General features: G+C 49.9%; 1 protein-coding gene across 1 annotated transcript; it reads left to right on the forward strand.

Annotated features, from left to right (window-relative positions):
- The first annotated feature begins 36,047 nt into the window (after positions 1-36,047).
- LOC120400136 lies at positions 36,048-43,896 on the forward strand. The gene is made up of 5 exons (XM_039528534.1): positions 36,048-36,236; positions 39,692-39,740; positions 39,985-40,036; positions 40,866-40,967; positions 41,907-43,896. The coding sequence occupies exons 1-5, from the start codon at positions 36,069-36,071 to the stop codon at positions 43,849-43,851; spliced, it is 2,316 nt and encodes a 771-aa protein (XP_039384468.1). The 5' UTR covers positions 36,048-36,068; the 3' UTR covers positions 43,852-43,896.
- The last annotated feature ends 18,971 nt before the right edge of the window (positions 43,897-62,867 follow it).

A 62,867-nucleotide genomic window follows, 5' to 3' on the forward strand; every position in this document is an offset into this window, starting at 1 on the left:
TGCAAAGCGGTACTGTGAAATGTGTGCCAATGGCAATGTCCAAAAGCTGTTACTGGTGTCTAATACAGTAAACCATACAGCCTCTGGATCAAAGGATTTGATTAGATCTGGCATTTTGGCCACTGTGGGGGCACAAGTTGGTGTGACCTGGTTTAGGCGTCTGTAATCTATTGTGAGACGCCACGAACCATCAGGTTTCTTGACAGGCCAAAGAGGTGAATTTGCAGTGGAAGTACATTTACGCAGTACTCCCTGAGTCAGCAAAGCCTTGATAGTCTTTTCTATGTACGGATTTGCTTGTTCTGGGTAAGGCTACTGTTTTGGGGCTGAAATTTCTCCTCCTTCGACAACAATAGTGACGGCCATGCATCCACAATCATGTTTGTGTTTAGCAAAAGCATCTGCATGCTTGTAAAGTAATGCCGGTAACTCAGGTTGGTCTGCATGTTTAGCCACTATTTTGTTTAAATCATACTCCTCAGGTTCAGAGTCCTCCACGGGAGAGACCATGCCACACGCAGGTATGACTACTGGAGAGTCATCCTTTGCCTGTTCTACTGAAAGACACAATAATTGGTTATACAAATCAAGAACACATCCCTGTTTGTATAAGAACTCAGTTCCCAATAGACAATTCTTTGGGTCTGCTAATTTCATCAATGCAAAGGTATGATTCTTTCTTAGGTGACCTATTTGTACTTCAAGGGGTGTAGAAAGTGTGGTAACAACCTGATTACTTGCAAAAGTTGCAAGTGTCTTGGTACATCCTGATGATAGAGGAGAGGATCTAGGATCCTCAGCATGGAGAATACTAATTGCTGCTCCAGTATCTATAAAAGATTCCTGTTTTGTCAATATTCCAAAAGCTACGGGAGGTTAACCCGGCTTCGTATAGGCCAGTTAGCCTGAAATAATGGACAAACTGCTATGGGATTCAATCAATACAGAATTTTGGTTTTTGTAAAACAGCTGCGGTTTCAGGATGATATAGGGGTTATATCAGCACTTGTTTGGGAGGATTTGCATAACCCATTCCTGGCTTCACCACTCAGGAGGAGCATGGCCATCCCAAATGCATGCAGATAAAACCCCAATATCATGCATTCCCGAAATATGTATCTAGGAAACGCTGTTGTCCAGAGGTCGGATTTCTCCCCCAGGCTCTGAATTCCGTGCACGGTGTCTGGGGTTAGTTGCAGATCCTGCAATCCTAAAACTGCGGAGTTTTATAAGCTCTGCAGGAGAGAGAACTTTGCAGGCTCTCTCCTTCAATGCTTATAAACTCTGCAGGCTCCGGGTACCAGCAATCGCTGTTTCTCCAAGCCCTGGATTATTCCAGTGAGCCCTGTTATGGGTTGTGCTGTGTGCCCTATATTGGCTGCATCACAGGAAAGCACAATGCCGACCCATGAGGCCTCATAGTGCAATACTCTCCCACAAGGAAACACTCCCTGGCCCCACATGGCAATCCTCTGGCTCAGTGTCCTCCCAGGTTTATTGAGGAGTTCTCTTCTAACCCTGCTGCTTTCTCTGTGTGTGGCAGGCTTCTCCGAGGAAGAGGAGGCACAGAGCCAAAAAGCAGAAACCGAAAGGTAAGCAGCCCCTGACCCCACAGCTGCGGTGGCAGACTCAGGCCCCACGCAAAGCAGAGAAATAGGGTCTGTTCCCCCACCTGCCTCCCCTCTTCCTGCGAAGGCTCAGTCGTGCCCAGAGCCGTGCAGAGGCAGTGGCTGGGGCTCCGTTCACAGGCTGCCCCTGAACTCTGGGCAATAGGCTGCTAGGAAGCAGAGGGGGCCCAAGCAGCTCAATGTCTCCTTTATGTCTCACTTCTGGCAGCTTTTGGGTGCTGTGAGGAAGAGCTGGAGGCTGGTGCATCCCCAGAGACATGGTAAGCAGTGCCCCCCTCCATGAACCTGCAGTGGGTCAGTCCCCACCTCTCGCGTCATGCAATTCAGCCCCACCCAGGGGCAGCAGCCCGAGTAATCCCTCCCCTGCCCCGACCTAGGTACCAGGCAAGCAACTCTTCTCCTGAGACTCCTGCTATTCATTCCCACCCCGCAGAAGTTGCCATCTCTAATCCACCCCCACGCATCGTACAGGGGTCATTCCCTTCCTCGAGCATCATGCGGCTCATTTAACCTGGGGGGGGAAGGGTGGTAGATTGTGTCGACCGGACCGGACCATCCTCCCCTCCCAAGAGGGGGAGAAAATGTTTTCTGGGAGCAGCCCCGTGCACCCCAGGGAGGTGAGGTGAAGAAGTCAGGAGGAAGGCTGGCCTTTCTGGTACGGTGAGTAGGGTGAAAGGGATCCAGCAGCACTTGTGTAATGGCCCCTCCTCCATCACGGGTTCCCAGCAGGATTTGAACCCTGGACCTTCAGCTCTGCAGCATAAAGCACCCTTAGAGCTGAAGAAGCAGCTGCATTAGTTGGCAGCCATAGTAGGCTGTTATCCTATATGTGGATTGGCTTCTGTGGCAGGCACATGACACACGCTGCCAGCAGGCTTCTCGCTCACCTCCTCAGCACTAGACAGGACTCACCTCACAATCAAGCTAACCCCAAACCAGACCATCCAAGGCCCGGGTATTGCAGGGGAGGAGGCTGCCTCAGTGGAGAAGGGGACAGGGAGCCTTTCGGTGCCGCAACTCTGGGTAAAAGAGGGCCTGAGGGCAGGGCCTGCACTCAGCTATCTGCTCTCTCTGTTCCACAGCTGCCCTGTGCCCCCGGAGAAGCTCCGCTTGGCTCAGCGCCTCAGGCTGGTTGAGAGGAGGGTACAGTGCATGGCCAGACACCTGGAGGAAGTTCTGATACCGTAAGGGAACTGAGCGGGGGGCACCAGACTGGGGGCTGGGGGGGAGGGGAGAGGGAATGTAGAGAGGAGGGAGCAGGGACAACCAGACACTCCAGGATCCTAAAGTAACAGGGAAAAAGCCACTACGAGGCTTTAGCTTCCAAGGTGAGAGACCAGTGAAAGTGAGGTGGGGGATGATCAGAAATGAAATGCAGAGACTGCACGGTGGGGATGTGAGTAGGATCAAATCCTTCTGTACGGCAATAGCTGCCAGCAGGCGACTGTCTAGACCCTGCCCCTGCCCCTGCCCCGTTTGAAAGAAACAGCAATCCAATGACACCCTGGGGGGGTGTCCACCCCACACAGCACTGGAAGGGGCTCAGGTGGCCAGGCAGGCCCATGAACTCCCCAGGGTGCAGCTGCAGGAAGAGCCGGGGAGCAGGGAACTGATTCCAAGCAGGCTCAGCTGGGCAGGACTAGGCAGGGCCTATAAGCCAGGAAGCTGGCACCAGACAGGGGCTGCGGCAGGGGAAAGGCAGCCCCTCCTAGGTAACAGCCATTGATGAATTTATCTAGTTCCTTTTAGAGTTTATAGGCTTGGCCTTCACAACACCCTCTGGCGAGGGTTACACCCACATGCTCCCATCTTCCTCCCCCAAACCAGTTGTTGGTAGCTAATCTTTCTATTAAAATAGCAGTAGGTCCCCGATCATGCTCAAGGCCCCGTTGTGCTAGGTGCTGCACATGTGCGTGTGACGAAGGGGTTAGCGTTCTAGATAGAATGAATGCCGGCTCCCCCTCTCGGTCCTTCGTTACCCAGCTGATGTCCTTGTGTCGGGGTGTGGTGTGCAAGGCCTGCCTAGGCACTGCCCCACTGCTGGAAGGCTGTGCCCGAGCCCTGCCTTTGCTCAGCAGAGCCATGTCCCATCTGTCCCTGTCTGCTCTCTCCCACAGGCCGAGTGTGTCGACATCTGCCACGAGCCAGTTCTCCTACTCCTCTAGGGAATCCACCACCTCTGCCCTCCGGAGTCCCAGCTCCTTTTCCCTGAGAGAAGCCGCCATGATTCACTCAGAGCCCTCCGCCACACGGGGAGATCATGCCTGTCGGGGTCTGGGAAGGATCCGCTCATCCCATCCAAGCCCAGCCTCTCCCAGGCCTCCTGTCCACAGCAGACGAGTCCGCGAGAGCAGACCATGGGTCTGGACCAGACGTCAGTCCGTGGCTTAGTCTTCAACATCCGCCAGAAACATCTGCAGAGTCAACTGGGGGCTCCTACCCCATACACAGAGTCGCTGGCCAAGATGATCCCTAACATCCCTGCTCTGTGCCCACCGGACAGAGACCCCAGGGTGAAGTTCAACATGAGCAGGGTCCTTTCCTAAGCCGTGAAGTCCTGGAGGAACTGGACTGTCACGTGCAGACAAAGAGACTCCAGCATGAGCAGGGCTTACCCACCCCCAGAAACCCCACACAGCTCTTCTGCCTCCAGCTCCACAAACCCCATCCCGGGGAGCCATTGCTGGGTGAGCGGGACACCAAGCAGCAATTGATATTAGACACAGATCGGCCCAAATGTGGATTTCCAGCAAAGGTCCCGGAGCCCTCAGATCCAACACCAGCCCTCAGCGCACAGGCGATCCAGGAGTCATGTGTCTGCCCCTCTGGACCCCTGCCTCAAAAGGCCCACAGGATCATGGCATCCCCTGATGCCATCCTGGCCAGGCCTGTGCCCACGGTGGTGGTCAAGCTGCAGGATCACATTGCTCAGAAATGCTCAGAGATCCAAATGGAGGCGTTCCCAAAGATGGTGAGAGAGTCGCACAGAGATGCTCCCCTCGTGAGAGAGACGGCAATAGCAGAGAAGACGCTCACAGCCACACTCCACCTCTATAGGAGCGAGATGACAAAGCCCCTTACCAGTGTGAGCGGCACCAAAGGGACTGAAGAGAAGCTGGAGCTGCACATGGAGAGGAAGGTTCTCTTGGGAGAAGGCTCCTGCCTGGGGCCAGGGGCACAGGCAGGTGAGGGCAGGGCAGATCATCCCAGGACCCAAAGCCACCAGGTTGCCCCAGAGGCCCCAGGCTCTGAGCAGCTAACAAGATCCACCCTTGACTCTCTCATTGCTGGGCAGGCTGCACACGACCTGCAGCTGAAACACCTGATGGAAATGTTGAGCAGCTCCCGCCCCTTGGCGGTCCAGGTCTCAGTCTGCCAGCAGTGCCGCAAGGCATATCCAGGAAAGATGAATGGTAAGAAAACTCAGGAGGAGACATCTGCTGAGCTGCATGGTCTTCGAGCCACCATGGATCCACATGGGCTCGATGGAACTATGAATTCAAAGCTCTTCAGGGATCAGCTGCCAATTAGAGTCTGCAAGAAGTGCAGTGAGCTTCGACGGAAGAGACCAGCTGGCTCTGCAGGTGCTGACTTGCCCGGAAGATCCCATGGAATCCCACAGCGATGGACTCCAGGAGACTCTTCAGCATCATCCAACCACAAAAAGATGCCAGTGGTGTGGCTCCTTCCAGCAGACAGGAGAAAGACGCAGGATGGAATGGGGAAAAGGGCTCCCAGTAAGCAACCAAAGATGGTGTCCATTGCTACAAGTACAACAGGGCTTTCGCAAGCTGGGGAGAAAACAATTGGGAGTCCTGACGGTTCTCCCCCAAAGTCACCAAAGGCCTCTAGAGCTAGGACACCATCCCCTTCAAGGAGCAAAGTTCCAATTCTCAAACGGATGCTAATGTGCCTCAAGAAAACGTGCACTAAGCTTCAAAACCAAGTCAAGTCCCAAATGTCCAAGGACTCTCATTCAAGAACACCTGATGCTAAATTTACAAAGCCACCCCTTGGGAAGGCAAGGGCCTCCAAGGGTGTCTGGTAGTAGTATAAGGGCCCTACCGTCAATAAAACACTAACCCCTCCCCTTAACCCCTCAAACCCTGCTCCTTGACCCCTTAAGCCCCAACCACCTGTCACTGGAAGTCCCACCCATGGCGGACACATGACCGGAAGCAAAGTGTGTCATATGACCCCTCTAAGAACTCCTCCCACTGCCCTCTACCAATCAGGATGGGTTTCGCCCCCGTAGGCCCGCCCCGAGAGGAGATTTGACCAATCAGGGGGTGTTCCGGGTCGGGGTGACCCATCCAGAAGTGGTTCGTGTGACCCCTCTAAGAACTCCTCCCACTGCCCTCTACCAATCGCGATGGGTTTTGGCTGCACAGGACAGCCCTGAGAGCAGGTTTGACCAATCGGGGTGTTCCAGGGTGGGGTGACCCTCCAGGAGCGGGGTCCTGTGACCCTCAAAGAACTCCTCCCAGTGCCCTCTGCAATCAGAGTGCAGCACCATCACCCCATAAGTCCCAGCGCCGGGCAGAAGAGGCCCTCTTACCCAGAACGCGTGCTCTGGAGATCACGGAGACATGGACTCCTTCACCACCCCGTGAGAACTCCAGACTTTGTTTTAGCCCGAGAGCCTTTGGACTTGTGTGGGGAAAGCGCCACATCAGCGACAGTTGCGACGAGGGCCCTTTGACTCAGCCGTTGATGGATACGCTGGAACCCGAAACCCAAACCCTCGTGAGGCCCCAATGAGCGTGACCGCCTCTCATTGTCCGCTCCCTAGAGGAGGAAGGCGAACGCAGCTCGGGGGAGTCACCGGAGGACAAGGTGAATGGAAAAGACATCACTCAGGTAAATGAATGATTAAGAAGTGACGGTTGATGATGGGGTGTAATGGGTTAGGAACCGGGGTTGTGTAAATCTAAATACAAGCAGTGGGGCTTACACTGCTTCTTTTCTGAAAATCTCTCAACAGCTCGACGATGCCTTTATCAAGGCCTTGAGAACCAACCACACAAACACAACTCCAGTTCCTCAGCGGCAACCACCACACCAAGCCCTGAGAAAACTGTGTGCTGAATGCCCATATTCACAAACCCGAGCACGCGCCTAGGGGTTGTGAATAAAAACCAAGGACTGACAAACCATTCTCCCAACACCATAAGCTCGTCACAGCTTCCCATAGTCTAGTGTTTGGGAAAAGTATGATGCTTCATTCAGAAAACTGATGAAGATTTGGGGAAAATATGATGCTTTGTTCAGAATACTGGTGGCTGCTATATCCTCAGGGGGTCCAAAAGAAAGGAGGGCTGGAAAGACCCTACTTATAAAGGCCAAAATGCCGTTAGCCTTCTTGGCAACAAGGGCACACTGCTGACTCCTATCCAGCTTCTCGTCCACCGTAACCCTAGGTCCTTTTCTGCAGAACTGCTGCCTAGCCACTCAGTCCCTAGTCTGTAGCAGTGCATGGGATTCTTCCGTCCTAAGTACAGGACTCTGCACTTGTCCTTGTTGAACCTCGTCAGGTTTCTTTTGACCCAGTCCTCTAAGATCCTCCAGTGTATCTACCACTCCTAGTTTAGTGTCCTCTGCAAACTTGCTGAGGGTGCAGCCCACGCCGTCCTCCAGATAATTAATGAAGGTATTGCACAAAACCGGCCCCAGGACCGACCCTTGGGGCACTCCGCTTGAAACCGGCTGCCAACTAGACATGGAGCACAGGGAGGATGGACGAGAACACCACTTGCGCCTCAAACTCCTTTATCCTTCTTCCCAGAGCCACGTAGTCTGCAGTGATCTGCTCAAGGTCATTCTTGGCAGTATCATTGGTGCCCACGTGGAGAAGCAGGAAGGGGTAGCGTCTGAGGGCTTGATGAGTCTCGGCAGTCTCTCCGTCACATCGTGAATCCTAGCCCCTGGCAAGCAGCAGACCTCTCGGTTTTCTCGGTCGGGGCGGCAGATAGATGACTCAGTCCCCCTGAGAAGGGAGTCCCCAACCACCACCACCCTCCTCCTTCTCTTGGGAGCGGTGGTTGTGGAACCCCCATCCCTAGGACTGTGCATCTCGTGCCTTCCAATTGGTGGAGTCTCCTTCTGCTCCCTTCTCTCAGATGTATCATTGTGACGGTGCTGCCCGTGGGAGCCAGCTGAGGTCACTCAATCAGGGTGAACTGGAAGCCAAACTGGGCAGACAAACCCCAAATGCTGGTGGCTATTCCAATACTTAGATTTACCAACCAGCACAAAACAGCTTCTGTAGCACCTCACTGGTTACTCAGAAGTCCAAACCACGCAGTTCCCTTAAAGTGCCCAGCCTTAGGCCTCCATCCAGACACACCTGTCAGATATGCTGATGATTCCTGAAAAACTTATCTCATCATATAAAAGAAAAGGTTCTTCCAATCCCAAAGGATCAGCCACACACCCAGGTCCAATTATAACTTAGATCTTACCCAAAATACACGCTACAGGCAATTCTTATTAACTAAGCTAAAATTTATTTAAAAAGAAAAAAGAGAAAGAGTGTTGGTTAAAAGATCATAGAATCATAGAATCATAGAATTCAAGATCAGAAGGGACCATTATGATCATCTAGTCTGACCTCCTGCAAGATGCAGGCCACATAAGCCGATCCACCCACTCCTTAGCAAGCAACCCTGCCCCATGCTTCGAGGAAGGCGAAACCTCCAGGGCCATTGCCAATCTTCCCTGGAGGAAAATTCCTTCCCGACCCCAAATATGGCGGTCAGCTGAACCCCGAGCATGCGGGCAAGACTCTCCAGCCAAACCCTCTGGAAAAGGTTATATCATACCATTGACCCATTGTACTATTTACCAGTGTGGCAATTTAATTGACCTATTGACTAAGCCCGTTATCCTATCATACCATCCTCCATAAACTTATCTAGCTTAATCTTAAAGTCATTGAGGTCCTTCGCCCCACTGTTTCCTCGGTAGGCTGTTCCAGTATTGCACTCCCTGATGGTTAGAAACCTTCGCCTAATTTCAAGCCTGAATTTCCTGACTGACAATTTATATCCGCTTGTCCTCGTGTCCACATTAGCACTGAGCTGAAATAATTACTCTCCTTCCCTGGTATTTATCCTCTGATATATTTAAAGAGTGTAATCATATCTCCTCTTATCCTTCTTTGGTTAAGGAAAACAAACCGAGCTCCTCAAGTCTCCTTTCATACGAAAGGCCTTCCATTCCTCGGATCATTCTAGTGGCCCTTCTTTGTACCTGCTCCAGTTTGAATTCATCCTTCTTAAACATGGGAGACCAAAACTGCACACAATACTCCAAATGAGGTCTCACCAACGCCTTATATAACGGGACTAGATCAAGACACATACAGACTTGAATTCAACTCTTGAGGTTCAGACACAGCAGAGATGAGCTTGTAGTTGCCAAAAGTCCTTTTAGAAATAGTCCATAGGTTATAGTCCAATTTCCATATTCAGGGTGACTCCAGTCAGTGACTGGGGATCTCAATCCTTGTGCCTTAAGGTTTCCTCTGAAACCCAAAGCAGATCTGAGATGAAGCAGGATTGTGTCCCAGGGTTTTATTCATTTCCAGCAGCCTTTCAGCCTGAGAAAACAATAGGCTTAACTCTCCTTCTCCCAAACAGCCTGGCAATTAGCACAGAGTAATTTATCCATTAAACAGTTCAGATACAGGTGACCACAACCTTCAAAGAGACACATAGCCTGCCTTTTATAGCAGTCGGGCCCACTCAAGTCCCACCTGGAACAAAGCCCTCTCAATTCACACTGTTCAAACAAACAATCAAGCACACGGTCCAACTGACAAACCCTAAACGCCAAATGGCTAAACTGGTTTTAAATTCTCTGTGGGGTAAATTTGGCCAAAGAACAAACCTACCCAACAGCTGCATGGTGAGAGACCCTGAGGAACGCTTTCAGTACCTGAAAATGGATAATGGGCGGGTATTCACCCACGAAAGCTCATGCTCCAATACGCCTGTTAGTCTATCAGGTGCCACAGGACTCTCTGCTGCTTTTACAGATCCAGACTAACACGGCTGCCCCTCTGATACTCTTTCAGTACCTGTTTTCCCCAGTTACGAGGTTTCATCCTGCGAGTTTATCGACGATGAAACCGCTGCGGTGTGTCTTGGAAGCTCGCAAAGACCAGTACTCTGTCTCTGGCAATACCAACGCCTTCATAGCCTGTTTCACCACCGCTTATAACTATACAACCTCCTAGACAGGTTAATAATTGGAGATATACCAATTTCCTAGAACTGGAAGGGATCTTGAAAGGTCATCGAGTCCAGCCCCCTGCCTTCACTAGCAGGACCAATTTTTGCCCCAGATCCCTAAGTGGCCCTCAAGGATTGAACTCACAATCCTGGGTTTAGCAGGCCAATGCTCAAACCACTGAGCTATTCCTCCACCTAGCTTGCAAGAGCGGTGCCTGTACCACGACACTGACTCGTGATATTTGTGAAAAGGAGGGTGACTGGAATCCCCTCTGGGGGATTATTTAGGGACCTCACAAGCGATTATTTTTATTAAAAATAATAATCTGTGTCCTTTTTCTGAATTGGTCATTTTATTTTTAAAACCAACCCCAAACATCAATTGTCTTTAATCCCCTCACCTGGGGCTTTATTGGGTAATAGGGCTATGAAAATCATTTCAAAATACACGTCTGGGCTTGTTGAAGCACGTATTGAGCAAGGCTAGGCATGCCCAAGGAATATCTCATCGGTAAACGTCTGTTCATAACCTTTGAAAAGCTCCTTTGGTTTTAAATAGTCTCACATGGTCGCTTTTCTAAAAGAGGCAACAACCGGTTTTATTTTAAAACCATCTCTGTAAACTGCTTTTCCATACCTTCAGAGAATTTGAAGGGCTAACATCAGCGGTCTGGTACGTAGAGTTCTGTGAAAACTCTGGTAGTAACTCTTTAGAAACTCAGGTAACACGTCAATGTAGCAAAAGGTGATATGGGCTGTAAAATATCTCCACATCCTCCTACAACCCCTGCTTTGACTTCCTTATTAGTAACACACTGGTGAACTCCATGCCGCTTTAACAATCTGCTTAAAGGTTTGTTTAAAAATTCTTTCCCCCGATCGGTTTGTAATTTTTGAGGCATGCGACCTTTGCTGAAAATACCTTTAAAGGCCTTGGATACCTCACCACGTGTCTGGTCTTTTAGGCCTGAGGCCCAGGCAGATTTGGATAGAATGTCTATCACCGTTAAGATGGACTTAAAACCGATGTTGCATTTGGAGATCCGATGCATCTTCACCGAATCTGCCTGCCATTGCGCATCCACATCTGACCCAATGGTCTTGTTTCTTATAAAATGTATTCGAGCCGGTTTGTGTAAAGTGTAAGCGTTTTACGAGGCTTTTTGGCCACTTGAAAAAGAAGGGTCACCCGCCGAAGCTCCCAACTTCCCCGGGGGTGTAATATATTTTCTTTAACAGAGCTGCTGATGTAGACATGACTGTTACTGGGACCGTCTTTTACTAACACAAATCTGTAAGTTCTCAAAGGCCTCTAGAGAGACATCGAGCTGTTGAGAGATTTTCAGAAAAAGAAACAGTGTAAGCCCCCCACTGCTTGTTTTTAGATTTACACAACCCCACGGTTCCTAACCCATTACACCCCATCATCAACCATCACTTCTTATTCATTCATTTACCTGAGCGACATCTTTTCCGTTCACCATGTCCTCCAGTGACTCCCCCGAGCTGCGTTCGCCTTCCTCCTCTAGGGGAGCGGACAATGAGAGGTGGTCACACTCATTGGGGTGCCTCACGAGGGTCTGGGTTTTGGGTACCGGCGTATCCATCAATGGCTGAGTCAAAGGGCCCTCGTCACAACTCTCGCTGATGTAGCGCTTTCCCCACACAAGTCCAAAGGCCTTGGGGCTAAAACAAAGTCTGGAGTTCTCACGGGGGTGGTGAAGGAGTCCATGTCTCCATGATCTCCAGAGCACACGGTCTGGGTAAAAGAGGGCCTCTTCTGCCCCGGCGCTGGGACTTATGGGGTGATGGTGCTGCACTCTGACTGGCAGAGGGCGCTGGGAGGAGTTCTTAGAGGTGTCACACGACCCTCTTCTGGGCGGGTCACCCCAACCCAGAACACCCCCGATTGGTCAAACCTGCTCTCGGGGTGTTCCTATGTCGCTGAAACCCATTGCGATTGGTAGAGGGCAGTGGGAGGAGTTCTTAGAGAGGTCACACGAACCACTTCCGGACAGGTCACCCCGCCCCAGAACACCCCTGATTGGTCAAATCTCCTCTCAGGGCGAGCCTACAGGGGCGAAACCCATCCTGATTGGTAGAGGGCAGTGGGAGGAGTTCTTAGAGGGGTCACATGACACACTTGCTTCCAGTCATGTGTCCGCCGACCCGAAGTAATATCCTCATGGGTGGACTTCCAGTGACAGATGGTCAGGGCTTAAGGGGTCAAGGGGCAGGGTTTAGGGGCCAAGGGGCAGGGGTAGGGTTTGATTGATGGAAGGGCCCTTATACTCCCGCCGGTTCCCATGCTGCTGAATCCCACCCTGCCAGCAGGCCCACTAACAAAAGGGCCCACAAATTCCACCATCTCCCTACCATCCAGCGGGCCTGTAAGCATGGGCCAAAGTGGCTGAGAACAATGGCGTGTTGTCCTGGGACACAGCGACTGACGTATAAGAGACTCTCCTTGGGGTGTGACGTTTAACCCCGGATTCCAAGATGAAAGCGGGGCCTGGGGCTTGGACGAGACTGAGGGTGTGAACAGCTCACTGGATTTGTTACTTGACCTCCTCTGGTTCAAGAATCAATCCTTCCTAGGCAGATGCATGGCCAAAGTCTCTTCCTTACAGATGTTTTGGCCACATGTGTGAATAAAAGCCAACAATCCATGGAGGAGGAGAACAGCAAAACCTCTACGTTTTCAGAAGCTGACCTGGTGCTAGACATCGAAGGGAGGCAGCAGTGGGGTGAAATGCCCCAGAGATGTTTATACTAGCGGGTGGAAAGCAGGGGACTCCATGGGGCACTTGGTTTGCACAGGGCTCAGAAGAGAAACTTCCTAGGAGATAAGGGGCCGGGCTTTCCTGGGGTGATGGAAAGATGGAGTTTGGCATTTCCAAGTTGGCAGACACAAGACCCGAGGAAGGGGCTGGGGCAGGAAGGAAGTGAGGCCCTTGACCCAAAGAGCGAAAGAAGGCGAGATCTGCCACAGACCCGAGGGGAGTGCCATCCACATGGAGTATGTGTGTTGCCGGCCCAGAGGGCCCGAGGGGCAACAGCGGGTTCGTTGCCCGCGTGCCGCACTAATTAACACACCAGGGTGGAGAAGGAAAGAAAGTTTATTGAAGATCTTGAAAAGGCGCTAGGAGAAGCAATATCTCAAATCAAGCGCATTGATAAAAGCAAGTTCCCCTTTTTATATTCCAAGTTGTCTGTACTGGCCTTTGTTTCTCCCTGTCTCCCCCTTCCTCCCTCCCCTTGCAGCAGATACATTAAGCAATAAATTGTAGCTTGTTAGAAACCTTCCCATTCGCATGTTTCTCTCTGGCCTTTACGACACAGATGCATGCAGACTTTCCCCCCCATTTTCCCCCGTATCACTACCGCTTTTTGCTGTTTCGAGCTGCACTGCAGCTGCGAGCTAAGAAAGCTGACAGTTACACATTTTTGCTTTTTGGCTGTTAGCAGTTTCGGCTGGTTAAAGTTCACAACATGGAAGAACTTTGGTTCACTCAGGCCTAGAGCAAGAAGACTTCATCGACACTCGTGGTCGTTCATCCTCCCGAGTTACCTAGATTTATGCCTAGTGACACCAACAACTGTGACTCCCATTTCCTCTCTCCAGCACGCCATCCAAGAGCTGAGATGTCATGGGGCTGGGGTGTCGGAGCAGGGGAGGAAGTTGCTAATAATTAAAGGAGGCTTTAGTATAATGAATGGCCACAGCCAAGCTGTGGAAAACAGATCGCAAGGCCTGAGGCTTGGACAGCTGAGGTGCCCTGCAACTTAAACCCCAGTCCACTGCGCCTGCATTCCACATATTAGCTGAGCTCCCTGGGCTCGAGTACCTGCAGCCCAGGAACGGAGCACGGCCGAGGTCTGGAGAGCAGAACGTGGGCCATCTACCGAGTGGCTGGAGAGAAGGTTCTGCTAACCCCCTTCGAGAGGCAGGTACTGTTACAGCAGGACTCTCCGGCCTTAAAGGGACAGCAGCCTCAAGCACAAGCCATCGATTGGCGAGCCATCCCCAGCACCACTGGGCGGGGGGAGAGGCTGGATGGGGTGGCACTAGGGCCCAGGGAAGGTGGTGTAGCTGATACCTCTACAAGGAGCTTCTCAAGCCCGGGAATTATTGAGGTATCTAGCCCAAGGGACCTGATGAGATCAACTTATAACTACACCAAGTACTGCTTGGTTTGCCCCAAGCCAGAAAGGCCCGGGAAGGTGATGGGTCTATTACAGGAGGATGGGTGAGGTTCTTTGGCCTGCAAGGTGAAGGAGCTCAGACTAGATGATCCCAAGGGTCCCACCTGGCCTTAAAGTCTATGAGGAACTGTAACGATGCTGGTTCTGGCGGGACCCAACTGAGAGCGCCAATTCAGGACAAATTGCTTAACACAGGGCAGTCACAGCCCTAGGCTGGGGTTTTTCCACCTCTAAGGCAAACCAAACCAGCCAGACAAAGAGGACTTTGGTCTCACCCCACTGGCTAACCACAAGTCACACAAGCAATTCCCTTAGACACTCCAGTCTCCCAGTATCACCAACAGTGCCACTCGTCCTGGGGATGAATGGTTATGAAAACCAACACCCCAGTAAAAGAAAAAAGGTTCCCTCGATCCCAAAGGACCAAGCCCCAGCCCGAGGTCAATATACACATCAGATCTTACCCACAAATCACGCTGTTGCCAATCCTTTAGAATCGAAAATCTAAAGGTTTATTCATAAAAGGAAAAAGATCTAGATGAGAGCTAGAATCGGTTAAATGGAATCAATTACATGCAGTAATGAGCAAGTTCTTGGTTCAAGCTTGTAGCAGCGATGAAATAAACTGCAGGTTCAAATCAAGTCTCTGGAACATCCACAGCTGGGATGGGTCATTCAATCCTTTGTTCAGAGCTTCAGTTTGTAGCAAAGTCCTCCAGAGGTAAGAAGCAGGATTGAAGACCAGATGGAGATGAGGCATTAGTCTTATATAGACTTTTCCAGGTGTAAGAACCTCTTTGTTCTTACTGTGGAAAATTACAGCAAAATGGAGTCTTCAGTCACATGGGCACGTCCCTGCACTTTGCTGAGTTACAAGGCGGATCTGCCTGCTCTCCATGGGTCAGTTGTAGCTGATGGTCCTTAATGGGCCACCAAGCAGGCTAGGCAGAGCTAACACCAACTTGATTTGCAATAAATACTTGCTATAAATTTGTTATTACTAATGAAAATGTTTGTAACTAATGTGTTGCTATTACCAAGAACTGAAAGAATGTGCAATGTGCCTAATGTTTTGGAAAATCCCTTGAACACGTTAAGAGGAATACACGAGAACACACTTTATGTTAGAAGGCCTTGTAATGCTAATGTTGCACTGTTAATGCCTGTAAACAGTCTTGGAACTTTTCACAGGGAAAAGACGTTCCAGACCTGATGTGCTGTATGAAAGGGAAAACTGAGGCACGCGACCATATTGCTTTCACGGCCAAATGCCAAGATTCCTGTACTATGAACAACAGGTGAACAGGGGCTGCTAGCAGAGAGTTTCGCAAGGAGTTTGGAAGGGCAGTGGGAAGGGAGCGGAGTCCTCATCGGTCCTAACCCTTCCCTGTAGTCCCCTTAAAACCTATAAACCAAACCCCATTTCAAAGCTCCATTCTGTAAACCACCCTTCCATTAACTAGAGACAATGCAGGCAGAAGCCCAACAGCAGAGTGGGGACTATCCAGTTTATTGCGCTGAGTGTTGCATGTATGATTACCTGCCCTGTGGGCGGGTGGCGTATGTGTGCAGTCGGTGCAAGGAGCTCCTGGCCCTCAGAGACCATGTACGGACTTCGGAGGCCAGGGTAGCAGAACTGGAGGAGCTAAGAGAGGCAGAGAGGTATGTGGATGAGGCTTTCCGGGACACTGTAGAATTGTCCCACCTCCGCTCAGACAGCCCCTGTGCTGTTGAGGAGGAAGAACGGCCCAGGAAGCAGAGCAGTCAATGGGAGCAGAGGGAAACCTTGATATAATAGGCATCACAGAAACCTGGTGGACTGAGAGCAATCAATGGGACACAATCATTCCGGGTACAAAATATATCGGAAGGACAGAACAGGCCGTGCAGTGGGAGGAGTGGCACTATATGTGAAAGAAAATGTAGATTCAAATGAAGTAAAAATCTTAAGGAATCCACATGTTCCATAGAGTCTCTATGGATAGAAATTTCATGCTCTAGTAAAAATATAACAGTAGGGATCTATTATCGACCACCTGACCAGGACAGTAATAGTGATGATGAAATGCTAAGGGAAATTAGAGAGGCTATCAAAATTAAGAACCCAATAATAGTGGGGGATTTCAATTATCCCCATATTGACTGGGAACATTTCACTTCAGGACGAAATGCAGAGATAAAATTTCTCGATACTTTAAGTGACTGCTTCATGGAGCAGCTGGTACGGGAACCCACAAGGGGAGAGGCGACTCTAGACTTAATCCTGAGTGGAGCGCAGGAGCTGGTCCAAGAGGTAACTATAGCAGGACCGCTTGGAAATAGTGACCATAATACAATAGCATTCAACATCCCTGTGGTGGGAAGAACATCTCAACTGCCCAACACTGTGGCATTTAATTTCAAAAGGGGAACTATACAAAAATGAGGGGGTTAGTTAGACAAAAGTTAAAAGGTACAGTGACTAAAGTGAAATCCCTGCAAGTTGCGTGGGCCCTTTTAAAAGACACCATAATAGAGGCCCAACTTCAATGTATACCCCAAATTAAGAAAAACAGTAAAAGAACTAAAAAAGAGCCACCGTGGTTTAACAACCATGTAAAAGAAGCAGTGAGAGATAAAAAGACTTCCTTTAAAAAGTGGAAGTCAAATCCTAGTGAGGCAAATAGAAAGGAGCACAAACACTGCCAACTTAAGTGCAAGAGTGTAATAAGAAAAGCCAAAGAGGAGTTTGAAGAACGGCTAGCCAAAAACTCCAAAGGTAATAACAAAATGTTTTTTAAGTACATCAGAAGCAGGAAGCCTGCTAAACAACCAGTGGGGCCCCTTGACGATGAAAATACAAAAGGAGCGCTTAAAGATGATAAAGTCATTGCGGAGAAACTAAATGGATTCTTTGCTTCAGTCTTCACGGCTGAGGATGTTAGGGAGATTCCCAAACCTGAGCTGGCTTTTGTAGGTGACAAATCTGAGGAACTGTCACAGATTGAAGTGTCAGTAGAGGAGGTTTTGGAATTAATTGATAAACTCAACATTAACAAGTCACTGGGACCAGATGGCATTCACCCAAGAGTTCTGAAAGAACTCAAATGTGAAGTTATGGAACTATTAACTAAGGTTTGTAACCTGTCCTTTAAATCGGCTTCGTACCCAATGACTGGAAGTTAGCTAATGTAACGCCAATATTTAAAAAGGGCTCTAGGGGTGATCCTGCAATTACAGACCGGTAAGTCTAACGTCGGTACCGGGCAAATTAGTTGAAACAATAGTAAAGAATAAAATTGTCAGACACATAGAAAAACATAAACTCTTGAGCAATAGTCAACATGGTTTCTGTAAAGGGAAATCGTGTCTTACTAATCTATTAGAGTTCTTTGAAGGGTGTGACAGAGCGGTTCTGGCGGGACCCAACTGAGAGTGCCAAATCAGGACCAATTGCTTAAACTGGGCAGTCACAGCCCTAGGCTGGGGTTTTCCACCTCTAAGGCAAACCAAACCAGCCAGACAAAAGGACTTTGGTCTCACCCCACTGGCTAACCACAAGTCACACAAGCAATTTCCTTAGACACTCCAGTCTCCCAGCATCACCACCAGTGCACTCGTCCTGGGGATGAATGGTTATGAAAACCAACACCCCAATAAAAGAAAAAGGTTCCCTCGATCCCAAAGGACCAAGACCCAGACTCAGGTTAATATACACATCAGATCTTACCCACAAATCACACTGTTGCCAATCCTTTAGAATCTAAAATCTAAAGGTTTATTTACAAAGGGAAAAGGTAGAGATGAGAGCTAGAATTGGTTAAATGGAATCAATTACATACAGTAATGGCAAAGTTCTTAGTTCAGGCTTGCAGCAGTGCTGGAGTAAACTGCAGGTTCAGATTAAGTCTCTGGAGAACATCCCCCGCGGGGATGGGTCGTTCAGTCCCTTGTGTAAAGCTTCAGTTTGTAGCAAAGTCCTCCAGAGGTATGAAGCAGGATTGAAGACCAGATGGAGATGATGCATCAGCCTTATATAGACTTTTCCAGGTGTAAGAATCTCTTTGTCCTCACTGTTGAAAATTACAGCAAAATGGAGTCTGCAGTCACATGGACAAGTCTCTGCATACTTTGCTGAGTCACAAGGCGTGTCTGCCTTCTCTCCATGGGTCAATTGTGTAGCTGATGGTCCTTAATGGGCCATCAAGGCAGCTAGGCAGGGCTAACACCAGCTTGTCTGGGATATTTCCCAGAGGCAGAGCATAATACAAAATACAGACAGTACAGAGCCAATACTTATAACTTCAACTACAAAATGATACACAGACATACAGACAGCATAATCATAACCAGCAACCCAGAACCTGGTCTTAGACACCTTATATGACCCCCTTTACTTAGGATTTGGTGCCACTACAGGACCTTGGTTGCAACCCATGTTCTATATGGTTCCCATTTATATCAATAACGTCACACCCCCAACGCAAAAGTGATGCAGGAAGGGATGACAAAACATCACTGACTGCATCCTAAGAGCTCCCCACTCTGGACAATGCATCAGCCACGATATTTTCCTTCCCCTTTATGTGGACTATATCCATTTCATACTCTTGAAGGGCCAAACTCCAGCGCAGCAACCTGGAGTTGGTACCTTTGGCCTTGTGCAGCCAGACCAGAGGGGCCTGATCACTCAACACAGTGAAACTTTTGTTGTACAAACAGGGCCTAAGCTGCTTGACAGCCCAGACAATGGCATAACATTCCTTCTCAATGGGAGCGTAATTTTGCTCAGTGGGGGACAATTTCTTGCTTAGATACGCCACGGGATGTCTTTTATCCCCTTCCCCTTCTTGCATCAGTACTGCCCCAAGCCCGATATTGGAAGCATCTGTACACAGCAGAAAAGGTTTGCTGAAATCTGGGCTGGCCAAAACCGGCTCTTTAGCCAAAGCACTCTTGATGCTTTGGAATCCCTGCTCACAGGCCTCGGTCCATCGCACCTGGTCTGGTTTTCCTTTTTTGTCAGGTCTGTGATGGGAGCAACGATGTCACTGAATCCCTGAACAAACCTCCTGTAATAGTTGGCCAGACCAATGAACGATTGGACCTGTTTCTTAGTTCTAGGGACAGGCCAGTTTTTAATGGCCTCCACCTTCAAAGGCTCAGGGCGCAGTCGCCCATTGCCCACCCTGTGCCCCAGGTAGGTCACCTCAGCAGCTCCCATTCTGCATTTAGACACCTTAACAGTTAGATTGGCCTCTCTGAGCCAGTGCAGCACAACCCCTATGTGGTTAAGGTGATCTTGTCACGAACTGCTGAATATGGCCAGGTCGTCTATATAGGCCCTGGCAAAAGACTCTAATCCCCGTAGGACCTCGTTTATAAGTCTCATGAAAGTAGCCCCTGAATTACGCATCCCAAAGGGCAACACTTTGAACTCATACAGGCCAGATTCCACTATGAAAGCGGATTTTTCTTGTGCATCAGCATCTAGGGGAATTTGCCAATATCCCCTAGTCAAATCCAGGGTGCTTATAAACTTTGCCCCCCCCCCCCCCAGTGTATCCAATAGATCCTCTATTCTGGGTGTGGGGTAAGGGTCAGGCTGAGTGATCGCATTTAGCTTCCTGTAATCCACACAAACCTCATGGTTTTATCCTTCTTTGGCACCATCACAATGGGAGAGGCCCAGGGGCTCATGGAGTGGGTAATTACCCCCATTGTCAGCATGCTTTTTACTTCCTCCTGGATCTGCCTTTGCATCTCTCCCTTGGCCCTGTAAGCTCTGCTGGGAGCTGGGCGGGGACCCACCGTCTGAATGGAGTGTGTCATCCTATCAGTGAGCCCTGGCCTGCTGGAGAATGTTTGCTTGTGGTGTTTTAATAACATTAGCAGCTCCTTTCTTTGAGGGGGGGATAAACCCTCCCCCATCTCAATGCTCTCAAGAGGCGTCTCTTCCTGGCTTTCAGCAACCATGTCAATCAAAGGGACAGACACTGCCTCTTCCTCAGCACAACAGATCATGTTCACATTTACCTCCCTTGCATGATAGGCCTTCATTCTGTTCACATGCACTGTCTGCACACTTCCCTGAATCTGGCTTTCCTCACATCATAGGTCACCTCATTAATTTTCTCCACTACCTCCATGGGCCCAATCCAAACATCTTTCATTTTGTTCCTCCGGACAGGATCTAGCACCAACACCATGTCCCCTATTTCAAACGCTCTCTCCTTAGCATCTCTGTCATACCAGGCTTTCTGAGTATCCTGGCTCTCTTTCAGATTCTGCTCAACCAACTTCATCATCTCCTGCAAACTCTCCTTGAACTGAGCCACATACTCAGCCACTGGCTGCTCTGTCTCCTTCACATTACCTTCCCACGAGTCACGGACCAAATCTAGGGGCCCCCGGACCTGCCTCCCATAGAGCAGCTCAAAGGGAGCAAACCCTGTAGACTCTTGGGGCACACTCCTGTACGCATACAATAGATACGGCAGCAGAACATCCCAGTCATTCTGGCGTCTATCAACGTACATTTTCAGCATAGACTTTAGGGTTCCATTGAACCTTTCCACTAAGCCATTAGTCTGGGGGTGGTAGGGAGCTGCTTTCAGGTGCTTTACCCCACATAACTCCCACAACTGCTTGAAAACCACGGACATGAAGTGAGACCCACGGTCAGACAATATTTCTTTAGGAAAACCCACCCTGCTGAAAATAGAGAACAAGGCCACTGCCACTGTCTCTGCCTCAATATTAGCCAAGGCTACAGCCTCAGGATATCTGGTAGCAAAATCTACCAACACCAGAATGTATTTCTTCCCATTTCTGGAGGGTCTTGGGAATGGCCCCACAATATCCACAGCCACTCTGGCAAAAGCCTCCCCAATAACAGGCAGAGGCTGGAGGGGCACCTTGCTAGGCCCCCTTAACCCCTTACGCTTCTGGCACAGTTCACAGCTCCTGCAGTAATCTCTCACCGACCCAAAGAGGTGAAGCCAGTAGAAATTTTGCTCTAGCCTGTCACATGTTTTGCCTACACCCAGGTGTCCTGCAAATGGACCATCATGAGCCAACTTCAACAAATCGCTGCGGTAACTCTCCGGTACCACAAGCTGTTTGTGAGCTGCTGCTTGGGAATTCTTCCTTCCCCTGGGCGGCTCCCTATACAACAGCCCATCCTGCATGAAAAACCTGCCTCTCTCTTCACTGGCTGGGACCTGATCTTTGGGCATCATTCCTGGCTCTCTCCAGAGATACATCACTTTGCTGAGCCGCAATGAATTCATTTTGGGTTTTGTTTGAATTCAGAGCCATCTCTGAAACTTCAGACAAATCCTCACCTGCTTCATCATGAGAGACACTCTCTGTCTGTTCGCCGTCTCCCTCACCGGCCTCAGCTAAGGTATCTGTCCCAGGCACCAACTCTTTCTGCCACCTGGTCACCACATTCACGTGGCCATTCACCCTCAGTATGTTATTTCCTACCAAAACATCCGCCGGGATTAAATCCCGGACCGCAGCCTTCACCTCCCCTTGAAAGCCATCCCACTCAAGGTGGATTCTAGCCATCGGCAGGTCCACAGAGTACTCAGATAGCGCCACTATCGTCACATACTCCCCTGGCAACATGTCCTCTGGCTTCACCAGATGTCCCTTGACTATAGTTACATCAGAGCCCGTGTCTCGCCATCCCATGCATTCAACACCACTGACCTTTGCCTCCTTAATAAACCTCTCACTCCCTTGCCACGCCTCAGTTCTGACATAACTGGTGAGCTAATCCCCTCCCCCCAGACCACTGGAGACGATGGGGTTGGCATTAGCCATCGCTGTGCTTGCCCCTGGACTCAAGGTGGTGCTGTTGAGGCTTGGTTCAGCCTGAGTGCTCAGGGTAATGGAGTTGGCCTGCACTGCTGGCTTTGGGCCACCCTTCAGGGTCGGGCAATCGGGTCTGATGTGGCCCAGCATACCACAGTGATAGCAGGTCACCTGCTCCGTCCTGTGGTGCGAGTTCCTACCCTCCATCCCCCCTTTAGAGGAGTCAGGGCCAGGTTTACCTTTAAATCCTTCCCGAGCCCTGTTTTGGGTCTGGGCATCCGCAATCTCTGCCGCCCGCAGGACTGACTCAGGGTCCCTAGTGCACACAGCTGCTCTCACATGGTCAGGCACAATGTCTAGGAACTGTTCCAAAGTTATCAAATCCAGCAGTTTGTCGAAACTCCCATGTGCCTTTGCTCCCATAACCCACTTTTTAACAAAACCCATCAGCTTCTGAGCACATTCCACAAAAGTACAATCCTTAGACATTTTAAACTCTCTAAATTTAACTCTGTAGGATTCAGGAGTGACCTTGAACCGCCTTAACACAGAATCTTTAAACAGCTCATAATCCAAGGCTTCCCGTTCCCCCAATTCATTAAATACCTCCCTGGCTTTTCCAGTCAGTCTGGTCAGCAGGGCAGGCATTCGCTGACCTTCTGGGATTTGGTACAGATTGCAGAGTCGTTCAAAGGTAGATAGAAACGCCTCTATATCCTCAGTATCACTGTAAATGGGACACATCCTTTCCCAGTTTTTCTCATGGCGGTGGGGAAGTGGAGTACCAGGGGGTGATGACTTTCTCCGCTCTTCCACTTGGAGCTGAAGTTTGGCCGTCTCCTGTTGCATCCTGTGAGTCTCCCGTTCAGCAGCCAGCAGCTCCAGACGCCCCTTACGAGCTCTCTCTTCTCTCTCATCAGCCTCCTTCTTTCTCCCATCAGCCTCCTTCTCTAATTCAGCTATTTTTTGCCTTTCCAGCAACCGAAGATCTGTTAGATTCCGTTCACGCTCAGGTTGCAGTTTATCTGTCGCTTCTTGCCCTCCAACTGTTTCTGCAGCGTCAGGCAAGGGCCAAGCTCCCTGATCATTGGCCATTAACAGATTTCTGAGTTCCTCCTTTGTAGCTTTCTTTCTAAAGCTTATCCCCTTTTCTGAGCACAAATTTTCCAGGGCTCTTTTGCCCAGTCCCGCATAATCTCTCTGCTCAGCCATTGCAGCAGCTCTCTAACCAATCAAACTCTCAAACCCCAAAATTCGAATTTGGATAGCGTGGGGTTCTGACCCAAAGCTTAATTGACCTGGTTCTGTGGATCCAAGCACGACTACGCCACTGTGACGGAGCGATTCTGGCGGGACCCAACTGAGAGTGCCAAATCAGGACCAATTGCTCAAACAGGGCAGTTACAGCCCTAGGCTGGGGTTTTTCCACCTCTAAGGCAAACCAAACGAACCAGACAAAAGGACTTTGGTCTCACCCCACAGGCTAACCACAAGTCACACAAGCAATTTCCTTAGACACTCCAGTCTCCCAGCATCACCACCAGTGCACTCGTCCCGGGGATAAATGGTTATGAAAACCAACACCCCAATAAAAGAAAAAGGTTCCCTCAATCCCAAAGGACCAAGCCCCAGACCCAGGTCAATATACACATCAGATCTTACCCACAAATCATGCCGTTGCCAATCCTTTAGAATCTAAAATCTAAAGGTTTATTTCCAAAGGGAAAAAGGTAGAGATGAGAGCTAGAATTGGTTAAATGGAATCAACTACATACAGTAATGGCAAAGTTCTTAGTTCAGGCTTGCAGCAGTGATGGAGTAAACTGCAGGTTCAATTTGAGTCTCTGGAATACATTCCCCGCTGGGATGGGTCAGTCAGTCCCTTGAGTAGAGCTTCAGTTTTTAGCAAAGTCCTTCCAGAGGTCAGAAGCAGGATTGAAGACCAGATGGACATGATGCATCAGCCTTATATAGACTTTTCCAGGTGTAAGAATCCCTTTGTCCTCACGGTGGAAACTTACAGCAAAAATAATATGGAGTTTTCAGTCACATGAACAAGTTTCTGCATACTTTGCTGAGTCACAAGGCGTGTCTGCCTTCTCTCCATGGGTCAATTGTGTAGCTGATGGCCCTTTAATGGGCCATCAAGCCAGCTATGCCGGGCTAACATCAGCTTTGTCTGGGACACTTCCCAGAGGCAGAGCCTAATACAAAATACAGACAGTATAGAGCCAATACTTATACTTAAACTACAAAATGATACACAGACATACAGACAGCATAATCATAACCAGCAACCCAGAACCTGGTCTTAGACACCTTATATGACCCCCTTTACTTAGGATTTGGTGCTACCACAGGACCTTGGTTGCAACCCATGTTCTATATGGTTCCCATTTATATCAATAACGTCACACATGGGATAAAAGGAAAGGTCCTTTCATGGATTGAGAACTGGTTAAAGGACAGGGAATAAAGGGTAGAAATTAATGGTAAATTCTCAGAATGGAGAGGGGTAACTAGTGGTGTTCCCCAAGGGTCAGTCCTAGGACCAATCCTATTCAATTTATTCATAAATGATCTGGAGAAAGGGGTAAACAGTGAGGTGGCAAAGTTTGCAGATGATACTAAACTACTCAAGATAGTTAAGACTAAAGCAGATTGTGAAGAACTTCAAAAAGATCTCACAAAACTAAGTGATTGGGCAACAAAATGGCAAATGAAATTTAATGTGGATAAATGTAAAGTAATGCACATTGGAAAAAATAACCCCAACTATACATACAACATGATGGGGGCTAATTTAGCTACAACGAGTCAGTTAAAAGATCTTGGATTCATCTTTGATAGTTCTCTGAAGATGTCCACGCAGTGTGCAGAGGCGGACAAAAAGCAAACAGGATGTTAGGAATCATTAAAAAGGGGATAGAGAATAAGACTGAGAGTATATTATTGCCCTTATATAAATCCATGGTACGCCCACATCTCGAATACTGTGTACAGATGTGGTCTCCTCACCTCAAAAAGATATTCTAGCACTAGAAAAGGTTCAGAAAAGAGCAACTAAAATGATTAGGGGTTTAGAGAGGGTCCCATATGAGGAAAGATTAAAGAGGCTAGGACTCTTCAGTTTGGAAAAGAGAAGACTAAGGGGGGACATGATAGAGGTATATAAAATCAAGAGTGATGTTGAGAAAGTGGATAAGGAAAAGTTATTTACTTATTCCCATAATACAAGAACTAGGGGTCACCAAATGAAATTAATAGGCAGCAGGTTTAAAACAAATAAAAGGAAGTTCTTCTTCACGCAGCGCACAGTCAACTTGTGGAACTCCTTACCTGAGGAGGTTGTGAAGGCTAGGACTATAACAATGTTTAAAAGGGGACTGGATAAATTCATGGTGGCTAAGTTCATAAATGGCTATTAGCCAGGATGGGTAAGAATGGTGTCCCTAGCCTCTGTTCGTCAGAGGATGGAGATGGACGGCAGGAGAGAGATCACTTGATCATTGCCTGTTAGGTTCACTCCCTCAGGGGCACCTGGCATTGGCCACTGTCGGTAGACAGATACTGGGCTAGATGGACCTTTGGTCTGACCCGGTACAGCCTTTCTTATGTTCTTATGTTCTTATGTGTCTCTAGCCTCTGTTTGTCAGAGGGTGGAGATGGATGGCAGGAGAGAGATCACTGATCATTGCCTGTTAGGTTCACTCCCTCTGGGGCACCTGGCATTGGCCACTGTCGGTAGATATGTTGCCAGCACAGAGTGCCCGAGGCAGCAACAGCGGTTCGTTGCCCGGTGTGCTTCGCTCCAATAAACACACCAAGGTGGAGAAGCAGACAAAGTTTATTTGAGATCTCAAAGCGGTGCCAGGAGACAGACACGTCTCAAATCAAGCACCCAGCTACAAGCAGCTTTTCTCTTTTTTATACATCACTTTAACTAAGCCTCTTCTATCCCCCCCTGTGACGGAGCGGTTCTGGCGGGACCCAACTGAGAGTGCCAAATCAGGACCAATTGCTCAAACAGGGCAGTCACAGCCCTAGGCTGGGGTTTTTCCACCTCTAAGGCAAACCAAACCAGCCAGACAAAAGGACTTTGGTCTCACCCCACTGGCTAACCACAAGTCACACAAGCAATTTCCTTAGACACTCCAGTCTCCCAGTATCACCACCAGTGCACTCGTCCTGGGGATAAATGGTTATGAAAACCAACACCCCAATAAAAGAAAAAGGTTCTCTCAATCCCAAAGGACCAAGCCCCAGACCCAGGTCAATATACACATCAGATCTTACCCACAAATCACGCTGTTGCCAATCCTTTAGAATCTAAAATCTAAAGGTTTATTTACAAAGGGAAAAAGGTAGAGAAGAGAGGTAGAATTGGTTAAATGGAATCCATTACATACAGTAATGGCAAAGTTCTTAGTTCAGGCTTGCAGCAGTGCTGGAGTAAACTGCAGGTTCAGATTAAGTCTCTGGAACATCCCCCGCTGGGATGGGTCCTCAGTCCCTGGTGTAGAGCTTCAGTTTGTGGCAAAGTCCCTCCAGAGGTCAGAAGCAGGATTGAAGACAAGATGGAGATGAGGCATTAGGCTTATATAGACTTTTCCAGGTGTAAGAATCCCTTTGTCTTCACTGTGGAATTTTCCAGCAAAATGGAGCCTTGAGTCACATGAGCCAGTCCCTGCATACTTTGCTGAGTCACAAGGCGTGTCTGCCTTCTCTCCATGGGTCCATTGTGTCCTTAATGGTCCTTAATGGGCCATCAAACAGGCTAGGCAGAGCTAACACCAGCTTGTCTGGGAGGCTTCCCCCAGAAGCACAGCACAAACTTGAAATATTGACAGCATAGAGCCAACATTCATAACTTCAACTAAAAATGATACAGACATACAGACAGCATAATTATAACCAGCAACCCGGAACCTGGTCTTAGACACCTTATATGACCCCCTTTACTTAGGATTTGGTGCCACTACAGGACCTTGGTTGCAACCCATGTTCTATATGGTCCCCATTTATATCAATAACGTCACACCCCCCCACTTCCCCTATCTCCCCACCTTTCATTCCCATGCAGCAAATACACTTTGCAGTAGCAATTACATTAAGCAGTTAAGTCATACTTGGCAAAAACCAATCTAGCTCGTTAGTAACTCTTCTGTGAACTGTTATCTTGTCTTACTTTCTTTGAGCTGTTATTTTGCCCCTTAGCCAGGAGCAAGCAGGCCTCATTATTGCAGGCCTCATTATTACCTTCTGGTACAGGTGTTGCAACTGATAACCATTCTCTGTTGCTGGCCTGTTAGGTCGATTAAAGTTCAAACATGGAAGCGCTTTGGTCAGACATGGAGTGACTTTAGTTCATTCAGGCCTACTACAGAAAGGCTTCACTGACACTGTGGTTTTCCACCCTCCTGAGTTACCTAGAGTCATGGCTAATGACACCAACAGCCCTGCCCCCACATAACCCCTTATCTCTCAGGCCCTAACCCCTCCCCTTCTCCCCAATCTGCTGCCCCCAGCCCGCCCCTACTCCCTGAGCCCCTGCCCTCACCTCATCCCTTCTCCCCAAGGCTGTGCCTCCATCCTGCCCCTTCTCCCTAAGGTTCTGCCCGCCCCCCCCCCCCGGGGGCCTGAATGTACATTAAAAAGAGCCTCGGTTAAATGATGCCCCCACATGCAGGTCTAGTACCCAGAAAAAGTGGATGATTGTGACCTAAACTTGTTGTAAGCGGGGGATGGTCCCGCTATTGTGGGGAACTTTCCTGGCTTCTGCACGACCCTGGTGAAATGGGCTAGCGAAAGGATCGGAGTCCTCGCTCCCACTCCCTGTACCCAGAGGCCTCCCTGCCCTCGAGGACTCCCCTGCCACTCTGCTGTCTGGCAGAGTCCTCGTGACCTCCACAAGGCTGGGCCCAGGATTCCTGGGGGGCTCGACCCCCAACCCTGCTGTGGTCACCGGGGACAGGGGCGAGGTGTCCCCACCCGGGTGCCCTCTCTGCACTGGGCACCTCCCTGACCCACTGATCACATCATACAATTTAAAGCAAATACACGTTATTTAATTAACAATTAACTTAAAAAAAGAAGGAAAAATGGGAAAGGTTAAAGGAAAACACGTCCCGCTGCTCTGTGGCAGGGACCATCACCACCAGTGTCTCTGGGATGTCAGGGCACTTCCCAGCCTGCTCCGTGTAGGTCCCAGGCCCCTGCCCAGGCCCTGGCCGTGCTGCAGGGACGCTGCGGGTTGGACACTTGCTCTGGGGGTGGCCACACGCTCTCAGGCTCTGGGTGGCAGGACCCTTCCCCAGGGTCCCCCCGCCCTGTCAGGGTGACGATCCCCCCCAGTCTGGCCTGCAGGGCCCATTGGCTGGGGCGTCTCCCTGTGCTGGGCCCACAGCCCCCCTCGCTCTCCCCAGCTGCTCACCGCACCCAGCTCCGGACGGCTCCAGCTCCAGCCCTGGCTCCAGCTCTGGCCCGGCCCAGCTCTGGCTCCAGCTCGGCCCGCCCCAGCCCTGGCCCTGGCTCCAGCCCCGGCTCCAGCTCCAGCACCAGCCCCAGCCCTGGCCCTAGCTCCAGCCCCGGCTCCGGCTCCGGCCCCAGCCCTGGCCCTGGCTCCAGCCCTGGGTCCAGCTCCGGCTCCGTCCCCAGCCCTGGCCCTGGCTCCAGCCCCGGCTCCAGCTCCGGCTCTGGCCCCAGCCCTGGCCCTGGCTCCAGCCCCGGCTCCAGCTCCAGCTCCGTCCCCAGCCCTGGCCCTGGCTCCAGCCCAGGCTCCAGCCCCGGCTCCGGCTCCGGCTCTGGCCCCAGCTCCACTCTGCCTCAGCACGGCTGCTGCTGCTGCTCCCTGGGCTGCTTCCCTGGCCCCCCTGGCTCTGGGGCTGCAGCTCTGCTCCCAGCGGCTCAGCCTGGGCCCCTGCTCTCTCCTTAGCTCGCCCCACTCCTCTGACCCAGGCAATTCCAGCTCACACGGACCTCCCTGCCCTCCCACTCCTGATTAGCTGCCCGCCTGTCAATCAGGCTGACCTGGAGCATTGGCCTCTCCCCATTGCCCCTGGGGACTGTCAGTCTCAGGCTCCTGATTTCCCATCGACCCCTCCCCTTTTAGTGCTGGGCGCCAGCAACCAGCCCCCCCACTGACGGTCCGGAAGGGGGCACAGTCCCTGCCACTGACGAGAAATGCTGTGCTGAGCTTTCCATTGCCGGCTGTGCCCAGAGTACAGCGTCCTGCCAGCGCCTGGCGGGTGTGTCAGGCAGACTTGTGGGGTCCCCAGGAAGGGGGACCTGCAGGCCCTGGCTGCCTGTCTCTCTCTCACAGACACACACACACACACACACACGCTACACAAGGCAGGCTGGGCAGCCGCAGACATGTGCCCTCAAGCGACCTGGGTCTAGGCTCTGCTACTGACGTGCTGTGTTGTCTTGGCCCAGTCACCTAAACTCCCAGGGGAACATTTTCAAAAGCACCTGTAGGAGGCTAGGGAACCACGGAAGATTCTGTTACGGCTTAGCTTAGGCAGTTCCGCTTTCTTAGCCTCCGGTTATTGTAGGACACAGCATGCTAGCTTTAACCTGCCGCAACCGGCTGGGACTGCTGCGTGGCAAGCCCCTGGCTGTTGGCCAGGGGGGCAGCCCCGGAGGGTGGAGAGTTTCTATTGCATTATGTATGAGCTGATATGCTGCTGTTTTGTATAAAATGAGCATGCTTTGAGTTTGTTTTCGGACTTCACCCCAGGCCGAGCTACAGGGCGCTGGGTCCCCGTCTCAGTGACAGCAACGCTTGGGGTCCCCGTTGCAGATGTGTCACTTTACCTTCATTAAAGCCAATTACTCTCAGTGTGGAGTCGGTCTCGTTCTTGCAGAGTACCTCGGACCCTTTGGGGCAATAACAGCACATAACTGATTTAGGTGTCCAAGCTCTGTGCCAATGGGATTTAGGCCCCCTCCGGGGGGGGGCACTTATTCCTGACATTTTTACCCCTTGCCTCTTAGTCTCTCTGTTGTTAAAAGGGGGCGGATGGCCCTGGTCCCCCTTTGTAAAGCACTTGGAGACCTGGGGATGAAAAGTGCTATCCATAGACCATGGTTAGGTTTTGAAAGTATTTAGGTCCCTAACTCCCATTGAAATCAGCGTTAGCACCTAAATACCTTAAAAAACCTGGCCCTGGGTGTTCAGAACTAGTACACTACAAAGTAAACCAAATTCCACACCCGGTGCGGACGCTGGGATTGGCCTCTTCCAGACGGAGATTCTATCTATGCAGGGGCTGGCTCTGGTCAGACCAGCAGTACCTGGCCAATGGCTGTTCAATACAGCTCCATTTCTGATGCGGACAAACCCACAGACATGCTGGCCGGACAATGCTCCTCAGCTCATTCCTTCACCACGGCTTCTGATCTTTTTGGATCATTAACTCCAGAATTTTTTCTCTCCATTATCCACCAGCTTACGGAGCTCGCTGAATAATTTGCAAATGTGGTCGTTAAATAACTTATCCGCTATTGTTTTCCAACAACATATTTGGCTAACAATTATCCACCACTCCCCCAGCTCTGCCAGGAAGGAAAGGCGATGGAAGTGACACATTAGCAGGAAAAATATTCCACACCCCAGGGCGATGGGGATTTTCTCTGTGTGCCCAAGAAATCCCACTCTACATCAGATCTTCTCCGGCTGGATCAGCACTCATTCAAACACCCACACAACTGCTGCACACAACTGCTTCTGCTCATACTTTTCAGCAAAAGACCCTGATTTTTTCCCCAGAAAGCAGGAGAGAATTCGATTTTTTTATATAATTTTGATGAATAATATTGATGTTTATTTTAGAGCATTTCCCCCCATTTTTATCTATTTAAATGTTCACACTTGCAGGGAATTATAGGGGTGGGGGTCAGACAATGGGGGGTTCAGACAATTATTGAATGGCAGACATTGAGCTTCTAAACACAAAAGCTTTATAGCTGTTAAAAATCAAAATGTCACCATCACAGGTCAAAATAGACCAAGTCAATATCTTTCACTGAAACTCTCCGATATTCTCCAGCAGCATTTTTCTTGCTTTGAGTCATAGAATCATAGAAACATAGAATCTCAGGGTTGGAAGGGACCTCAGGAGGTATCTAGTCCAACCCCCTGCTCAAAGCAGGACCAAACCCAACTAAATCATCCCAGCCAGGGCTTTGTCAAGCCTGACCTTAAAAACCTCTAAGGAAGGAGATTCCACCACCTCCCTAGGGAACCCATTCCAGTTCTTCACCACCCTACTAGTGAAAAAGTTTTTCCTAATGTCCAACCTAGACCTCCCCCTCTGCAACTTGAGACCATTACTCCTTGCTCTGTCATCTTCTACCACTGAGAACAGTCTAGATCCATCCTCTTTGGAACCCCCTTTCAGGTAGTTGAAAGCAGCTATCAAATCCCCCCTCATTCTTCTCTTCTGCAGACTAAACAATCCCAGGTCCCTCAGCCTCTCCTCATAAGTCATGTGCTCCAGCCCCCTAATCATTTTTGTTGCCCTCCGCTGGACTCTCTCCAATTTATCCACATCCTTCTTGTAGTGTGGGGCCCAAAACTGGACACAGTACTCCAGATGAGGCCTCACCAGTGCTGAGTAGAGGGGAACGATCACATCCCTCGATCTGCTGGAAATGCCCCTACTTATACAACCCAAAATGCCATTAGCCTTCTTAGCAACAAGGGCACACTGTTGACTCATATTCAGCTTTTCGTCCGCTGTAACCCCTAGGTCCTTTTCTGCAGAACTGCTGCCTAGCCATTCGGTCCCTAGTCTGTAGCAGTGCATGGGATTCTTCCGTCCTAAGTGCAGGACTCTGCACTTGTCCTTGTTGAACCTCATCATATTTCTTTTGGCCCAATCCTCTAATTTGTCTATGTCCCTCTGTATCCTATCCCTACCCTCCAGCGTATCAACTACTCCTCCCAGTTTAGTGTCATCTGCAAACTTGCTAAGGGTGCAGTCCACACCATCCTCCAGATCGTTAAAGAAGATATTGAATAAAACTGGCCCCAGCACCGACCCTTGGGGCACTCCACTTGATACCGGCTGCCAACTAGACATGGAGCCATTGATCACTACCGTTGAGCCCGACCATCTAGCCAGTTTCTATCCACCTTACCGTCCATTCATCCAGCCCAGACTTCTTTAACTTGCTGGCAAGAATACTGTGGGAGATGTTCGCAGGCCAGCTTTGGCTACCTGCAGCAAGCAGATAACTGCCAGGAGAAGGATCCCAGCCGATTCAAAGAACAGGGTGCTTGCTGCTTGGTCAGCTCAGGAGGGTGTGAGGACATAAATGCCAAATAAGCAGGGCATGCTTTCAATGCATAGGATTAGCGGCCCGTGTACCCTCCGATATTCTCCAGCGAGCATTTTCTTGGCACGAGTCATAGAATCTTGAGAACATAGGATCTCAGGGTTGGAGGCCTGAAGGACTCAGAGGTATCTAATCAACCCAACATGGGGACCAAACCAACTACTCTGCTCAAAGCAGGACCAAACCCAACTAAATCATCCCAGCCAGGGCTTTGTCAAGCCTGACCAAAACCTCTAAGGAAGGAGATTCCACCACCTCCTAGGAACCCATTCCAGTTCTTCACCACCCTACTAGTGAAAAAGTTTTCCTAATGTCCAACCTAGACCTCCCCTCTGCAACTTGAGACCCTTACTCCTTGATCTGTCATCTTCTACCACTGAGAACAGTCTAGATCCATCCTCTTTGGAACCCCCTTTCAGGTAGTTGAAAGCAGCTATCAAATCCCCCCTCATTCTTCTCTTCTGCAGACTAAACAATCCCAGGTCCCTCAGCCTCTCCTCATAAGTCATGTGCTCCAGCCCCCTAATCATTTTTGTTGCCCTCCGCTGGACTCTCTCCAATTTATCCACATCCTTCTTGTAGTGTGGGGCCCAAAACTGGACACAGTACTCCAGATGAGGCCTCACCAGTGCTGAGTAGAGGGGAACGATCACATCCCTCGATCTGCTGGAAATGCCCCTACTTATACAACCCAAAATGCCATTAGCCTTCTTAGCAACAAGGGCACACTGTTGACTCATATTCAGCTTTTCGTCCGCTGTAACCCCTAGGTCCTTTTCTGCAGAACTGCTGCCTAGCCATTCGGTCCCTAGTCTGTAGCAGTGCATGGGATTCTTCCGTCCTAAGTGCAGGACTCTGCACTTGTCCTTGTTGAACCTCATCATATTTCTTTTGGCCCAATCCTCTAATTTGTCTATGTCCCTCTGTATCCTATCCCTACCCTCCAGCGTATCAACTACTCCTCCCAGTTTAGTGTCATCTGCAAACTTGCTAAGGGTGCAGTCCACACCATCCTCCAGATCGTTAAAGAAGATATTGAATAAAACTGGCCCCAGCACCGACCCTTGGGGCACTCCACTTGATACCGGCTGCCAACTAGACATGGAGCCATTGATCACTACCCGTTGAGCCCGACCATCTAGCCAGTTTTCTATCCACCTTACCGTCCATTCATCCAGCCCAGACTTCTTTAACTTGCTGGCAAGAATACTGTGGGAGATGTTCGCAGGCCAGCTTTGGCTACCTGCAGCAAGCAGATAACTGCCAGGAGAAGGATCCCAGCCGATTCAAAGAACAGGGTGCTTGCTGCTTGGTCAGCTCAGGAGGGTGTGAGGACATAAATGCCAAATAAGCAGGGCATGCTTTCAATGCATAGGATTAGCGGCCCGTGTACCTTTCAGTACTGAAGAAATCTGTATGTTAGATACTGTTATTTTTCTTTGACTGGTATGTGCTGTATTGCTGTAATGATAAGAGCATGTTTCGATTTATGAGGCGTCTTAGTTAACCCACAGATTGTCGTCTTATCAACAGAAGGATTTTTTTTTGTTTAGTCTCAGCAGCTTTACTACACTGTGGTGTCTTTCCTCCACATCGGAGCAACCCGGGCTACTGGCATCCCCAACTGTCCCAATTTGCATGTTTGTGGTGGTCTCCACAGGTGGGAGTTCTGCTGTCAGAACAGACTGAACCTGCTCACTGTCCCTGCAATACAATGGAATTATTTCGGGTGCGGGTGGAATCAGAGTTTGGTGGGTTACACTCAGGACAGGCCCTTGTCTCCGTCTCTTTAACGGAGCCCTGACTCTGCTCTCCCAGGAGCCCCTCTCTGCCTGAACACCGGTTGCTCTCACAGGCCCAGCTCACTAGGTGACATCTACCCTGTCTTTCCATCCAGACTCCGTGGAAGACTGGAGAACTGAGCAGGATTATGACATCACAGGTATCAAGGAAGCTGAACAGCTGAAACATAAGAATGGCCACACTGGGTCAGACCAAAGGTCCATCTAGCCCAGTATCCGGTCTTCCGACAGTGGCCAATGCCAGGTGTTTCAGAGGGAATGACCAGAACAGGGAATCATCAAGTGATCCATCCCCTGTCATCCATTTCCAATTTCTGGTAAACAGAACCTAGAGACCCTCAGAGCATGGTGGGGCAACCCTGCCCATCTTGGCTAATAGCCATTGATGGACCTATCTTTCATGAAATTATCTAGTTCTTTTTTGAATCCTCTTATAGTCTAGGCCTTCCCAACGTTCTTTGGCAAGGAGTTGACTGTGCATTGTGTGAAGAAATACTTCCTTTTGTTTCTTTTCGACCTGCTGCCTATTCATTTCATGTGGTGACCCCTAGTTCTTCTGTTCTGAGAAGGAGTAAATAACACTTCCTTATTTACTTTTTCCACACCAATCATGATTTTGTAGACCTCTATCATATCCCCTGTAGTTGTCTTTTCTAAGATGAAAAGTCCCAGTCTTATTAATCTCTCCTCCTATGCAAGCTGTTCCACATCCCTAATCATTTTTGTTGCCCTTTTCTGAACCTTTTCTAATTCCAAGATATCGTTTTTGAGATGGGGAGACCACATCTGCATGCAGTATTCCTACGCTTTGTTTCCTATGGTTCAGCCAGTTACTGATCCATGAGAGGACCCTTCCTGTGATCCCAGTACAGCTTCCTTTGCTTAAGAGCCTTTGCTGAGGGACCTTGTCAAAGGCTTTCTGAAAATCCCAGTATGTCAGTGAACTGCAAGACCTTCAGTGGCTTTTAAACTTTCCCATGGGGACATCGGAGACATGGTCCAGTTAACTTGTGTTCAGGCCTAACAAGAACTCAGATGCAACCTGCTGTGAGAAACTCATTTTAACAAGGATGCCCCTGTACCAGCACAGACCACAGGACAAAATGTGTAACTTCAATAACAATGGTATTGGAAGAGCCCAAAATCACCACCACAGGAATGTATTGACTATGACCCCTTACTTCAGATGCACTGTGGCCTAGTGGATAGAGCACTAGATGGAACTCAGGAGACTTAAGTGCTAGTCCTGGCTCTGCTATTGTCTTCCTGGGTGACCTTAGGCAAGTCACTGCTCTTCTCTGTGCCTCAATTTCCCATCTCGAAAAGGGGGCTAATGCTACAGACCTCCTTTGTAACGTGCTTTGAGATCTACTGATTGAACATGTTAGATAAGAGGTAGGGCTCTTTATTATCTTATGATATAGGGTGCTTTTCTTAAAGTGCCCACTGCTGGAGTCAAGTGATTTATCTGAGAATCTCTGCTCTTTATTTTATTTTATTTTATTTGTTAGCCAATTTTAAGCCCTCGTGGTTGCAAAGAGAAGCTGGAGAACATGAATTGAATGCTCCCTAGTGGCTCAGACACCAGAATGCAAATGAAGAGTTCCCCAGATGCATTTTTTTGAAGATCTCATTATTTTGAAGCCAATCTCATGATTTTGGTGGGGCCCAGCTCATGGTGTTGGAATGCTTGGGCTGGCGATACCATGAATGTTTTTCTGCACTGGTAGCACTAGAGACTCACTTCAGGGCTGCTTCTCACTTCAGGCTGGGAGATTCTGCCTCAGTCACAAGGGTTTTAGGAGTTCCTACAAGTAGGGAAAAAATGTCCCTTGCCTAAGGGCTGGAGAGTCCTAGAGCTCGGAAAAGACCCAGGGTTTTCCTGGGAAACCTGATGCCCTCTCTCCTGCCTTATTCTGAGCTCAGCCCACTTGGGCGGCTGCCCCAGCCCATCTCCTGATCTCAGTACAGCATTGACACCTCACAGACTAGAGGGAGATTGCAGGAGGGCAGCCCCATTGTGACCTAGAGATGACATCAGCGCCTGCCTGATGCCAGAGCAGCAACCTGCCCTCAGGTGTAGCCTGGGTACTTGGTGCTGTTTTGAGAGTGCCTGTGTTGAGAGTGTCTTAGTGCCTGAGCCCGGGGAAATGAGTTCACTCCTCCTCTGTCTGCTCTTTGTAGTCTTTTATGCTGTGCTGAGGCTCGCCAGATCTGAGGTAAGTGAGACTCCTAGAGAGATGGAAAGGCTGGATTGATGCCAGCTGAATGCAGGAACCAAACATAAGTATTTTTCAATCAGCAGGCTCGGATCAAACTGATATGGGAATCAATCAATAAAGAATTAAAGGACGGGAATATATTTAAAGCAGGTTAACAATGTTTTATGGAAAATGGGCCATGTCAAACATAGATGTGACAAACTTAGACTTGTGTAAGGTGTTTTTCATAGATTCCAAGGCAAGATGGGCCCATTGGATCTTCTAGTCTGACCCTCCTGTCTAACGCAGGCCAAAGAACTTCCCCACAATCATGCCTAGTGCATACCTTTTATTAAAATGTCCAATCTTGATTTTAAAAGTTGCCAGTGATGGAGAATCAATCCACCATGACTTTGGTCAATTGTTCCAATGGTTAATTCCTCCCCCTGTTAAAAATGGACGCCTTCTTTCCAGTCTGAATTTGTCTAGTTTCAACTTCCAGCCATTGGACCATGTTAGACCTTTCTCTGGTAGATTGAAGAGCCCAATTGTAATTGTTTCTTCCCCGGGTAGATATTTATAGACTTTTCCTCAAACCACCCTTAACCTCTTTAAGCGACATTGACTGAGCTCCTAAAGTCTATCACTACAAGGCAGGTTTTCTAATCCTTTAATCATGCTTATGGCTCTTCTCTGAACCCTCTGCAATTTATCAACATCCTTCCTGAATGTTAGACACCAGAACTGGACACAGGATTCCAGCACTGGTTGCACCAGTGCCAAAGACAGAGGTAAAATAACCTCTTTCCTCCAACTTGAGATTCCCCTGTTTATGCACACAAGTACCGCAGGACATTTGGATTAAAAATCAGCACTCTACAATATCAATGGAGCACAGGTTAAAGGGATTGAGAACAGGCTAATGGCTAACTGACAGATCTTAAAAAGTAATTGTCAAAGGGCTCCTTGAATGTGGGTTTTTCTAATGGGGCTCTGCAGGGATCAGTACTAGGTCTGAGGCTATTCAACATTTTTTCAATGACTTGGAAGTAAATACAAAATTGCTGCTGATAAAAAATGTGCTGATGACACAAAGATTGGCAGAATGGTAAACAACGATGAGGACAGGGCAGTCATACAGAGAGTTCCGGAGAGTTGGTTTGGCAAATGGGGCCCATTCAAACAAAATGCGTTTCACACAGTCCAACACAGAGTTATACATCTGGGAACAAGGAGGGCCTATTCAGCTTTGGATTTCACGATCTTTAGTTTTGTATCATCTGCAAATCTGGCCACTTCACTGTTTCCCCCCTTTTCTAGATCATTTATGCATACGTTGAACAACTCTGGTCCCAGTACAGATCCTTGGGGGACCTTGCTATTTATCTCTCTTCATAAACTCAGCATTTATTCCTACCTTTGGTTTCCTATCTTTAAACCAGTTACTGGTCCATGTGAAGACCTTCCCTCTTATCCCACGACAACTTATTTTGCTTAAGAACCTTTGGGGAAGGATCTTGTTAAAGGCTTTCTGAAAGTTCAGGTACACGATCTCCACTGGATCGCCCTTGTCAAACAGAGCTGATTGCAGACTCGGTGTGATTCTACAGCTGGGTGTGTCCCTGCCAGTGTGTGTGTGCAGCAGGACAGGGTGAGGGAGCCCAGGCTGGTGGACCAGATGGGCTCAGTGGGACCCCAGTACATCAGGTGGCACCCCGGAATGGGGGTCCAACCCGTCACAACCCCCTCCAAGAATTCTAGTAGATTGGTGAGGCACGATTTCCCTTTTCAAAAGCCATGTTGACTCTTCCCCAACAAATCGTGTTCATCGATGTATCTGATCCTTCTGTTCTTTACTATAGTTTCAACCAATTTGCCTGGTATTGAAATTAGGCTCACTGGCCTGTAATTGCCAGGATTGCCTCTGGAACCTTTTTGAAAAATCAGCATTACATTAGCTACCCTTCAGACATCTGATACAGAGGCTGATTTAAGCAATAGGTTAAATACCACAGTTAGTAGTTCTGCAATTTCATATCCGAGTTCCTGCAACACTCTAGGGTGAATAGGGACTGCCTTCTCTAAAGCATTCATTTAGTCAAACACAAGTTATTGGACTCAATACAGGATGACATTTTCTGGCCTGTGTTATACAGGAGGTCAGACTAGATGATGTGATGATTGCGTCTAGCCTTAAATGCTATGAATCTATGACTGATTTTACACCTCTAGCATGTTCCTCTTGAAATAGTCCCAGTCTTTTCAATCTCTCTCTGGATACAGGAGCCTTCCCAGGCCTTTCATCATTTTGGACCCTCCTATTTCAACTCATGGCAGGGTGCCCCACCCTTCCCCACTGCCCCCGTAAGGGGAGGTGAAAGTGCTTTGGAATGCAGGAAAAGTAGCTTCCACACCCCAAAGGGATGGGCCCTGATGACAGCTGGGTCTGGGTAAGAAGCTCTTCAAAGGAAGATTTTGAGCCACGGGAGAAGTCCTTGCTCACCGAAAGAAGCACACTCAGTCTGGGCCTGGGTTGAGAAAACTTGTCCTACAGAAAGGACCCAGAGCTGAGCAGAGTGATGCGCTCTGAACTCAGGGTGCTCGGTACTCTTAGGACTTAGAGTACTTCCATTCCTTTGACAAATGGCATCTCGGCACCGATACGTAGATAGGGGTGAGGCGATGGATAGACAGGAACAGCTAGATGGGTGTATCGCCTGCCTAATGGTGATTTGTTTCACCTTTTATAGAGCATTATTCGGAAATCCTTCCTCCTATGCCCAAATTTCGTCTTTCCCCCACGGAAATGTTAGGGTACACCTGCCTCATAGGCTAATATATGTGTGCGTATGAGTGACAGAGATGTATGCATTTGTGGTGTACTTGTTAGATTTGTGGGCAAAAATCCCCATTTTCCACCCTTTACTGCTATTGGCTCAGCTAAAGGTCTCCAGACATTTACGTAGGTATTTGTCTTATTATTACTTTTCTGAGTAAGGGTCCCCAAAGGTTGCCTTCAGCATCACACAGGATGTCTGACCTGGATGTCTGACCTGCAATTCAGCTAGTGGAAATCTATAAATCTATAAATCTATAAACCCCGGTGTCTGGGGTTAGTTGCAGATCCTGCAATCCTAAAACCTGCGGAGTTTTATAAGCTCTGCAGGAGAGAGAACTTTGCAGGCTCTCTCCTTCAATGCTTATAAACTCTGCAGGCTCCGGGTACCAGCAATCGCTGTTTCTCCAAGCCCTGGATTATTCCAGTGAGCCCTGTTATGGGTTGTGCTGTGTGCCCTATATTGGCTGCATCACAGGAAAGCACAATGCCGACCCATGAGGCCTCATAGTGCAACACTCTCCCACAAGGAAACACTTCCCCCTGGCCCCACATGGCAATCCCCTCTGGCTCAGTGTCCTCCCAGGTTTATTGAGGAGTTCTCTTCTAACCCTGCTGCTTTCTCTGTGTGTGGCAGGCTTCTCCGAGGAAGAGGAGACACAGAGCCAAAAAGCAGAAACCGAAAGGTAAGCAGCCCCTGACCCCACAGCTGCGGAGGCAGACTCAGGCCCCATGCAAAGCAGAGAAATAGGGTCTGTTCCCCCACCTGCCTCCCCTCTTCCTGCGAAGGCTCAGTCGTGCCCAGAGCCGTGCAGAGGCACTGGCTGGGGCTCCGTTCACAGGCTGCCCCTGAACTCTGGGCAATAGGCTGCTAGGAAGCAGAGGGGGCCCAAGCAGCTCAATGTCGCCTTTATGTCTCACTTCTGGCAGCTTTTGGACGCTGTGAGGAAGAGCTGGAGGCTGGTGCATCCCCAGAGACATGGTAAGCAGTGCCCCCCTCCATGAACCTGCAGCGGGTCAGTCCCCTCCTCTCGCGTCACGCAATTCAGCCCCACCCAGGGGCAGCAACCCAAATAATCCCTCCCCTGCCCCGACCTAGGTACCAGGCAAGCAACTCTTCTCCTGAGACTCCTGCAATTCATTCCCACCCTGCAGAAGTTGCCATCTCTAATCCACCCCCCACGCCTCGTACAGGGGTCATTCCCTTCCTCGAGCATCATGCGGCTCATTTAACCTGGGGGGGGAAGGGTGGTAGATTGTGTCGACTGGACCGGACCGGACCATCCTCCCCTCCCAAGAGGGGGAGAAAATGTTTTCTGGGAGCAGCCCCGTGCACCCCAGGGAGGTGAGGTGGAGAAGTCAGGAGGAAGGCTGGGCTTTCTGGTACGGTGAGTAGGGTGAAAGGGATCCAGCAGCACTTGTGTAATGGCCCCTCCTCCATCACGGGTTCCCAGCAGGATTTGAACCCTGGACCTTCAGCTCTGCAGCATAAAGCACCCCTTAGAGCTGAAGAAGCAGCTGCATTAGTTGGCAGCTATAGTATGCTGTTATCCTATATGTGGCTTGGCTTCTGTGGAAGGCACATGACACACGCTGCCAGCAGGATACACGCTCACCTCCTCAGCACTAGACAGGGCTCACCTCACAATCCAGCTAACCCCAAACCAGAACATCCAAGGCCCGGGTATTGCAGGGGAGGAGGCTGCCTCAGTGGAGAAGGGGACAGGGAGCCTTTCGGTGCCGCCCCTCTGGGTAAAAGAGGGCCTGAGGGCAGGGCCTGCACTCAGCTATCTGCTCTCTCTGTTCCACAGCTGCCCTGTGCCCCCGGAGAAGCTCCGCTTGGCTCAGCGCCTCAGGCTGGTTGAGAGGAGGGTACAGTGCATGGCCAGACACCTGGAGGAAGTTCTGATACCGTAAGGGAACTGAGCGGGGGGCACCAGACTGGGGGTGGGGGAGGGGAGAGGGAATGTAGAGAGGAGGGAGCAGGGACAACCAGACACTCCAGGATCCTAAAGTAACAGGGAAAAAGCCACTACGAGGCTTTAGCTTCCAAGGTGAGAGACCAGTGAAAGTGAGGTGGGGGATGATCAGAAATGAAATGCAGAGACTGCACGGTGGGGTTGTGAGTAGGATCAAATCCTTCTGTACGGCAATAGCTGCCAGCAGGCGACTGTCTAGACCCTGCCCCTGCCCCTGCCCCGTTTGAAAGAAACAGCAATGCAATGACACCCTGGGGGGGTGTCCACCCCACACAGCACTGGAAGGGGCTCAGGTGGCCAGGCAGGCCCATGAACTCCCCAGGGTGCAGCTGCAGGAAGAGCCGGGGAGCAGGGAACTGATTCCAAGCAGGCTCAGCTGGGCAGGACTAGGCAGGGCCTATCAAGCCAGGAAGCTGGCACCAGACAGGGGCTGCGGCAGGGGAAGGGCAGCCCCTCCTAGCTAATAGCCATTGATGAATTTATCTAGTTCCTTTTAGAGTTTATAGGCTTGGCCTTCACAACACCCTCTGGCGAGGGTTACACCCACATGCTCCCATCTTCCTCCCCCAAACCAGTTGTTGTTAGCTAATCTTTCTATTAAAATAGCAGTAGGTCCCCGATCATGCTCAAGGCCCCGTTGTGCTAGGTGCTGCACATGTGCGTGTGACGAAGGGGTTAGCGTTCTAGATATAATGAGTGCCGGCTCCCCCTCTCGGTCCTTCGTTACCCAGCTGATGTCCTTGTGTCGGGGTGTGGTGTGCAATGCATGCCTAGGCACTGCCCCACTGCACTACTGCTGGAAGGCTGTGCCCAAACCCTGCCTTGGCTCAGCAGAGCCATGTCCCATCTGTCCCTGTCTGCTCTCTCCCACAGGCCGAGTGTGTCGACATCTGCCACGAGCCAGTTCTCCTACTCCTCTAGGGAATCCACCACCTCTGCCCTCCGGAGTCCCAGCTCCTTTTCCCTGAGAGAAGCCGCCATGATTCAGTCAGAGCCCCTCCGCCACACGGGGGAGATCATGCCTGTCGGGGTCTGGGAAGGATCCGCTCATCCCATCCAAGCCCAGCCTCTCCCCAGGCCTCCTGCCCACAGCAGACGAGATCGCGGAGAGCAGACCATGGGTCTGGACCAGACGTCAGTCCGTGGCTTAGACTTCAACATCCGCCAGAAACATCTGCAGAGTCAACTGGGGGCTCCTACCCCATACACAGAGTCGCTGGCCAAGATGATCCCTAACGTCCCTGCTCTGCGCCCACCGGACAGAGACCCCAGGGTGAAGTTCAACATGAGCAGGGTCCCTTTCCTAAGCCGTGAAGTCCTGGAGGAACTGGACTGTCACGTGCAGACAAAGAGACTCCAGCATGAGCAGGGCTTACCCCTCACCCCCCAGAAACCCCACACAGCTCTTCTGCCTCCAGCTCCACAAACCCCCATCCTGGGGGAGCCATTGCTGGGTGAGCGGGACACCAAGCAGCAATTGATATTAGACACAGATCGGCCCAAATGTGGATTTCCAGCAAAGGTCCCGGAGCCCCTCAGATCCAACACCAGCCCTCAGCGTGCACAGGCGATCCGGGAGCCATGTGTCTGCCCCTCTGGACCCCTGCCTCAAAAGGCCCACAGGATCATGGCATCCCCTGATGCCATCCTGGCCAGGCCTGTGCCCACGGTGGTGGTCAAGCGGCAGGATCACATTGCTCAGAAATGCTCAGAGATCCAAATGGAGGCGTTCCCAAAGATGGTGAGAGAGTCGCACAGAGATGCTCCCCTCGTGAGAGAGACGGCAATAGCAGAGAAGACGCTCACAGCCACACTCCACCTCTATAGGAGCGAGTTGAGAAAGCCCCTTACCAGTGTGAGCGGCACCAAAGGGACTGAAGAGAAGCTGGAGCTGCACATGCAGAGGAAGGTTCTCTTGAGAGAAGGCTCCTGCCTGGGGCCAGGGGCACAGGCAGGTGAGGGCAGGGCAGATCATCCCAGGACCCAAAGCCACCAGGTTGCCCCAGAGGCCCCAGGCTCTGAGCAGCTAACAAGATCCACCCTTGACTCTCTCATTGCTGGGCAGGCTGCACACGACCTGCAGCTGAAGCACCTGATGGAAATGTTGAGCAGCTCCCGCCCCTTGGCGGGCCAGGTCTCAGTCTGCCAGCAGTGCCGTAAGACATATCCAGGAAAGATGAACGGTAAGAAAACTCAGGAGGAGACCTCTGCTGAGCTGCATGGTCTTCGAGACACCATGGATCCACATGGGCTCGATGGAACTGTGAATTCAAAGCTCTTCAGGGATCAGCTGCCAATTAGAGTCTGCAAGAAGTGCAGTGAGCTTCGACGGAAGAGACCAGCTGGCTCTGCAGGTGCTGACTTGCCCCGAAGATCCCATGGAATCCCACAGCGATGGACTCCAGGAGACTCCTCAGCATCATCCAACCACAAAAAGATGCCAGTGGTGTGGCTCCTTCCAGCAGACAGGAGAAAGACGCAGGATGGAATGGGGAAAACGGCTCCCAGTAAGCAACCAAAGATGGTGTCCATTGCTACAAGTACAACAGGGCTTTCGCAAGCTGGGGAGAAAACAATTGGGAGTCCTGACGGTTCTCCCCCAAAGTCACCAAAGGCCTCTAGAGCTAGGACACCATCCCCTTCAAGGAGCAAAGTTCCAATTATCAAACGGATGCTAATGTGCCTCAAGAAAACCTGCACTAAGCTTCAAAACCAAGTCAAGTCCCAAATGTCCAAGGACTCTCATTCAAGAACACCTGATGCTAAATTTACAAAGCCACCCCTTGGGAAGGCAAGGGCCTCCAAGGGTGTCTGGTAGTAGTATAAGGGCCAGACCATCAATAAAACACTAACCCCTCCCCTTAACCCCTCAAACCCTGCTCCTTGACGCCTTAAGCCCCAACCACCTGTCACTGGAAGTCCCACCCATGGCGGACACATGACCGGAAGCAAAGTGTGTCATATGACCCCTCTAAGAACTCCTCCCACTGCCCTCTACCAATCAGGATGGGTTTCGCCCCCGTAGGCCCGCCCCGAGAGGAGATTTGACCAATCAGGGGGTGTTCCGGGCCGGGGTGACCCATCCAGAAGTGGTTCGTGTGACCCCTCTGAGAACTCCTCCCACTGCCCTCTACCAATCGTGATGGGTTTTGGCTGCACAGGACAGCCCTGAGAGCAGGTTTGACCAATCGGGGGTGTTCCAGGGCGGGGTGACCCCCCAGGAGCGGGTCCTATGACCCCTCTAAGAACTCCTCCCAGTGCCCTCTGCAATCAGAGTGCAGCACCATCACCCCATAAGTCCCAGCGCCGGGGCAGAAGAGGCCCTCTTTTACCCAGAACGCGTGCTCTGGAGATCACGGAGACATGGACTCCTTCACCACCCCCGTGAGAACTCCAGACTTTGTTTTAGCCCCGAGAGCCTTTGGACTTGTGTGGGAAAAGCGCTACATCAGCGACAGTTGCGACGAGGGCCCTTTGACTCAGCCGTTGATGGATACGCTGGAACCCGAAACCCAAACCCTCGTGAGGCACCCCAATGAGCGTGACCGCTTCTCATTGTCCGCTCCCCTAGAGGAGGAAGGCGAACGCAGCTCGGGGGAGTCACCGGAGGACAAGGTGAATGGAAAAGACATCACTCAGGTAAATGAATGATTAAGAAGTGACGGTTGATGATGGGGTGTAATGGGTTAGGAACCGCGGGGTTGTGTAAATCTAAAAACAAGCAGTGGGGGGCTTACACTGCTTCTTTTCTGAAAATCTCTCAACAGCTCGATGATGCCTTTATCAAGGCCTTTGAGAACCAACCACACAAACACAACTCCAGTTCCTCAGCGGCCACCACCACACCAAGCCCTGAGAAAACTGTGTGCGCGAAAATGCCCATATTCACAAACCCGGAGCACGCGCTCTAGGGGTTGTGAATAAACAACCAAGGACTGACAAACCATTCTCCCAACACCATAAGCTCGTCACAACTTCCCCATAGTCTAGTGTTTGGGAAGAGTATGATGCTTCATTCAGAAAACTGATGAAGATTTGGGGAAAATATGATGCTTTGTTCAGAATACTGGTGGCTGCTATATCCTCAGGGGGTCTAAAAGAAAGGAGGGCTGGAAAGACCCTACTTATAAAGGCCAAAATGCCGTTAGCCTTCTTGGCAACAAGGGCAAACTGCTGACTCATATCCAGCTTCTCGTCCACCGTAATCCCTAGGTCCTTTTCTGCAGAACTGCTGCTTAGCCACTCAGTCCCTCGTCTGTAACAGTGCATGGGATTCTTCCATCCTAAGTACAGGACTCTGCACTTGTCCTTGTTGAACCTCGTCAGGTTTCTTTTGGCCCAGTCCTCTAAGATCCTCCAGTGTATCTACCACTCCTAGTTTAGTGTCCTCTGCAAACTTGCTGAGGGTGCAGCCCACGCCATCCTCCAGATCATTAATGAAGGTATTGAACAAAACCGGCTCCAGGACCGACCCTTGGGGCACTCCGCTTGAAACCGGCTGCCAACTAGACATGGAGCACAGGGAGGATGGACGAGAACACCACTTGCGCCTCGAACTCCTTTATCCGTCTTCCCAGAGCCACGTAGTCTGCAGTGATCTGCTCAAGGTCATTCTTGGCAGTATCATTGGTGCCCAAGTGGAGAAGCAGGAAGGGGTAGCGTCTGAGGGCTTGATGAGTCTCGGCAGTCTCTCCGTCACATCGTGAATCCTAGCCCCTGGCAAGCAGCAGACCTCTCGGTTTTCTCGGTCGGGGCGGCAGATAGATGACTCAGTCCCCCTGAGGAGGTTGTCCCCAACCACCACCACCACCCTTCTCCTTCTCTTGGGAGCGGTGGTTGTGGAACCCCCATCCCTAGGACGGTGCATCTCGTGCCTTCCAATTGGTGGAGTCTCCTTCTGCTCCCTTCTCTCAGATGTATCATTGTGACGGTGCTGCCCGTGGGAGCCAGCTGAGGTCACTCAATCAGGGTGAACTGGAAGCCAAACCGGGCAGACAAACCCCAAATGCTGGTGGTTATTCCAATACTTAGATTTACCAACCAGCACAAAACAGCTTCTGTAGTACCTCACTGGTTACTCAGAAGTCCAAACCACGCAGTTCCCTTAAAGTGCCCAGCCTTAGGCCTCCATCCAGACACACCTGTCAGATATGCTGATGATTCCTGAAAAACTTATCTCATCATATAAAAGAAAAGGTTCTTCCAATCCCAAAGGATCAGCCACACACCCAGGTCCAATTATAACTTAGATCTTACCCAAAATACACGCTACAGGCAATTCTTATTAACTAAGCTAAAATTTATTTAAAAAGAAAAAAGAGAAAGAGTGTTGGTTAAAAGATCAAGACACATACAGACTTGAATTCAACTCTTGAGGTTCAGATACACAGCAGAGATGAGCTTGTAGTTGACAAAAGTCCTTTTAGAAATAGTCCATAGGTTATAGTCCAATTTCCATATTCAGGGTGACTCCAGTCAGTGACTGGGGATCTCAATCCTTGTGCCTTAAGGTTTCCCCCTCTTGAAACCCAAAGCAGATCTGAGATGAAGCAGGATTGTGTCCCAGGGTTTTATACATTTCCAGCAGCCTTTCAGCCTGAGAAAACAATAGGCTTAACTCCTTCTCCCAAACATCCTGGCAATTAGCACAGAGTAATTTATCCATTAAACAGTTCAGATACAGGTGACCACAACCTTCAAAGAGACACATAGACTGCCTTTTTATAGCAGTCGGGCCCACTCAAGTCCCACCTGGAACAAAGCCCTCTCAATTCACACTGTTCAAACAAACAATCAAGCACACGGTCCAACTGACAAACCCTAAACGCCAAATGGCTAAACTGGTTTTAAATTCTCTGTGGGGTAAATTTGGCCAAAGAACAAACCTACCCAACAGCTGCATGGTGAGAGACCCTGAGGAACGCTTTCAGTACCTGAAAATGGGTACGAAGTGGGTATTCACCCACGAAAGCTCATGCTCCAATACGTCTGTTAGTCTATCAGGTGCCACAGGACTCTTTGCTGCTTTTCCAGATCCAGACTAACACGGCTGCCCCTCTGATACTCTTTCAGTACCTGTTTTCCCCCAGTTACGAGGTTTCATCCTGCGAGTTTATCGACGATGAAACCGCTGCGGTGTGTCTTGGAAGCTCGCGAAAGACCAGTGCTCTGTCTCTGGCAATACCAACGTCTTCATAGCCTGTTTCACCACCGCTTATGCCCGCTTAGAACTATACAACCTCCTAGACAGGTTGCAAGAGCGGTGCCTGTACCACGACACTGACTCGTGATATTTGTGAAAAGGGAGGGTGACTGGAATCCCCTGGGGATTATTTAGGGACCTCACAAGCGATTATTTTTATTAAAAAAATAATAATCTGTGTCCTTTTTTCTGAATTGGTCATTTTTATTTTTTAAAAACCAACCCCAAACATCAATTGTCTTTAATCCCCTCACCTGGGGGGCTTTATTGGGTAATAGGGCTATGAAAATCATTGCAAAATACACATCTGGGCTTGTTAAAGCACGTGTTGAGCAAGGCTAGGCATGCCCAAGGAATAGCTCATCGGTAAACGTCTGTTCATAACCTTTTGAAAAGCTCCTTTGGTTTTAAATAGTCTCACATGGTCGCCTTTTCTAAAAGAGGCAACAACCGGTTTTATTTTAAAACCATCTCTGTAAACCGTTTTCCATACCTTCAGAGAATTTGAAGGGCTAACATCAGCGGGTCTGGTACGTAGAGTTCTGTGAAAACTCTGGTTGTAACTCTTTAGAAACTCAGGTAACACGTCAATGTAGCAAAAGGTGATATGGGCTGTAAAATATCTCCACATCCTCCTACAACCCCTGCTTTGACTTCCTTATTAGTAACACACTGGTGAACTCCATGCCGCTTTAACAATCTGCTTAAAGGTTTGTTTAAAAAGTCTTTCCCCCGATCGGTTTGTAATTTTTGAGGCATGCGACCTTTGCTGAAAATACCTTTAAAGGCCTTGGATACCTCACCACGCGTCTGGTCTTTTAGGCCTGAGGCCCAGGCAGGTTTGGATAGAATGTCTATCACTGTTAAGATGGACTTAAAACCGATGTTGCATTTGGAGAACCGATGCATCTTCACCAAATCTGCCTGCCATTGCGCTTCCACATCTGACCCAATGGTCTTGTTTCTTTTAAAACGTATTCGAGCCGGTTTGTGTAAAGTGTAAGCGTTTTACAAGGCTTTTTGGCCACTTGAAAAAGAAGGGTCACCCGCCGAAGCTCCCAACTTCCCCGGGGGTGTAATATATTTTCTTTAACAGAGCTGCTGGTGTAGACATGACTGTTACTGGGACCGTCTTTTACTAACACAAATCTGTAAGTTCTCAAAGGCCTCTAGAGAGACATCGAGCTGTTGAGAGATTTTCAGAAAAAGAAACAGTGTAAGCCCCCCACTGCTTGTTTTTAGATTTACACAACCCCACGGTTCCTAACCCATTATACCCCATCATCAGCCATCACTTCTTATTCATTCATTTACCTGAGCGACATCTTTTCCGTTCACCTTGTCCTCCAGTGACTCCCCCGAGCTGCGTTTGCCTTCCCCCTCTAGGGGAGCGGACAATGAGAGGCGGTCACGCTCATTGGGGTGCCTCACGAGGGTTTGGGTTTCGGGTTCCGGCGTATCCATCAATGGCTGAGTCAAAGGGCCCTCGTCACAACTCTCGCTGATGTAGCGCTTTCCCCACACAAGTCCAAAGGCCTTGGGGCTAAAACAAAGTCTGGAGTTCTCACGGGGGTGGTGAAGGAGTCCATGTCTCCATGATCTCCAGAGCACGCGGTCTGGGTAAAAGAGGGCCTCTTCTGCCCCGGCGCTGGGACTTATGGGGTGATGGTGCTGCACTCTGACTGGCAGAGGGCGCTGGGAGGAGTTCTTAGAGGTGTCACACGACCCTCTTCTGGGCGGGTCACCCCAACCCAGAACACCCCCGATTGGTCAAACCTGCTCTCGGGGTGCTCCTATGTGGCTGAAACCCATTGCGATTGGTAGAGGGCAGTGGGAGGAGTTCTTAGAGAGGTCACACGAACCACTTCCGGACAGGTCACCCCGCCCCAGAACACCCCTGATTGGTCAAATCTCCTCTCAGGGCGAGCCTACAGGGGCAGAGCCCATCCTGATTGGTAGAGGGCAGTGGGATGAGTTCTTAGAGGGGTCACATGACACACTTGCTTCCGGTCATGTGTCCGCCTCGACCCCGGAAGTAATATCCCCCATGGGTGGGACTTCCAGTGACAGATGGTCGGGGCTTAAGGGGTCAAGGGGCAGGGTTTAGGGGCCAAGGGGCAGGGTTAGGGTTTGATTGATGGAAGGGCCCTTATACTCCCGCCGGTTCCCATGCTGCTGAATCCCACCCTGCCAGCAGGCCCACTAACAGAAGGGCCCACAAATTCCACCATCTCCCTACCATCCAGCGGGCCTGTAAGCATGGGCCAAAGTGGCTGAGAACAATGGCGTGTTGTCCTGGGACACAGAGACTGACGTATAAGAGACTCTCCTTGGGGTGTGACGTTTAACCCCGGATTCCAAGATGAAAGCGGGGCCTGGGGCTTGGACGAGACTGAGGGTGTGAACAGCTCACTGGATTTGTTACTTGACCTCCTCTGGTTCAAGAATCAATCCTTCCTTGGCAGATGCATGGCCGAAGTCTCATCCTTACAGATGTTTTGGCCACATGTGTGAATAAAAGCCAACAAACCATAGAGGAGGAGAATAGCAAACCCTCTAAGTTTTCAGAAACTGACCTGATGCTAGACATCGAAGGGTGGCAGCAGTGGGCAGAAATGTCCCAGAGATGTTTATACTAGAGGGTGGAAAGCAGGGGACTCCATGGGGAACTTGGTTTGCACAGGGCTTAGAAGAGAAACTTCCTAGGAGATAAAGGGCAGGGCTTTCCTGGGGTGATGGAAAAAAGGAGTTTGGCATTTCCAAGTTGGCAGACACAAGACCCGAGGGAGGGGCTGGGGCAGGAAGGAAGTGAGGCCCTTGAAGCAAAGAGCAAAAGAAGGAGAGATCTGCCACAGACCTGAGGGGAGTGCCATCCGAATGGAGTATGTGTGTTGCCGGCCCAGAGGGCCCGAGGGGGCAACAGCGGGGTTCGTTGCCCGGCGTGCGTCGCACTAATTAACACACCAGGGTGGAGAAGCAAAGCAAGTTTATTGAAGATCTTGAAAAGGCGCTAGGAGAAGCAATATCTCAAATCAAGCGCACTGATAAAAGCAAGTTCCCCTTTTTATATTCCAAGTTGTCTGTACTGGCCTTTGTTTCTCCCTGTCTCCCCCTTCCTCCCTCCCCTTGCAGCAGATACATTAAGCAATAAATTGTAGCTTGTTAGAAACCTTCCCATTCGCATGTTTCTCTCTGGCCTTTACGACACAGACGCATGCAGACTTTCCCCCCCTTCTCCCCCGTATCACTACCGCTTTTTGCTGTTTCGAGCTGCACTGCAGCTGCGAGCTAAGAAAGCTGACAGTTACACATTTTTGCTTTTTGGCTGTTAGCAGTTTCGGCTGGTTAAAGTTCACAACGTGGAAGAACTTTGGTTCACTCAGGCCTAGAGCAAGAAGACTTCATCGACACTCGTGGTCTTTCATCCTCCCGAGTTACCTAGATTTATGCCTAGTGACACCAACAACTGTGACCCCCATTTCCCCTCTCTCCAGCATGCCATCCAAGAGCTGAGATGTCATGGGGCTGGGGTGTCGGAGCAGGGGAGGAAGTTGCTAATAATTAAAGGAGGCTTTAGTATAATGAATGGCCACAGCCAAGTTGTGGAAAACAGATCGCAAGACCTGAGGCTTGGACAGCTGAGGTGCCCTGCAACTTAAACCCCAGTCCACTGCGCCTGCATTCCACATAGTAGCTGAGCTCCCTGGGCTCGAGTACCTGCAGCCCAGGAACGGAGCACGGCCGAGGTCTGGAGAGCAGAACGTGGGCCATCTACCGAGTGGCTGGAGAGAAGGTTCTGCTAACCCCCTGTGACGGAGCGGTTCTGGCGGGACCCAACTGAGAGTGCCAAATCAGGACCAATTGCTCAAACAGGGCAGTCACAGCCCTAGGCTGGGGTTTTTCCACCTCTAAGGCAAACCAAACCAGCCAGACAAAAGGGACTTTGGTCTCACCCCACTGGCTAACCACAAGTCACACAAGCAATTTCCTTAGACTCTCCAGTCTCCCAGCATCACCACCAGTGCACTCGTCCTGGGGATAAATGGTTATGAAAACCAACACCCCAATAAAAGAAAAAGGTTCCCTCGATCCCAAAAGACCAAGCCCCAGACCCAGGTCAATATACACATCAGATCTTACCCACAAATCACGCTGTTGCCAATCCTTTAGAATCTAAAATCTAAAGGTTTATTTACAAAGGGGAAAAGGTAGAGATGAGAGGTAGAATTGGTTAAATGGAATCAATTACATACAGTAATGGCAAAGTTCTTATTTCAGGCTTGCAGCAGTGATGGAGTAAACTGCAGGTTTAGATTAAGTCTCTGGAACATCCCCCGCTGGGATGGGTCAACAGTCCTTTGTGTCTAGCTTTAGTTTGTAGCAAATTCCCTCCAGAGGTCAGAAGCAGGATTGAAGACAAGATGGAGATGAGGCATTAGCCTTATATAGACTTTTCCAGGTGTAAGAATCCCTTTGTCCTCACGGTGGAAACTTACAGCAAAAATATGGAGTCTGGAGTCACATGAGTCACAAGGCGTGTCTGCCTTCTCTCCATGGGTCAATTGTGTAGCTGATGGCCCTTTAATGGGCCATCAAGCCAGCTATGCCGGGCTAACATCAGCTTTGTCTGGGACACTTCCCAGAGGCAGAGCCTAATACAAAATACAGACAGTATAGAGCCAATACTTATACTTAAACTACAAAATGATACACAGACATACAGACAGCATAATCATAACCAGCAACCCAGAACCTGGTCTTAGACACCTTATATGACCCCCTTTACTAAGGATTTGGTGCCACCACAGGACCTTGGTTGCAACCCATGTTCTATATGGTTCCCATTTATATCAATAACGTCACACCCCCTTCGAGAGGCAGGTACTGTTACAGCAGGACTCTCCGGCCTTAAAGGGACAGCAGCCTGAAGCACAAGCCATCGATTGGCTAGCCATCCCCAGCCCCACTGGGCCGGGGGAGAGGCTGGATGGGGTGGCACTAGGGCCCAGGGAAGGTGTTGTAGCTGATACCTCTACAAGGAGCTTCTCAAGCCCGGGAATTATTGAGGTATCTAGCCCAAGGGACCTGATGAGATCAACTTCTGACAACACCAAGTACTGCTTGGTTTGCCCCAAGCCAGAAAGGCCCGGGAAGGTTATGGGTCTATTACAGGAGGGGATGGGTGAGGTTCTTTGGCCTGCAAGGTGAAGGAGCTCAGACTAGATGATCCCAAGGGTCCCGCCTGGCCTTAAAGTCTATGAGGAACTGTAACGATGCTGGTTCTGGCGGGACCCAACTGAGAGTGCAATTCAGGACAAATCGCTCAAACAGGGCAGTCACAGCCCTAGGCTGGGGTTTTTCCACCTCTAAGGCAAACCAAACCAGCCAGACAAAGAGGACTTTGGTCTCACCCCACTGGCTAACCACAAGTCACACAAGCAATTCCCTCAGACACTCCAGTCTCCCAGTATCACCACCAGTGCCACTCGTCCTGGGGATGAATGGTTATGAAAACCAACACCCCAGTAAAAGAAAAAAGGTTCCCTCGATCCCAAAGGACCAAGCCCCAGACCCAGGTCAATATACACGTCAGATCTTACCCACAAATCACGCTGTTGCCAATCCTTTAGAATCGAAAATCTAAAGGTTTATTCATAAAAGGAAAAACATCTAGATGAGAGCTAGAATCGGTTAAATGGAATCAATTACATGCAGTAATGAGCAAGTTCTTGGTTCAAGCTTGTAGCAGCGATGAAATAAATTGCAGGTTCAAATCAAGTCTCTGGAACATCCACAGCTGGGATGGGTCATTCAATCCTTTGTTCAGAGCTTCAGTTTGTAGCAAAGTCCCTCCAGAGGTAAGAAGCAGGATTGAAGACCAGATGGAGATGAGGCATTAGTCTTATATAGACTTTTCCAGGTGTAAGAACCTCTTTGTTCTTACTGTGGAAAATTACAGCAAAATGGAGTCTGGAGTAACATGGGCAAGTCCCTGCACTTTGCTGAGTTACAAGGCGGATCTGCCTCCTCTCCATGGGTCAGTTGTAGCTGATGGTCCTTAACAGGCCACCAAGCAGGCTAGGCAGAGCTAACACCAACTTGATTTGCAATAAATACTTGCTATAAATTTGTTATTACTAATGAAAATTTTTGTAACTAATGTGTTGCTATTACCAAGAACTCTAAGAATGTGCAATGTGCCTAATCTTTTGGACTTTGGAGGCCAGGGTGGCGGAACTGGAGGAGCTAAGAGAGGCAGAGAGGTATGTGGATGAGGCTTTCCGGGACACTGTACAATTGTCCCACCTCCGCTCAGACAGCCCCTGTGCTGTTGAAGAGGAAGAACGGCCCAGGGAAGCAGAGCAGTCAATGGGAGCAGAGGGAAACCTTCCCGTAGTTGGGACCCTCCTTCCAGATGGTGCTGGGGTTGCCTCTCGCACTGAGGTTACTTCTCCAGGGGAGGGAACTCCAGTTTCTAGGAAAAGGCAGGTGTTAGTAATGGGAGATTCGATCATTAGAAACATAGATAGTTGGGTCTGTGATGACCGGGAGAACCGTATGGTGACTTGCCTGCCTGGTGCGAAGGTTGCGGATCTCTCGAGGCATCTAGATAGACTTATGTGTAGTGCTGGGGAGGAGCCGGTGGTTGTGGTACATGTAGGTACCAATGACATAGGGAAGGGTAGGAGAGATGTCCTGGAAGCCAAATTTAGGTTGCTAGGGAAGAGACTGAAATCCAGGACCTCTATGGTGGCATTCTCAGAAATGCTCCCAGTTCCACGCACAGGGCCAGGTAGGCAGGCAGAGCTTCAGAGTCTCAATGCGTGGATGAGATGATGGTGTAGAGAGGAGGGGTTCACGTTCATTAGGAACTGGGGAAACTTCTGGGATGGGAGGAGCCTATACAGGAGAGATGGGCTCCAACTAAACCAAAGTGGAACCAGACTGCTGGCACTAAACATTAAAAAGTTTGTAGAGCAGTTTTTAAACTAGGAGATGGGGGAAAGCCGACTGCTGCAGAGGAGCGTGTGGATCGGACACAGACTTCTCTTAGGTTTCAGTCTGATGATAGAGAATCTCCAGGCATGGGCGCCGACTTATATGGGCTCCTGGGGCTTTAGCCCCAGGAATATTCACAGACAGGGGCTCTGCTCCAGCAATATTTGGAGCTAGGTTTCTCCCCTGCTGTGCGCTGCCGGCAGCCCAGAGCCTTTTAAATCCCAGCCGCGGCAGGGAATCAGAGGGCTCTGGGCTGCCTGCCATGGCTGGGGAGCCCAGAGCCCTCTGATTCCCGGCCGCGGCTGGGATTTAATAGGGTCTGGGCTGCCCGCCGCGGCGGGGAGCCCAGAGCCCTCTGATTCCCAGCCGCGGCTGGGATTTAAAAGGCTCTGGGATCCCTGCGGTTGCAGGCAGCCCAGAGCCCTTTAAATCCCAGCCGCGGCTGAGATTTAAAGGGCTCCCCGCCGCATCGGGAAGCCCAGAGCCCTCTGATTCCCGGCTGCGGCTGGGATTTAAATTGTTCTGGGCTGCCCGCGGGTGCAGGCAGCCCAGAGCCCTCTTATTCCCGGCCGCGGCTGGGATTTAAAAGGCTCTGGGCTGCCCGCCGCAGTTTGCAGCCCAGAGCCCTCTGATTCCCGGCCGCGGCTGGGATTTAAAGGCTCTGGGCTCCCGCGGTTGCAGGCAGCCCAGAGCCCTCTGAGTCCCAGCCGCGGCTGGGATTTAAAAGGCTCTGAGCTCCCCGCGGTTGCAGGCAGCCCAGAACCCTTTAAATCCCAGCCGCGGCTGAGATGTAAAGGGCTCTGGGCTCCCGCATGGCGAAGCCCAGAGCCCTCTGATTCCCGGCTGCGGCTGGGATTTAAAAGGCTCTGGGCTCCCCAAGGTTGCAGGCAGCCCAGAGCCCTTTAAATCCCAGCCGTGGCTGAGATTTAAAGGGCTCTGGGCTCCCGCGGTTGCAGGCAGCCCAGAGCCCTCTGATTCCCGGCGCGGCTGGGATTTAAAACTCTGGGCTGCCCGCGGCGGGAGCCCAGAGCCTCTGATTCCCGGCGCGGCTGGGATTTAAAACTCTGGGCTCCCGCGGTTGCAGGCAGCCCAGAGCCCTCTGATTCCCAGCCGCGGCTGGGATTTAAAAGGCTCTGAGCTCCCCGCGGTTGCAGTCAGCCCAGAGCCCTCTGATTCCCGGCGGCGGCTGGGATTTAAAGGGCTCTGGGCTCCCCGCCGCAGCAGGCAGCCCAGAGCCCTCTGACTCCCGGCCGCGGCTGGGATTTAAAAGGCTCTGGGCTCCCCGCTGCAGCAGACAGCCCAGAGCCCTCTGATTCCCGGCCGCGGCTGGGATTTAAAGGGCTCTGCGCTCCCCCCGGTTGCAGGCAGCCCAGAGCCCTTTAAATCCCTGCCGCGGCTGAGTTTTTAAGGGCTGCGGGCTCCCCGCGGTTGCAGGCAGCCCTGATCCCTTTAAATCCCAGCCGCGGCTGAGATTTAAAGGGCTCTGGGCTCCCACCGCAGCGGGCAGCGCAGAGCCCTCTGATTCCCGGCCGCGGCTGGGATTTAAAAGGCTCTGGGCTCCCCGCGGTTGCAGGCAGCCCAGAGCCCTTTAAATCCCAGCAGCGCCTGAGATTTAAAGGGTTCTGGGCTCCCCTCCGCAGCGGGCAGCCCAGAGCCCTCTGATTCCCAGCCGGGGCTGGGATTTAAAGGGCTCTGGGATCCCTGCGGCTGCCAGCAGCCCAGAGCCCTTTGAATCCCAGCCTCTGTTCGCTAATTGCCCCCTCCCCAGACCCCTGCCCCAACTACCCCCCAGAACCTCCACCCCCTATCTAAGCCCCACTGGTCCTTGTTCCCGATTACCCCTCCCGAGACCCCTGCCCCTAACCGCCCCTTGGGACCTCAGCCCCTATCTAAGCCTCCCGTCTCCTTGTCCCCAACTGCCCCCTCCTGTTACCCCCCCCAACCCCCCCCCCCCCAGGACCGCACCCCCTACCTGTCCCCTGATAAACCTCTTAGACTCCCATGCCTATCCAATTGCTGCCTGTCCCCTGACTGCCCCTTCGAACCTCTGCCCCATCCAACTCCCCCTGCGCCGTGTCCCTTGACTGCCCCCCGGAACCACCAACCCCGTCTCCAACCCCAAACGCTTACTATGCCACTTAGACCAGTGTGTCTGGCTCCGTGCAGCTCCAGACAGTTGCTGCCATGCTCCCCCATGGAGCCCACAGCCCTCTCCCACCCCCAGCACCTGCCTTCCAGATTTGAACACCTCAAAATTCAGGAGTGCTCAAGCTCGGTTTGGGCAGCTTTTACTTCATTTCTCCCAAATCAGTTTCCCCTGCAAGGTGCCAACTGAAGGTGTTGGAGAACAGAGAGATCGGGTGGCCTCCTAATGCCTGGAAAAGAGACAAAGGCCGGAGGAGGGAGTGTCAGTGCCTGTGCGGACTTCTGGGAAGTGCACGGTGTGGAAGGGGATGCTGTGATGCTTTGGAACATCTCCATACAAAGCCAGTCAGGACTCTGGGGGAGCCTCCTCTCTCGGAGCAGACTGTCTCCAGGGCAAGAAGCTTACACCTTCCTGGGTCTGACCTCGGAGCATTCAGCATGCCCTTCCACGTCATGCACTTTCCAAAGTGAGTCTGCCCAGGCTGGTCCTGGGGCAACCAGAGGTCGCTGCACCCCAACTCCGCAGTCAGATGTGACTCTCAGCCAGACAGTAAAACAGAAGGTTTATTAGATGACGGGAACACAGTTTAAACAGAGCTTGTTGGTACAGAAAACAGAACCCTCTGTCAGGTCCATCTTGGGGGTGGGAGCCCAGAACCAAGTTCTGGGTCTCTCCCCATTTCCCCAGCCAGCTCCAAACTGACACTCCCTCCTCTGGCCTCTGTGTCTCTTCTGGACAAGGAGGCCACCTGATCTCTTTGTCCCCAACACCTTCAGTTGGCATCTTGCAGGGGAAACTGAGGCACCCACACAGTATTCAGAGAAAATATTAAGAACATTCCCACTTCATCACAACAGATGCAACAAAATATAATACTGTATATTGAAGTAGGCAAGTGCTGCTTCTGACTTTCCACTTTTAATTGACCCTTGTAATCTTGTGACACTGATGCGTTGTAGCTTCATTTTATATCGGCTTACAGGGCGGGAGCGGGGGGGCACCACCATTTTGGGCCCCACCAAAAATTATACAAACCTGCCGCCTATGTCTCCAGGTTATAGTCAGGAGCAGAGAATGGAAGAGGATAATGTAAGGGCCGGATCAGATGATAAACAGTCACATAAAAAAGAATCTGGCACATCAGAAAAGGGCAGACAAATAAACAGGGACAAGTTTTTAAAGTGCTTGTACACAAATGCCAGAAGTCTAAATAATAAGATGGGTGAACTAGAGTGCCTTGTGATAAACGAGGATATTGATATAATAGGCATCACAGAAACCTGGTGGACTGAGAACAATCAATGGGACACAATCATTCCGGGGTACAAAATATATCGGAAGGACAGAACAGGTTGTGCAGGGGGAGGAGTGGCACTATATGTGAAAGAAAGTGTAGAATCAAATGAAGTAAAAATCTTAAGTGAATCCACATGTTCCATAGAATCTCTATGGATAGAAATGTCATGCTCTAATAAGAATATAACATTAGGGATCTATTATCGACCACCTGACCAGGACAGTGATAGTGATGATGAAATGCTAAGGGAAATTAGAGAGGCTATCAAAATTAAGAACCCAATAATAGTGGGGGATTTCAATTATCCCCATATTGAATGGGAACATTTCACTTCAGGACGAAATGCAGAGATAAAATTTCTTGATACTTTAAATGACTGCTTCATGGAGCAGCTGGTACGGGAACCCACAAGGGGAGAGGCAACTCTAGATTTAATCCTGAGTGGAGCGCAGGAGCTGGTCCAAGAGGTAACGACAGCAGGACCGCTTGGAAATAGTGACCATAATACAATAGCATTCAACATCCCTGTGGTGGGAAGAACATCCCAACTGCCCAACACTGTGGCATTTAATTTCAAAAGGGGGAACTATGCAAAAATGAGGGGGTTAGTTAGACAAAAGTTAAAAGGTACAGTGACTAAAGTGAAATCCCTGCAAGTTGCGTGGGCCCTTTTTAAAGACACCATAATAGAGGCCCAACTTCGATGTATACCCCAAATTAAGAAAAACAGTAAAAGAACTAAAAAAGAGCCACCGTGGCTTAACAACCATGTAAAAGAAGCAGTGAGAGATAAAAAGACTTCCTTTAAAAAGTGGAAGTCAAATCCTAGTGAGGCAAATAGAAAGGAGCACAAACACTGCCAACTTAAGTGCAAGTGTGTAATAAGAAAAGCCAAAGAGGAGTTTGAAGAACGGCTAACCAAAAACTCCAAAGGTAATAACAAAATGTTTTTAAGTACATCAGAAGATTAGGCTAAACAACCAGTGGGGCCCCTGGATGATCGAGATACAAAAGGAGCGCTTAAAGACGATAAAGTCATTGCGGAGAAACTAAATGGATTCTTTGCTTCAGTCTTCACAGCTGAGGATGTTAGGGAGATTCCCAAACCTGAGCCGGCTTTTGTAGGTGACAAATCTGAGGAACTGTCACAGATTGAAGTGTCACTAGAGGAGGTTTTGGAATTAATTGATAAACTCAACATTAACAAGTCACCGGGACCAGATGGCATTCACCCAAGAGTTCTGAAAGAACTCAAATGTGAAGTTGCGGAACTATTAACTAAGGTTTGTAACCTGTCCTTTAAATATGTTTCGGTACCCAATGGCTGGAAGTTAGCTAATGTAACGCCGATATTTAAGAAGGGCTCAAGAGGTGATCCCGGCAATTACAGACCGGTAAGTCTAACATCGGTACTGGGCAAATTAGTTGAAACAATAGTCAAGAATAAAATTGTCAGACACATAGAAAAACAAATTGTTGAGCAGTAGTCAACATGGTTTCTGAAAAGGGAAATCGTGTCTTCCTAATCTATTGGAGTTCTTTGGAGGCGTCAACAAACATATGGACAAGGGGGATCCAGTGCACATAGTGTACTTAGATTTCCAGAAAGCCTTTGACAAGGTCCTTCACCAAAGGCTCTTACGTAAATTAAGCTGTCATGGGATAAAAGGGAAGGTCCTTTCATGGATTGAGAACTGGTTAAAAGACAGGGAACAAAGGGTAGGAATTAATGGTCAATTCTCAGAATGGAGAGGGGTAACTAGTGGTGTTCCCCAAGGGTCAGTCCTAGGACCAATCCTATTCAATTTATTCATAAATGATCTGGAGAAAGGGGTAAACAGTGAGGTGGCAAAGTTTGCAGATGATACTAAACTGCTCAAGATAGTTAAGACCAAAGCAGACTGTGAAGAACTTCAAAAAGATCTCACAAAACTAAGTGATTAGGCAACAAAATGGCAAATGAAATTTAATGTGGATAAATGTAAAGTAATGCACATTGGAAAAAATAACCCCAACTATACATACAATATGATGGGGGGCTAATTTAGCTACAACGAGTCAGGAAAAAGATCTTGGAGTCATCATGGATAGTTCTCTGAAGATGTCCACGCAGTGTGCAGAGGCGGTCAAAAAAGCAAACAGGATGTTAGGAATCATTAAAAAGGGGATAGGGAATAAGACTGAGAATATCTTATTGCCCTTATATAAATCCATGGTACGCCCACATCTCGAATACTGCGTACAGAAGTGGTGTCCTCACCCCAAAAAAGATATTCTAGCACTAGAAAAGGTTCAGAAAAGGGCAACTAAAATGATTAGGGGGTTAGAGAGGGTCCCATATGAGGAAAGATTAAAGACGCTAGGACTCTTCAGCTTGGAAAAGAGAAGACTAAGGGGGGGATATGATAGAGGTATATAAAATCATGAGTGATGTTGAGAAAGTGGATAAGGAAAAGTTATTTACTGATTCCCATAATACAAGAACTAGGGGTCACCAAATGAAATTAATAGGCAGCAGGTTTAAAACAAATAAAAGGAAGTTCTTCTTCACGCAGCGCACAATCAACTTGTGGAACTCCTTACCTGAGGAGGTTGTGAAGGCTAGGACTATAACAATGTTTAAAAGGGAACTGGATAAATTCATGGTGGCTAAGTTCATAAATGGCTATTAGCCAGGATGGGTAAGTATGGTGTCCCTAGCCTCTGTTCGTCAGAGGATGGAGATGGATGGCAGGAGAGAGATCACTTGATCATTGCCTGTTAGGTTCACTCCCTCTGGGGCACCTGGCGTTGGCCACTGTCGGTAGACAGATGCTGGGCTGGATAGACCTATGGTCTGACCCAGTACGGCCGTTCTTATGTTCTTATTAATATCTACATTGGTTTGGTGTTAATTGGGTTCCAGACATTGGCCAGAGCTTGAATGGATAAAGTAGCTGTTTTCTTTAGCTCTTGGCAAGATCACATGAAACATACAGGAACCATGCTGCAAAAGCTAACCAAGTATACCTTGAGTTTGTAAAGAGATTCAATCATGTTATTGAACATGACTTTGATAAACCATTTCTGTTATACACTGGTACGGCTTCTAACCCAGGGCCAGTGGGGAAATGCCAATACTCCACGTGAGCCCGATTGACAGGGCAGGCCGGCCAATGAGGGAGCCAGGAGCCCAGGGTCCTGTCCTCCATGTGAGGGGAGCTGCCTGAGGCGAGCAGGGCAGAGCTAAGGGGAGAGATGGGGGAGCTGGAGCAGCCGGGAGCTGGGGCAGCGCAGACCAGCCGCGCCGTCGGGGAGCCAGGGCCGACCTGCAGTGAGGAGCTGCGGGGCCAGAGCCGGGACTGCGGGTGCGGATTGGATTGGACACTCGGGTCATGTGATTTCTGTTCCCTGATTGGATGAGCAGAACTCCAAGAAATCTGATTGCTAGTGTGAATGCTCTCCTTTCCTTATTCAGAATTTATATTCGGGGAATATAATGTACTATCGAGGAGGCAGTGTGTTCCAATGGGCAGAGCACTGGCTGGGCAGTCAGGAGAGCTCAGTGCAGTCCCAGTTCCGCCACTGAACTGTTGCATGAGCCTGGATGAGTCGCCTCTCTGTACCTCAGTTTCCCCATGTGTTTAATAGTCTACTAATCCATCCTGTCCTTTGAAAGGTGCTTTCATAGATTCCAAGGCCAGAATGCTGCATCACACAGGCCAGAAAACTTCCCCCAAATCATTCCTGGAGCAGATCTCTTAGAAAAACATCCACTCTGGATTTAAAAGTTGTCAGTGATGGAGAATCCACTACAACCTTTGGTTAATTGTTCCAATGATTAATTACTCTCACCAATATAAATAGATGCCTTATTTCAAGTCTGAATTTGTTTTGTTTCAACTTCCAGACTTTGGATCAAGATAGACCTTTCTCTGCTAGACTGAAGAGCCCATTATTAAATATTTGTTCCCGATATAGGTACTTACAGACTGTAATCAAGTTGCATCTTAGCCCTTCTTTTTCTTTAACTAAATAGATTGAGCTCTTTGAGTGTCACTATAAGGCATATTTTCTAATCCTTTAATCATTCTCATAGCTCTTCCCTGAACCCTCTGATCCCTGACCATAGAGGTCTCCTTGTGTCCCTTTGCTTCCCTTATCAATTTTCTATCATTCCTAACCTCTAATTTATATTCATTACTATCAAGTTCTCCTTTCTTTTATTTGTGTGTGTGTGTGTGTATATATATATATATATATACACACACACACACACACACGGCGGCAAATTATCATTCACATTTTTCTGATTACATTCTTTCTCCCAGCTGATTTGGCTCACAATTAGAATCATAGAATATCAGGGTTGGAAGGGGCCTCAGGAGGTATCTAGTCCAACCCCCTGCTCAAAGCAGGACCAACCCCAACTAACTCATCCCAGCCAGGGCTTTGTCAAGCCTGTCCTTAAAAACCTGTAAGGAAGGAGATTCCACCACCTCCCTAGGGAACCCATTCCAGTGCTTCACTACCCTCCTAATGAAAATGTTTTTCCTAATATCCAACCTACACCTCCCCCACTGCAACTTGAGACCATTGCTCCTTGTTCTGTCATCTGTTACCACTGAGAGCAGTCTAGATCCATCCTCTTTGGAACCCCCTTTCAGGTAGTTGAAAGCAGCTATCAAATCCCCCCTCATTCTTCTCTTCTGCAGACTAAACAATCCCAGGTCCCTCAGCCTCTCCTCATAAGTCATGTGCTCCAGCCCCCTAATCATTTTTGTTGCCCTCCGCTGGACTCTCTCCAATTTATCCATTTCCTTCTTGTAGTGTGGGGCCCAAAACTGGACACAGTACTCCAAATGAGGCCTCACCAGTGCTGAGTAGAGGGGAACGATCACATCCCTCGATCTGCTGGAAATGCCCCTACTTATACAGCCCAAAATGCCATTAGCCTTCTTGGCAACAAGGGCACACTGTTGACTCATATTCAGCTTTTCGTCCGCCGTAACCCCTAGGTCCTTTTCTGCAGAACTGCTGCCCAGCCATTCGGTCCCTAGTCTGTAGCAGTACTTGGGATTCTTCTGTCCTAAGTGCAGGACTCTGCACTTGTCCTTGTTGAACCTCATCATATTTCTTTTGGCCCAATCCTCTAATTTGTCTAGGTCCCTCTGTATCCTATCCCTACCCTCCAGCATATCAACCACTCCT

Source organism: Mauremys reevesii, linkage group 3 (assembly GCF_016161935.1).
Source record: "Mauremys reevesii isolate NIE-2019 linkage group 3, ASM1616193v1, whole genome shotgun sequence".
Classification (NCBI taxonomy): domain Eukaryota; kingdom Metazoa; phylum Chordata; order Testudines; family Geoemydidae; genus Mauremys; species Mauremys reevesii.

What these genes read in the sequence shown, in the direction of transcription:
- LOC120400136 (XM_039528534.1), top strand. Translation starts at nt 36,069, where the DNA reads ATGCCAGAGCAGCAACCTGCCCTCAGGTGTAGCCTGGGTACTTGGTGC. An exon ending in TGAGGCTCGCCAGATCTGAG is followed by an intron (nt 36,237 to 39,691) that starts GTAAGTGAGACT and finishes TGTGTGTGGCAG; the next exon opens with GCTTCTCCGAGGAAGAGGAG. An exon ending in CAAAAAGCAGAAACCGAAAG is followed by an intron (nt 39,741 to 39,984) that starts GTAAGCAGCCCC and finishes CACTTCTGGCAG; the next exon opens with CTTTTGGACGCTGTGAGGAA.